The sequence below is a fragment of the Phytophthora infestans genome, genomic scaffold (genome assembly GCF_000142945.1).
Source record: "Phytophthora infestans T30-4 supercont1.8 genomic scaffold, whole genome shotgun sequence".
Lineage (NCBI taxonomy): Eukaryota > Oomycota > Peronosporomycetes > Peronosporales > Peronosporaceae > Phytophthora > Phytophthora infestans.
This window is the reverse complement of record NW_003303751.1, coordinates 304926-374356: the sequence shown is the minus strand read 5'-3', so window position 1 is coordinate 374356 and position 69431 is coordinate 304926. Positions and strand designations below refer to the sequence as shown.

Below are 69431 nucleotides of genomic sequence, written 5' to 3'. Positions count from 1 at the left end.
CAAGACGCAACAGCAAGTCGATCTGACCTTGCAGCTGAGCGACTTGACGCTCAAGGTCCACGACTCGGTTCTGAACCGACTGTGGTTGTTCAAACCAGTCCACGCGGTGGTTCGTCTCATCGAGACCATCTGCAAGGCGACTCAGAGAGTCAGTCGTATCATGGAGATACTGGTTCAGGGAACCCACACGTTGCTCCAGCGCGAACACGTCGCTGCGACTCGCGACGCGAGAGTCCAGCTGAGGCTCGGCCTCCTCCTGCTCTGCTCGACGAGCACGGCGAGCTCCACTTCCATGTGGAACGCCTGGTGGCGAGGCGCAGGCGCCAGGGTCGTACTCAGTACCTTGTGAAATGGAGGGGTTATCCTCACTCACAAAACTCTTGGGAGTTTGAGGTTGTCCTCCGGCAGGACTGCCCTGACGTCGTCGACGCTTTTGATCGGGCACACTCACTGCCCCGCCGCTACGGCGTACGACCGCGTCGTCAGGCGCCGAGCGCTTCCCGCCGCTAGAACGCGGGGATGACAGGTCGGTGGCTGAGCTCAAGCTCCGACCAGTGGCTGGAGCAGCCGGCTCATAGGAAAGAGCGGTGCTCGCAGCATGAGCAAGAGGTGGTGACGCCTCGAGGTGATGGGGACGGGGTCCCAGTGTTCGTCGACGTGCTTTCGACTTAGCGAAGTCTAAGCGCAAACGTCTCTCAAGACGAATATCAGTTTCAGAGAAACTTGCTCGAAGAGCATTGTAGGAGGGGAGCCGTCGAGCTCCCTCCACCCAGCTTCGGAATTGTGCTTCATAAGCACGCTGGGATTCCCCAGGGTTGAGAACAACCGGGATGGTTCGCATAGAGGGAACCGGTTGGCGGTTTAGCTGCATCTGCAGGCGCGCCTGATACTCCTGAGGAGTTGTGACTTGTGGAGTCAGATATCGCTCTCGGAGCCGGTGCCGTTGCACTTGCTCATCAGCAGTCGAGGCCGCAGGCCCACACGTGTACGTGTTCAGCGGCTGCTGCGCCGCGAGGCGGGCCGCTTCGGCAGGGTTCCGCGGCTGGAAGCCGTAGTCACGGCGTGACGTTAGAACAAGTGGTCGGACCACAGGTCGGAACGACTGCGAGCGCTGCTCATTGGACAACTGACGGCCTTGGGCCTCGTCCAGGTCATTCGTAATGACGTTGTGATCGTATCGATCTTCCTCGTCATACCGCGACGATAGCGGTGGCGCATCGCGCAGCGAGCGAAACGGATTCGAACGTTCAGAGAACGGATGCGGTGTCCGCAGGTCTCTTCTTGTTGGAGATCGCGCCGTTGAGCGGCTAGACCTCACAGAGGAAGCTGGGGAAGACGCGACACCAGCGTGCGACCTCGGAGAGGTTGGGTTGGAGTGATCCTCACTACCCATGGGCTCGTCGTAATCGACTTCGCCCTCTTCGAGTTCCGAGAACAGACCATCGTTCCCTCTGGGCGGCGCCCGCGGCTCTGACGAGCTTTGAGCTTTGCTCTCTTCTTGTTGACGGCTCATGGAGCGTTGACCGTGTCGACGGCGATACTCTTGGTGGTACTCCGCCACCGAAAGAGACGAAGATGCTCTTGGAGCAGTTGCGGAGCGCAGTTGGGGGTCTGGGACCGACGAGGCAGGGGCGGCGCGACGCGCTGGAGACGTTGAGCCGTGGGCCGGAGTGGGAGTGCCAGGCATCAAGGATGCGAACGCGTTTGTGAGCTCGAGGAGCTGCAGAACGCACAGGTGAGGTCTAGTGACCTCCGTCGTCTTGACAAGACGTGACCTCGCTGAGGAAAGTTCGAGAACGGAATGTTCTCATCTTAGTGAGGGAGAGTGTAACGGGGTTACATGGTGTGGAACACACAGGGGTACGAAGTACCCGGCGAGTTAACAAACTCTCAGTACATAAGTTGGAGAGTTAACAAGGTCTCTCAGTACGTTGGCTGAAAGCCACACGTTATGCATTTGATTAGGTTTAACTATGCTAGATAGTTAAAGAGATACATTTACCCCTAGGCGGCTTGGCCGCAATAATAGTAAATAAAGACTTCTGGTTTTGAAGCATAAAAGTTAAGGTGTTAACTTTGAGCCCTGGTCTTGGGCTGTAAGTGTCCTTTGGATAAGGAACTTAGTATTAGTGACTCTTTGAGTCGAACGTCTTCCTCTGACGCTAAAGCTACGGCAGCCCCGCTGCAATATGTGATAGTGACCTCGTCCACGAGACTTATCAGGTAGGAAAGGTTTTACTGTACCTCTAAGAAAACAAATGTTTTTGCTTTTTATAAAAAAACGTTTATTTTCGTTATTTTTTTAATAACGCTTAAAAGTCATGGTTAAACCTAATCATCAGATCGGTTAGGAATTTTTGTAACGTCCGTCTGGATCATCTTCTACCATAAAGGCATCGTTGGAAATTTGAAAAGGTGGCGTTTTCGCCAATCAGGCCACGCGAAGAGATACAGCTAAGAATTATCGCAATATCCGCAACAGTAAGCAAAAAACGATGGATGGATTGTGATTTTTAAATAGAATAACTAAAAAAAAAGCTATATTGTCCCCGTAACTAGGGAGCGGACAAGTCGTATTACGACCGACAGGACTTTGGAGGCTAATATTGTTGCTCTTTACTGCTCTATTTAATCAAACTAGCCAAGCGCTACCGCTTTGCGGTGGGGATCATGAAGGTTGCTCCTTGTGCGTTGCCTCCGCTCGTTGAATGCTCGGTCGTCCAGGTAAGCAGGTTGCACGACGCAGAATGTAGATTGGCGCAAAAGATAGAGTGGATTCGGTCCTTATTTTTCTACTTTTCAGCTCCATCGCGCTAGCAACGCGGAGCTCTCTCAGCCTCACACTTCAGTGCGATATCACTTCCACGCTGCGCATATCAAAATTGGTGGCAGCTGCTCGACGCTACCTCGCCTTCACGCACTCCCTGGCTGCAGCCCTGCACTTCTAATACTCGCTTTACTACCCACATCATGTGCGCCACATGCTATGTGGCAAGCTGTGGCTGACACGCCCTTCGGACCCACAAATTTGCCGAATGTGCCGCCTCGCTGCGTTCGGCAGCCAGTAGAATTTTATAACTTTTTAGTCCGACGATTTGTCTCGAAAACCGTGACAGGCACGACAATTTAAGCGTGACGGATAGACAGGCTGCTGTAACAGCAGTCTAAGACAAGTGCTAGGGCATGGTTGGTTGGTGTCTCGAGGGCTGGTCGTCCCCGCACGGGATTTGACCCCCTTACTCGAAGCAAAGCTTCCTACCATTGTTGTGCTCCAAAATCAGAGTACGCAATATTCTTGGTATTCATATTTCGGCCTCACCCACCACATCTCGACCTTCAGTAAATCTGATCGCGTTCTCTAATGTCACACTTGACAACGGGGGTAAGTCGGCAGCTCGCCCTTCTCAATGGACCCGCCAGGATTCCTTTTTTGTTTACAGGTAAAAAAAAATACCAATTATTTTTATCTTTGACGATTAAGTTACCTGTAAATTAGCGACCAATTATTAAAATATGTAAGATTTCTCATTTACGTACTGCCGGCTTGGATTGACATCGACGCGGTCAGTCTGGCGGAGTATTTATCGGTATACTTGACCTTGGCGGGACCTTTGCGACCTCTTTTCGCTAAGACGTACTTTGGTGGGTGTCGAAATAAATTGCGGTCTCGCTAACGTTGATGATAATGGAGAGCGAAAAGCGGCTTTCGTGTTTTTCCAAGAAGTAATTTTACCCACGAATGTTTTAAATCCACCGCTGGGATCTTCGTGTGCTGAGGTATCTGAACTGTAAGATCATGACTAAAACATATAACTGCAGTAAATATTAGCCAAATCATTATATAAAATTTTGGTAGCAAAATTTTACATTTTAAAATACCGTTTGGAAAAGCGCTGAAGCAAACACATGATTGCATCGTCAGCAGAGACAATGCCCGTCACGTAATTTAAATCAGCATCTGTGTTTTTTCTGTACTCTAGCATCATGGTGTGCACAACGGCTCAGCAAAAAATAATACGTTAGATGTAATGGGCCCTCTATTACATATGTAGATAGATTTCTTTTCATTAATAGATGCATCAGCACACGACTGGCGTGTGCTGACATCCCGTCATGTCATTGGCTGATATATGGGGAGCCAGGTTCATGTTAGGCCAATTGAACTATGACGTGTATTTGAGTGGTCAGGGCTGTGCCCTTGGTCCTAAAATAAAGTCAGAGTTGATTTTTCCTTAACCTAAATAGTCATATTGCGAGCTTCCTCAACACTATAGTGAAAGCAAGTAACGAAGTAAATACCTGGCTCGATACACCTGGTAGTACTTCGTTGTCCTTCCAATGACCAAGTTCGACATGAGCCAAGACCTCGACCACGCTGCTTTCCCCCCATCTCACTCGGATCAAGTGAGAAGCTCTCTACCGCCTCGCGGCGGTGTCCGGAGAAGCCGTCGTCACGTCGCTGCTGCGCTCAGCGACGCTCGACGAGCATCGCGCTGCGATACAGGAATTCATGGAACGCGAGCTCGCCGATGCGAATCGGCGAGTGTCAACTCCCTCGCGTATCTCTACGAATGACGGCGTGAAACTAGAGTCCACCTACTCCGGTGCCGGAGAAGGCCAATTTCCGCCGAAATGTTGGTTTCGAGATATCGACATCGCCATAGCCTTGACGTTGATCGAGGTGCCTTCCGCGAAGGTCCGCTTCCTCCTTTCACGGCTGCCTGGGAAAGCCAAGGAATGGGCACTCGGCAAGCTGGTCGTCGACCCCAACCCCTTCCCACTCTGGATACCCTCCAGAGTGACCTTCGGCTTGCGTTCGAGCCGCCGCGAGATGACTCCCGAATTCAGGCAGACTTCTTCGACCTTCGGCAAGGCACGATGAGTATACGCGACTACATCCAGAAGACACGACACCTCGCGTCGCGTATCGTGTCCAAGTCCATCGATATGGCCTCTCCGGCTCATGTGCTCGTGTTCGGTATGCACGAAGGCATGACGCGCTACTGCCTTACAAGATCGGATCCCTCTACACTCGAAGATGCATTTGACCTTGCTTTACGCGAGAACTACGTGGTTGCGGCGTCATACGCTTACGCGCTACCCACTACAGCTCGGGAATCTGCGCTCGAGCCCATGGACATCAACGCTATCGATGCGATGAGCAATCGCCAGCGTCAAGTAGCGCGTCGGAGCGGTGCTCGGAACGGTCGTTCTCTCACCTGCTTTCGTAGCCGGAAGGTCGGTCATCACGCGGCGGAGTGCCGCTCGCCAGCTCCAGTGCTTTCGCATACCGATGCGGAGCCCGTGAGTTTTGACCTTCCAAAATCCGGTCCGGGTCAGCAGGTGCGGGGCGCCATACTGGCTGGAATGTATGTCCAGGTCCCCCGGTGACAACCCAACCTCCTAGTCCTCCTGTGCTACATGTACACTTTTATGCCACCATCATACCTAGTGATTCAAGATTGATCATTGTCAGTCTTCATGTCGCCGGTGCCCGGCGACCACTGCGAGCGCTCCTTGATTCAAAAGCGACCAACAGCTTCTTCCGCGCGTCGTGCTTGTCGGTACTCCCGTCGGATATCGCTGTCCGTTAAGGTAGAGGGGGGGTCACTGTCATGTTGGTCTATGGAAAAGCACGCCGCGTCGCGCGGCGCGAGATTACACTTCCATACACCTTCGACGTTTTCCGAAGTAGCGACGACTTCCTCGTCATTGAGATGTATTGCGCGTTTGACTGCATTCTGGGTATGCCGCGGTAGTCGCGCTATCAACCAAAGATTGGCTGGTTGGCTCGGTCGGTCAAGCGTCGCAGTGATTATGATGTGAGTGAGGTATTTACGCACCTTCTCGTCGTCTAGAAGGATTGACCTCGCGTCACCGTCGTGGACCGCTCATCCATGATGCACGATGTGCACAGAGTGAGCGATGACCCTCTCTGCACGGCTTGCGCAGTGCTCTTAACCGATGAACTTCCCGCGGCGACGCGAGGATGTAGACCAACTGGCGGTCGAGCAGGGGCTCCCGTCAATTGAGGCGGTGGCCGAGCAGCTGACGCTCCCGCTGAACGCTACCGCGGTTGAGCAGGTGCTCCAGCTAGAGAGGGGTGAGATCTTGTCTAGCGAGAGCGACTCATCATCCTCGAGCTCGCACTCGAGGCGGCAAAAGAAGAAGTCAAAGTGGCGTCGGCTGATACCTCGCTGAGAGCCCGTAACAAGTGACATCTCACCGACGGAGTCGGTCGGCGTGCTTGAGTATGTGGAAGGTACCTCCGGTCGCTGATGAACGCTCGAGCTTGCAAACCCACCTCGAGAGGCGCAGTCGATTGCTCGACTTCCAGGTCCCTCCTGGAAGAACTTCCTTCTCGTCTTCAAGGCCGGTGAAACCGAGCAGGTTTGCCTGATCACCGACGCCGATTCGGAGTCGCTCGAAGTGAATGCGGTCAGCGACGAAGACGCTCCCTCGTGCCCAAAGAGCGCCGAACCGGAGTCGGCTCGCGAGAAGCGCCACGCAAATCCGGTAACCCAGCTTACTAGTCCGCCCGCGAATATGAAGATGTATTCCTGGATAAGATCCCAGCTGAGCTACCAGCTGACCGAGGAATTCGCCACGAGATCGATCTCGTGCCCGGCCCGAAGTATTGTGTGACGCAGCAGTGGCCGGCCCCGCGAGATCAGGCCCAAGCTATCGATGACTTCTTCGAGAGCCACCGCAAGGTAGGTCATGTGCGTGAGAGCACATCGCCGTACACCAGTCCGACTTTCTGTGTGAAGAAAGCCACGGGTGGGTGGCGCATCGTCCATTCCTTCAACAAGTTAAACGACGCTACCATTCCTGCCCAGACGCCGATTCCTCGGAAGGACATGGTGCTTGACGCTATGTCGCGTAGTGAGGTCTACAGCGCCATCAACTTGACCGATGGGTTCTATCAAATCCTCATGAGGCCGAGTGACATACCGCTCACAGCGGTAAGCACTCCCAGTGGTATGCTTTGTAAGTGGCTTGTTATGTCACAAGGCTTAAAGAATGTACCCGCTATATTCAGCCGCATGGTCTCCCATGTGCTGCGCCCGGTCCGTGATTTCGCACCGCGCTACTTCGACGACATCTGCGTACACACTCGCGCTGAAGAAAGCCTCAGCGCGCTTGAAGTCCACTTGAAGCATCTGAGGCCAGTCTTCCTAGTGATGCGCGAACACAAGCTGTACGCGAACTTGAAGAAGTGCACCTTTGTGCGCCGGAGACTCCGGTGCGTGGCTGCTTTGTGAGCAAGAACGGCGTCTTCGCCGACCCCGAGAAAGTGGCGTCGATATGTGCGTGGCCTTCGCCACAGAATCCCACTAAATTGCGTCAGTGGCTGGGTCTCGCAAATTATCTCCACAAGTACGCAAATAATTGCGCCGGATTGATCCAGCCACTTTCTTCGCTGTTGAAGAAAGATGTGTCGTGACTGTGGACTACCGCACATCAAGCTGCCTTCGACTCGGTGAAAAATTTCTCGCTGAGGCCCTTATCCTCGTGCTCTCAGACGACTCGAAACGTTTCCACGTCGTCTGCGACGCGACCGATTTTGCCAGCGGCTGTGCGCTGATGCAATTTGATCATGAAGACCGCGGGCGCGTCGTAAGCTACCAGTTTAGGCAGATGAAGCCGGCGGAGCGCAACTACCCTGTCCACGATAACGATCTCCTCGCGATGCGCTACGCTATGATCAAGTTTAGTGTGTACTTGTTGGGCGAGAATACCTCGCGGTGTACACCAACCATGCATCGCTGAGGACAGCGATGAAGAGTTCTCCCCTCTCCCAGCGTATGGCCCGCTAGCTTTCATTCTTCTCTAAGTACAACTTCGTAGTCCATTACATGTCCAGCAAGAGCAACATTCTCGCCGACGCTTTGTCTCGGCGTCCCGAATACGACCCACGCGCGCGTTGGGTCGACAAGCTTCGCTCGAAGAATACCATGTAGACGAGTGTGTCACGTGCGAGGCGTTAGGAGTCAACCTGACGAGCGTCTCCCCGGAAATGCTATTTCGCGACAAAATTCGAGCTGCTTACGAGCAGGACTCGATGTACTCCGGTATCCTGGAGCATCTTCGCTCTCCCAGCGCCGATACACTGGGAGCCCTTTTCGCTCCGAACGGAGCCGTATTCACCGCTATAGTCTTGAGGATGGACTGCTGACGTACGGCATCGACAACTTCGATGCTTCTTGTGTCGTTGCTCCTAACGACCCCGATCTGCGCTCACAAATTATCCATGAGCTTCACGAAACCCCGCTGGGCGCACATCTCGGTCGCGAGAAGACGTTCGTCGCTGTGTCACGCGACTTCTATTGGCCCCATCTGTACAAGTAAGTAAGTGCGCACCTGTGAAATCTGTCAGCGCGTGAAGGCTTCTTCATCGGCGCAGGCTCCCCTTCATCATCTCCCAGTGGCCACCGATGCCTGGCGCTCGGTGTCGATGGACTTCATCTTCGGGCTTCAACCCTATGCTAAAGAACGTACGGGTGTATTGGTGCTCGTCGACCGTTTCAACAAGATGGTCCATCGGATATCGGTGTTGGACGCTATCACCGCGGCTAATACCGCGGTGCACTTCATCGATGCTGGCTTTTGCCATCATGGTCTGCACGAATCCATCGTCTCCAACTGCTACCCGCACTTCACGTCGGCCTTCTAGTCAAAACCTTTCGAGATACTGGGCTCGAAGTTGTTGATGCATTTGGCATCCAATCCGGAAACGGACGGCCAGACCGAGCGCGTAAATCGCGTCCTTGAAGACGTTCTTTGAAGTTACGCGACGTCGTTCTCCAGTTAAAGCTCGTTTCTGCCTCTTGTCGAGTTTGCGCTGAACAACGCGGTGCACGCGTTGGCGAAATTGACGCCTTTCTTCGCTAACAAAGCGCACCACCCACGTGTTCCCGCTCTCCTCGCCGAGGGCCATCCCACGGCGCCGTGTATCTCCACTCTGAGTGAGGAAGAAGCTCCGGTAAAGCCGTCCACCCCTAATTTGACATCACCGGCGACAACGCCAATGCTGAGCCAAACGGTATCGATACCGGTTGTCCGTGATTCCTCAAGTGTAGCCTCAAAGGTCGCTTCGGCTAACGCGGTAGCACGGGCCCAAACTTAGAAGATTCTGACAGTGCCGCACAGCACGGTGTCTCCTCTCTTAGTGTGGACTAGCCGTAATTTGATCAGCGCCGGAGCTGCTTCGAGCGCACTTGCGCCAGCTAACTACGCGCCGGAGCTGCTTCGAGCGCACTTGCGCCAGCTAACTACGCGCCGAAGCAAGCGGCGCGACGAATCGACTCCGCAGCCGTCTCTGAGTTCGTACTACAACGCCATGCGGTTGCCTGCTATGTTCGAGACGCACTGCAGGACGCAGTGGACAAGCAGAAGGAGAGTGCTGACAAGACTGACCGCACGAATACGGCCACGTTTACGACAGGCAATCGAGTGTTCCCGGCAACGGATGGTATCAGAAACTCGGCGGTCACCAACCTCGGTGCGAACAAACTCGCACCGTGCTTTATTTGGCCTTTTACGAAAACCAAGGTTATTGGAGACGTCTATACACTCGACATTCCTCCGCCACTACGCCTACATCCGACGTTCTACGTCGGACATAAAAAGAAGTACCATCCGTCCGAGATCCCGGACGCTAATTCATCTTCGAGCGACGCGACAACTTTCCAGCGAGATGGTCCTTCTCCTTTGATCGATTCTTCGGGCGCTCAGTGTTAGATCGCTGAGCGAATCGTCGACCATGACCTTCGCCAGTGCCGTGGTACCCGCGACGGTCGAACAGAAGAGTTTCCACAGGGTCGCGTCCTGCCGGACAAGGAACAACACTATCGCGTGCGTTGGCTGGGACTCTCCCTAGGTGAAGATGCTTGGGAGCCGCACAGTCGCTTGCTGGAAGACATTCCCGATATATATTGAATGAATACGAGAATCCACTCACGCTCCGAAGCGTGAGTGAGCCGGGTTGGATACCCGCAGTAAAGAAGGCGACCAGTCTCCGCGGGTACACGGAAGCGCTCGCCGTGATGATTGAGAAGAAAACTGGAGTCGATGCCGGGATCGAGCCGGTGACCAGCTGCACAAGAGCTCGGCACTGTACCGTAGAGCCATTCGATGTGTAAGCCGAGTGAACAAGTGAGTGAGTGAGTGAGTGAGTGAGTGAGTGAGTGGGTGAGTGAGTGGGTGAGTGAGTGGGCGAGTGGGCGAGTGAGTGAGTGAGTGAGTGAGTGAGTGAGTGAGTGAGTGAGTGAGTGAGTGCGTTCGTGATTGACGCGAGGTTCCATGACGACAAGTGAGAATCAAGCTCGCAGGACGCCGGTATCCCGACGTCGCAGTCGCCTCGGACTACATGATACTTCTCCGTACTCTGTGCAGTCGCACATTGTCGCTCAGTCAACTGAGTAAAATAGTTGCTGTCCTCGTATTCGCGGTCTCAAGTACCTGGTGCGCTGTCTTCGTGATTCTCGTGTCTGCTTGAACATCGTGGACGTCCCACGATGGGTGTCTCCCCCAGCACAAAGAAGCCTCCAGTCGGCTCTCAGTCTTTGCGTCTGTGATGGTCATCGTGCCAGAGTTTCCTTGCAAAAACACTTGCACGTGAGCTTGTCGCGGAGTTTGATCTCCGCGGGAATCGATCTCACGCGTACTGCGCGTGAGCACACTTCGTTACCCGCTCGGAAACGACGTCGCAGAGCTCCCGATGTGTCTCAAGACATGTGCAAAGCACTCCCCTAAAACCTAGTCGCGCTTCGCCTGGCACCTCGAAGCTCACGTGTGTCGACACCAGCGCTAGCGCCGGTGGTCTCCAAGCTGTTATCTGAGATGGCTTCTCGCTCTTCACGCTCGCCGCCGAGCGTGGTGTCTCTTGTTAATACGCAAGTTGCTTAATATCGTGAGTGGCGCCGCGGCCGTCTCCGCCATCCCAGCAATCTTCTCCAATGTTCTTCATCCGCGCTTATGCTGCGTAATTGCAACTTTAAGAGGAGGTAATGTAAATGGGCCCCTCCATTGCATAAGTAGGTAGATTTCTTTACATAAATAGGTGCATCGGCACACGACTAGCGTGTGCTGAAATGCTGCCATGTCATTGGCTGATATTTAGGAGCCATACCCATTATTAGCCAATTGGACTATGACGTGTATTTGAGTGGCCAGGGCTGTGGCCTTAGTCCTAAAATCAAGCCAGAGTTGATTTTTCCTTAAACCTAAGACTCCGCCATCCAGACGCGAGATTTTTATTAACACTATAGTGTACTTCTCTGTCCCACCAATCTAAAGGGATATTGGTTTTTGAAAGTAGCACTACCAGTATGAGCTTGGTAAAAGTCTAAGTACCCTTATTCGGAAGCTTGAGTCAGCGTGCTATTCGCTATACTTTTTTGTGACTTTATAACAGCGACCAGCCAGTAAATAACGCCATGAATGTGGAATCATATTTGGAAGGAATTCTGTTATTTTTCGGGATTCGTAGGCTTATTTGCGAAAAATTACAAACCCTGCAGTAGCTACTAACGTACGTGGCCGATCTAACCTGGCGTCGTGTGTAAAGACATTTAAGGAACAGGTTTAAATCCCATAAATGATGCTCTAAAGATGATCAAAATCGTGATTCATCGAATGTGCCGGGTACGTGACTGAGCAATTTCCAGAGTGTTAGCTAAATTAGTGCGGAGACAAACTAAGAGATAGTTGGTCATCTCTGATACGCCACCAATATTCAACTACTATCCAACCCTTGTGCTTGATATTATGCAATTCCATTCTTTTAAATAAAAGATAGTACACGCTACCTATTCTGGGCTGATTATGATATCATCAGTGTCCGAGGTTCAGAAGAAGCTTTTTCTCTACTACCGTAAAATTTCAGTGGTGAAGAAGATGCTCGGCTTCTATTAGAATTGTACAAATACCGGAAATCTAAGCGATGCTGAGCGGTTAGAGGAGGTGTTCCCGAGGTTGGGGCGTGGACGGAGGGCTCAGCATTTGTAAGAGACGGTATTCGTTTCAAACGAGAGGCTAGGATGGACAAGAGGACAGTTTGGGCTTGTTAGCAAAGATTGAGGGCTCGGCAGTGTTTCACCAAGAGTCGTCAGGCATGGCACATCTCATCATTGCATAACGGCTTCTCATTTTTACCAAGCTTCTGTCGCCTGGATGTGGCGGTGGCACGTACGACGCCATTAGTCAGCATTTTGACGTTGGAGAGGGTATTGTTGCCAAGGTTCGTCCGAGTAGCCGCCGCAATTGTCAGTTTGCTTTTGAGTATGTAAGGCAATACCATGCGTGGTCCACATTGTTGACGCTGCGACACGCGTGGCATTTTGATACAGCACACAGAATAAGCGACGCTCTGAGCGGGCAGAGATACCAAGCCGCACTGAGGCGAGGTCTGGGCTCAGAGGAGTCTGCGGAAATAATGACCGTACTTCATTTAATTTGAGCTCAAGCCCTAGCGAGATCCTGAGGATTTCTTCAGCAGGAAAAGCATGTACTGTATATCAGTCAAAAAGTGTGTTACGATAGCCGACTTTAGAAAAGTCGGTTGAATATCCTGGAAGTGTCCACGACGAACGCCAGCTCAACTCAATGAGTGTGTACCAGCATCCTGAGAAGTCTTTTGATCGCAGGCAATTGTTTTCTTGGCGATGCTCCCTACGGCCTCCCCGTAATTATGTCTGGTCCGTTTAAGTCCACACCGTCCGAGGTTCCCTACAACAAGTGCTCAAATCACCTACTTTTGGCTCAGCGAATAACCATCGATCCCACTATTGGAATAATAAAATCCAGATTTGGTAGATTGCGAGATGGATTTCGCAAAATCGTGCGCGAAAACGAAGATAGTGATCGTGTCGTACTTCTAATAACTGCGGTGTGCGTGCTTCGCAGCTTTTGCATTGTACAGAACGATACATTTCACTGAGACTATCGCATCGGAACTGATCATAATCCTGTTGAAGCTCTTCGTGAAGCCGACATAACATCAGAATGTAAGGCTTGGCGCTTGCATGTACAAAGCGAGGTTTCAGAATTTAATGGTGTCAGAGCCAAATATCGGGTAGTCGTGTGTCATCATCCTTCAGTCAGCTATTCCCTGTATATGATATTATACTCTTTCTTCTTTGATTCGTCGATGTGGTCATCTGCTTCTACTCCAAAACCCACCGATTGTCCTTCTTCTTCTTCTGCGTTTCTACCCGCTTGTGCTCCTCCTGTCGACCAGTAGCTCCGTTCATGCGCCCGCTCACGATATCTTCACGTTTGGCTAATCGTAGCTGCATGAGCTCCTCGTGTTATTGTCGCGCAATACGGGTCTGCTCTTTTATGTCGCTCTAGTATTACCTCAGTCTTTCGATTCTCAAAGTCCAAATCTTTTCAAATTCTTGCCACCGGAAAACAAAACATTTTAGCGAGCATTTCGCGCTCAAGCGTTACATACTGCTCGCCTAGCTTAATCAAATTATCCGACAAAGCGTCGGCAGCACTCTGCTTGCGTGCTTGTGAAGCACTGGTTGTCGTGTCGTTTTTTCTACAAAAGCCGTACGTGCGATATTAAATGAGCTTGGGTGCTCCCCCGGCTAGTGAGAGGTCTCAGTGACAAGGGAGGCGCCATTCGAGTGCTAGGAAAGCACAATTGAGCGTTTCGCTAAGCTTGGTGAAAGGTCTGTCGATACATGTCCGTTTGCCGAAGACACGCCACTCTCCATTAGAATCGGAGGATCCACAGCGGAGCGTCCTCCAAGAAGCTCATGTATACAGTAATAAAGAGGAAACCTTTGCTCCACTCACGCATGCAAAGCTGTCTTTTCCATCATCCGCTATACCAAAACCCGTAGTTGAAAGTATTAGATGTATGTCCATATAGCGCTTTTCGATTTCAATGCAATTTGAGCGCGCTTGATCTTCGGAGTTTTGCTCCATACCAGTCGACGCTACCACACTTCTATAAAACGGATAGTTCGGCTTGTCATCAATGTGAATTAATCAATTTTCTAAAATAGTGGCACCTCTTCCGATGTCTGCCGGCGCGTAGCTGCCATAGTTTCCGCGCAAGTGTCTGCCGGTAAATGCGCGCGATCAGCGCCCATAACTGGTTGTGTCCCACACTTCTTTCCAGCGTCGAAGCGGTCTGAGGTGCGGACGAGTCGGTGGTGCTGCTGATTTTGGTGCCTAGCTGCTGCCACTGGGATCACAGGGCTGTGGGCATGTAGACCAGTTGAAGCCGCAGTATCTCCATAGCCACTGGATGTAATGTCCACTGGGGGTGGTACTAATCCAGCCAGCTGTAGTACAGTAGACCGCAGTAAACGCGCTGTTTGTATCCGCACAACCAATGACCTTGTAAAGCGAGCGCTCTAGCCTCAGCTAAGCATCAGCCAAAACCGTGCCTGACTCGAGAGTATCAGTGAACAGCGTGCAGGTCTTGACCACGGAGATAGCAAGTCCATTTTAAAAGGGGGTATTTTTTAGATCTAACTGCGTCCTGTAAATTTCTATGGCCTGATCGCAATCTACAACCATCTTCTCATAACGCATCTTGCAAAAGGACTGCTCAGCAAACATTTGGAACCAAAAAAAAGTGAAATTTTCGCAGGTTTCAGGGAAAACATGCTTAGCATCACCTCTTCTTCTCTGAAACCAGGTGAAATGGAACAACCCGTTCCAAGAAAGATCCGCATCAGTGCACATTTGCCAGGTGCCTCATGCGGTTCCTAATACCTGGAACTTCCAAAACTCAATATCATCCCGCTTGTTACCAACCCCCCCCTCCCCCGCAGTCATGAATAGCGATGCGCCAAGCGAGTCTACATCGGGCACGTCGCCTTCGAAGCGTCCTCACCCTCCACTAATGCATCGACTTATGTGGCAACAGCGGACTTCATTCCCTCGGAAAACAGTGTTGCTCTTTCTAAGCGCAGCTGGACAGACATAGACACGCTATAACTTGTCCGTGCTTGGTATGCAGAAAGGAAGAAAAAAAAACGAAAAAACAGGCATGTACAATAAACGAATCTTCGCAGCCATCGAAGCTGCTATCCCAGCTACCAAACGCTAGAAGAAGCCGTGGAGGACAAATTGCAAGCCTTCCACGAGGTGTATCGGTTTATCAGAGATGTAAATGCAAACATGATTGTTGGAAGCATCGGTAAACTAAACTGGTTTGATCTGTCGAAGAAGGAAAAGAAAGAGCTCCGGTAAGTTGAATGTATATTTGTTTGCAGAATACTGTGCTGATTGGGGCTAGCTAAATGTTGGTTGTACACAGTGACGTACACCGCATGAGAAGTCCGAACATCAACCACGGAGTGTTTGAGGAGCTAACCCGCTTTTTTTTAACGACAAGCCTGATACGGTTCCGTTATCGTCGGCATTTAGTGCGCAGCCTCGCTCCGACGATAATAATCCAAGCAGCTACAACCATTGGCGGGGATTGACAGCCTGTTTGGTGGGAACGCTAAGGCCGTCCAAGACCCATACTACACTGGCACAAGGAATTTTAAGTGCAACAAAGACAGCAAGCTCGACGACGTGAGAGAGATTCTCGAAGAATGTTCGAAAGAAATGTTTGAATAAGCAAAGAAATTAAAACAACAGGAGATGCGTGAGCACCGAGATCAGCACGCCAAAAGGATGACGCTTTTAAGAGAATTAATCTAATGACCCTTCATGGAGGACGAAAGTTCATCGGCAAGATTGACAATTTGAACCAATGAGGTGGTGCCATTTTTTGTAGAATGATTCTACAAAAGCTCCGTGAGAACCACTATACAAGTAGGTAAAACATAATAAACAGATTATAGTCTATGATTCGGATTGCAGACCAGATTCGAACCGCGCGCATCAAGCATGAAGGTGTGGAGCTTGTGACAAAACGTGGCTTCCCGTCGGTATCACTACAATGAGGATTGTCTGTAATATCAAACCGGTGCTACTTCTTGATGTGTGGCCCGTCCCAATTCGTCACCTCAATGCTTAAAGACAACCCAGAGCCTACGCGATGACATGGCTGCTGCCCGGATCAATTTCCAAATGACTGCGATTGATCGGCGCCGCCTGCCCACCTTTTTTCATGTGTGCTGCAACGGTGGAGCAATGACGAGCTTACGCAGGGAACGATTACCAGGTGACCAGGCCTTCCGATAATACAATTGCAATGAGATTCTTGTTTTTTGTTAAATCAGTACTTGTAGGGAAACATTTGACATGGCAAATACGTTATTGTTTTGATAAGAGCAATATCATTTAACTACTTCCAAGATACATTGCTGGTTGGTGAAGGGGTTGTCAAAGGCATGGTGAATTGGATAATGAAGAGGACTGAGCTGGATGCAATCCCAAACCCACCAAGCAGTGGTGCGTAGTTTTGTAAAGCATGGGCTACAAATAATTTATGACGATACTAGAAATACCTTACTGAATTTTTTTATCACAGCTGAAAAATAATTTACTCCATTCAAATATTGCCATCTGCAATGTATTATTCGGAAGGTCTGCAGGTGACAAGGTCGACGAGGTTGAAGTGAGCCGAAGGCACAATCTACTTGGTCCCACCAGGCAAACAGGGTCTCACTTGCCAATTGGAGTCTCACAAGCTTCCCACTCTTAGGGTTGAAGTCGGGAAGTTTCGAGGCTGGGGAACCGATGTGGGATCTCTTGACTGGAAGGCTCGGTAACGGACGCAATTTCCCGGGAGTGCGATTCATTCTGTGCGTGGCAGTCACAGACTGTTTGGCGACCGCGGAGTACAAACTGTACACGGTGGAGCGGACTCTCAAACGAGTGCTTCACTCAATGGGTCTGCTTCACTCCGAGTGAAGCAGACCCATTGCTCGAATTGGCTACCGTCCGTGTAGAAGCACCACATACGGTGGTAACCTTTGACTCCTACGAGTTGTTGAGTCTTGCACCTGGACCTGCTATTCCACAGGATCCGCATACAATGAACAGTTTTCAGCTCCGACTGATCTGTACTGAGGTTCTTTTGGAACGTCTTGCCAATATTACTTCAAAGTACTATGAAATACAAGAAAGTAAGTGAAATTAAGCATGAGCCTATAGAGTAGCTTGTGTGACTTAACCGCCTGGGTCTCATTCCTCTTCTTCTTCTGCTACTGGTGATGGATCTTCGAGTAGATCAGGCTGCTCGACTGGGATCTCACAACGCAGTGTAGACTTTCCCTCTTCCGCGTTCTCCTCACTCAAGCCCACACAACTGCCAGTCTGCAGTCGCTGCGGGGGAGCCAACTGGAATGGTTCCGAGAGATACTTGACTCCGTGACCCACGTAAGCGTTCAGGAACTTCTTGCCCACTGCGATGCTCACAGCTCCGGGCCACACGAGACTCCGTACAACCGCCACCTCGCCTACCGAAGGCTGCAACGTCCCTGGCAGTCGGTCAACTCGCCACGACATTGGCTTGTCCTCACTCAACGCTCGTAATGGCGGTACGAACTCCCCACCTTCACGTGGCTCCTCCTCCCCGTCAGCGTTCGTTAGCGGTGGCATGGGCGTCATACGACCGTAACGAGCGTTAATCTCTTTCGTGTAGTGCGTCCAACTACCTAAGTCCAGTAGATCAGCTGTCGCTTTGATCTCTGGTTCTTCAACCGGCGTAATGTCTCCTTCCTCGTTCACTTCAAAGTACCCAGCAGGACACAATACCGTTCCAGACGAGATACGAGCGATCTGAGCTCGTAAGTAATTCTTCTCCACACCTGGAAACGGTGGGTGGCCTAGAACTGGCGCCTCCAAGTCTCCTCGAACATACCGACGAAGTTGTCGCGCTGCTAAGATCTGATCACGTCCAACTGGAGGCAACTGGACCCACTGGTACATTCCGTTGTCTTTCATGGCCCAATACGTGAGTTTGTTGGCTCCGGTGGCACTTTCCTCGGCGTCTAAATCTTCGGGTTCATATGCAGTAGACAGCTCCCCTTCAGCGACGTAATAGTCTGCTCCACGACCTAGAATCTTGCCCCAGAAGCGCATATTTACAGTGTTGTTAGATTGCGCTAAGCGCTGAAGAGCCAGCGACAGTCGAAAGGTCTCTCCCTTGGAGAACCCCAGGCCAGCCCACTCGAACATATTCGCTTCATCCAATAAATCCGCTACACCGGTAGCAGCCTCGGATGGAGCGTCGTCTTGTGACTTAAGTTTCAGAAGCTCCAAAGCCACATTGCACCAGTTTTCTTGGTGTGTTTGCTAATAAAAAAAAAACTTTAAAAACAATAAGACAGAAGAAAACTGAAGTTCACGTACTGCTTGTTTCTTATAACTTGACAGTTGCGAGTCTCCGTCAGTCGGTGGTAGAGGTGGGGCTAAGTAGCGTTGTTGCTTGACTGACGTCGAGATGTTCTCGAACATCTCGTGAAGGTTTTCTGGACGTTCAACGATGATCTTCAGTAACACGTCTCCCAAATGATCATAAAGGTTCGTCCCGTCAGGTGACTCCTTCTTCAAAAAGGCCTTGGCTTCTTCCAGCGTTGTCATTGTCGTTCAACTATCTGCTTCACTCGTGGAAATGTGAGATAACCCAAAGCAAAGTCGATGAACCGTCGCCTCGTGACTGGAAGATTTTCAGGCGGTTAACAGCATTAATTCTGGGATTATTTTAAATAATACTTAGTATTTTAAAGGAGCAGTTTTAATGGTAACCAGCAGACCCGACGCCCTCCCATGCCATGGTATTGAGGTCTTCGCCAAAGTCAGCCCCAGAGTCGTCGTAGTGGTTAATACCTGGGGACGATGTCGTCGCAGAGCTAGCTCTTCGCGCTGAAGCTCCAGTTTTTTTAGCTCTCTTGCCTCTCGTGCCTCCTGCAGAGGCTGGACAGCAACTCGGTTAGTACAACGAAGAAAAAGTTTCAATTTTCGAACCTCGTACCTCGTCGCGGCGAAGCTGAGGTTTTCCGCTTCTTGCTGCCTTTGCCGGCCTTACCACGTTTACTAGACGCTGGTGCCTCTCCTGCTTCCTTTCGAGCAACATTTCGCTTGCGTTTCCGTGACTCCGCTTGTCTTGTAGCTAGACGATCGGCGTATGACTTTCTGGATCTGAAGTATGCATAGAGAGGTTAATACCATGCAATTATTGGCTACAACGCAGGTTAACTCGCACCTCTGGCCTGCGAACATCTTTTTGTAGTTGATTCGACATCCGTAGTCGTTGCGTAGGTCTTCCATGCACACGAAATGCTCGAATTCCTTTAGCTCTGATCGCACTGTCAGTGGACGTGGAGTGGTTAACGACATCGCAGGCTGCTTAAAAAAAAGAATAACATTAAAAATACTCGAGCCAACAAAAATCGTAGCAGAGAGTTGTCTAACCTCATTGTCGGATATATCTTCCAAGTAGTCAGGATCGGCATCAGCTACTTCATTTGGAGCGTCGTAGGCTTCAAACTGGGACAAGTCTGCGTACGGATTCTCGAGATCACTGCGATTCAAATAAAGGTTAACCTATTAAAAGCAACCGTCTCAGTGCAACAAAACGCACTCTTCGATAGTGTAGCTGGGTTTGCGCTCCAATGGGCTAGAAGACAGATCGACAAAGTGATCTTCTGGGATCTCCTCTTCTTTCCAAATCAATAAAAATTAGTCACCATTAAATGAATACAATAGCAACTCAAGCTTACCTGTAGGTAACGACGAGTCGCATAGTTCACATCGCTTGCGTCCAGGTGCGTTGATGTTTGTGCACACGGGACATTGTGGTCCTTTTGCAGCAACCTTCTTGGGTTCATCCCGAGAACGGTCACAAAGTTCACACCTCGTAGTTCCCGGGGCATTAAACGTTGCACATAATGAGCACTTCCATCTCTCGTTCGAGCCTTCGTCTTTCTTTCTTGTACTTAGACACATCAGGCAGTCCGTGGCATCGGGCGGGTTTAAATTGGTGCAAATATGACACGCCCACCTCAAGCTCGGTCCTTCTGTAGGCTCTACTGTCAGTGGGGGCTCTCGATAGCGTTTAAAACTGCAGCTTGAGCACTCCATCTCAGTCTGGTCATTCATGTTTGTGCATATCTGGCACACCCACTTATCTTCCCAAGAATTATCACCATTCTCGTCATTCTGTCGTCTTAGTAGCTTCGGTTCGTCTTCTTCGTCTTCCGAATCACTCAAAATCAGCCCTGCACTCGCCAATTTGTCATCGATTTCGGTCTCTTTAATGTGAACTCTGCTTGCTGGCATGAAATCTGGATAGCGAGGTGAAGACGATAATTCCAAATCTTCGTCCACTGCGACCCCTCCATCTCGGCTATTTGTCTCATCTGTTGTGCATGGATCGTTCACTGTAGTTTCCACTGCAAATACCGAAGCTCCTGACCCCAGTAGATTAAAGCAGGGCTCCTCCATCGCTATATCCTCTTCCTCAGCCTCACCTTCGCTCATTCTATCGTGTTGTTTAGTATTTTCTGGCTCTACGGTGTCATTAGCGTTCGGTGCTTGAATTACAACCTGTGTTGTCTGTTCCTCGGTCCTTTGTGCTACTGTTGAGCTTTCGTTGGGCGTTATTGTATCAGTGTCAACCTGTTCCCTTTCCACCTTCCTCTCTGCGTCTAAACCCGCATAAGGCCGCCAAATCCCGCGTCGTCTATTCACTACGAGTCTTGGTTCTTGTCTCCATGCACTAGTAGCCCCTAAATCGCTCTGATTTCCGGGTATTGAACTGTAAAATACGCCTGCACTTGGACGATAAACGAACCGCACTTCAGGGGATGTAGCGACGGCTGTAGACGGTTCTAGAGGCTGAGAGTTTCTCAGCTGTTGCCCTATTGGTCGGGCATTGTCACAAGCTGCGCAGCGTTCTTCCTCCGCTGCGTTGAGAAGCGTGCATAGAGGACAGCTCCACTCCACTCTGAGCATCTCTTGCTTCCGCGTCCGCGCCATTTTTCAAAACTCTTTGCAATTATTACCCGCGCTAAATAAAGCGAAATGATTGGATAATTAGTGTCAAATTCGGATTGGATAAAAGACATTGTGAGCCTACTCAATTCAATAAACCGCGTACTATTATTACAATAGTTAAAAAAATCAATGTGTAGCCATTCTACAAAAATGGCTACATCAAGCGTCTTGAAGCCACTCATGCTTCAAGAGCTCCGCTGCTGATGGACGCGACTCCGGAGAGATGTCCAACATGCTCTGCACGAACCTTTTAGCGGCTGGAGATACCGAGTCCCACTGTGGCTGATCGTACCACACAGCTCCGAGACTGATGAGCTTGAACAGCTCCACGTCGTTCTTGGCCTCATCGAACGGCACTAGGCCAGTCAGCATCATGTAGGCAAAAATGCCTGTACTCCAGATGTCAGCCGGGGTGCCATGTAGGCGACCTGATACCAGCTCCGGGCTCAAATATTGCGGAGTGCCGCACATAGTTTCGAGACGACGATTAGCCAGCTGCAGCTCCTCCGACAGACCAAAGTCCGCGAGTTTGGCAGTCACCGAGCCGTCGTCGTTCTCGGAGAGTAAGACGTTTTCAGCCTTGACATCTCGGTGCACTTGGCCCATAGCGTGGCAATACTCTAGTGCAGACAATGTCTGCTTTAAAATCTGTTTGGCTACTTGCTCTGGGACGACATGTTGCTCGTCGATCATCTTTCGGACACTGCCTTTGTTGCAGTATTCCAGTACTAGCAAATATTTGCCGTCTTCGTTATAAAATCCATAGTGGGAGATGATGTTGGGGTGTTTCAGACGGTTAAGTGCGCCCACTTCGGCGATCAACACCTCGCAGCCTTCCTGAGTCAGAGCGTCGTCCTTTATAGACTTGACAGCTACAGTCTCACCTGTCTCGCGGTGTGTAGCTTTGAAGACGGTAGAGAACTTACCCGAACCAAGTTTAAGACCTAGATCGTACGTGTCTTTAAAGTCCGGCACAACCTCAACCGTCTCCTGTCGAATACCGATGTTGTCGAGTTTGTGCACGGCCTGGGAGGCAGCAACGGCGTGGTCGCTCATAGTACTGACGAACCGATGGATCAGACTCTGGCCATCCGACTTGTGAGGGAACGACCAGGACGTCAAGTTCTCGTCTACTTCGACACATTTGTTGATTCCAGCGATCCGCATCACCTTCTCCAGGTCTTGGTCGCTCACATGTGAGCCACGGACTGTAGCCCACGAGCGAGGCGGTAACACGCCTTTGGGCACACCTGCCCTCTCCAGGTAACTCTTGGGCATCATACGGATCACTTTAGCACCCGGACACAGGAGTTCCTCGACTTGTTGAGCTGGTAAATCGCCCATGAGACTCACGTAGAGTGTGTGGGCGTTGGTGGCGTGGGTGGCCAACGCCTCACGCGCGCTGGTGCCCAGAAATACGAGGTCGCAGTCGGCGAGCACATCCTGATTGGTCTCACTGGTGGTGAAGCCCAGACGGTGGAAGACGCGACGCCGCTCCTCGGACGGGTCCGAGGCCAGCAGAGTGGACACGAGACGCTGCTTCTTGTAGCTGAATTTGCGCTGCGGCGCCACGTTCTTTACCAGGTCGCGAGCCACGCGCTCGGCCAGACGCCCGGAGCCGATGAAACCTACGCTAACGACTGGCATTCCGACGAATTTTTGTTGGAGAAAAAGCGAAAGGGCTTGAGAGCTTCGAGGCAGAATGGCAAGTGAAAAGCTGGGCTCTTGCAGTTGTGTCTCTTCTGTCTTGGCTTTGATTGATTCCTAAAATGCTGATTTGGTAGGTTTGGAATTTGTTTTGCTTGAAGTAGCTTGGGTTGAGTAAGGGATTTTTTTACAGAAGAAGGGTGGTTGATTTTGAGGGCGTTTTTTTGCTGCTGTGAAGTGCAATATTATTACTGTACGCCTTCGCGGCTTCAGTGCAGTTTAAGTGTGCGAGGAAACTATTATAAACGGCAACTTGCATGTCACCTTTCAGTTTGTGAGCCTTACCACGAGCTCTTATATGCGAAAACACGTGATCGGTCAATAAACTTCACAACATTTGGTAGCAAGTTACACAACTGGTAAACCTTATCCGTAGATACGCCGCCTTCGCATCTTAAAAAAAAGATGGCCGTTGGCAACGGCGTTGGCTTCCATTGCCTAATGACATTAAAAGTAACAGTGCCGGGAGCTGAGATTCGACCAGCCGATCGGGCAAATCGCGGTCAGTTTAATTTGCGATGAATGGACGCAATCCTCGCCAAAACCACTCTTTAGCATGTAAACTCCTTGGCTGAAGCTGCCCGCGACAGGCACGCCAAGACGCAGGCTGCAGCGAGCTCTCGCAGTGTATCCATGTCCGTCGGATTGGATGCCACCGTTAGATTTGCAGTGATTAGGCGCCAGGGCAAGATCGAGTCAAATGAGTTTTTGTGTGAGCCGATTCCGATTGGGCCCCTATGGCCATCACCAGGTACGCGTCACCAGAATCTGCATAAAGTTTCGCTAAATGTCGGTCATGATACACCTGGACTGACGACCACGCCTGCGTGGTCGAAAATCCTGCGCTGTCACATGCACAGGGCCTGTGAGCGTGGCAGCGCGCATCTCTGCGTCCGTCGTGCAAGCGTTTGCGCGCGCGCCAGGGTTGGCCGGGAGCATGTCAGCGTCTAAAGAGCATCTGCGTCTATTGCTTCCTTCGAAACGAATCCTTCCTAAAACTGTAGCAAGCGCCCTAAAATAGTCGACACCTTCCTACGTGGCCAACGTTGACGAATCTCCTTCTGCTTGGTGCGTAACGGATTGTTAAACCAGCAGCCGTTCGCACGTTGAAGGTAGCCAAGTTCAACGCGTTGCGGAGTTTCAAGCGCCACGGCTCACGGCTGCTCCTGCACGTCGTCCTTGGGCTTCATGGCAGGGAACATGATCACTTCCTGCAAGAAATAACGCCACCATTAGAATATGTGCGAAGAAATTGTCACAAACTGTAGGCATATTTCACGTACCCTTATATGTGGCTTGCCCGAGAGCAGCATGACCAGGCGATCCACGCCAATGCCAAAGCCGCCTGTGGGTGGCAGTCCATACTCGAGGGCCGTGCAGAACTCGTCGTCCTTGCTGTGTGCCTCGCTGTCGCCGCGCTGTTGATCTGCCTGCTGTGCAGCGAACCGCTGACGCTGGTCGAACGGGTCGTTCAGCTCCGTGTACGCATTACACAGCTCCTTACCCGCTACAAACAGCTCAAAGCGTTCGGTCACGCCTTCTTGCTCGCGATGTGCCTTGGCCAGCGGACTCATACACTTCGGGTGGTTATACAGGAATGTCGGGTTCACACACTTGGGCTCGACAAAGTGCCCGATGAGTTTGTCTACTAGACGTGTGCACGTGTGCGGCTTTGCACATTCCACGTTGTGGCGCTCGCACAAGTCCAGCAGCGCTGGGATCGAGTCTATAGCATAAAATACATGAACGTGAGCATACAAAATAGTCCTGATATTCACAGTTTTACTGTCGTACCTGGAGAATTGACGTCCGGGAGCTTCTCACCGAGGCATTCCTCTAAGGTCTCGAGGATCGGGAGGCGCTTGAACGGCGGTGTAAAGTCGATCTCCACCATAGCAGACTCGTCCTCAGCGCCTTCGGTGGTCTCGTCCATAGGGTATTGGATCTTGTATGCTCCAGTCACGTTCTTGGCGATACCTGAGATCATTTCTTCTGCGGTGTCCATGAGTGTGTTATAGTCTGCGTATGCCTGGTAGAACTCGCATATAGTAAACTCTGGGTTGTGTGTGGCGTCGATGCCTTCATTGCGAAAGACTTTGCCGATCTCGAATACGCGGTCGAAGCCACCAATCACAAGTTGCTTCAGGAACAGCTCCGGTGCAATGCGTAGGTACAAGTCTTTACCGAGTGCACGTGAGTTGGTCACGAACGGCTGAGCAGCCGCACCGCCCGCCGCCGAGAACAACATCGGCGTCTCAACCTCTATGAAGTTGCGGTCTTCCAGATATTTTCGAATTCCTCGCACCACTTTCGCGCGCGTCTCGAAAATCGGGCGCACACTTGGATTCGTCAATAGATCCAAATATTTCTTGCGGAAGCGGATTTCCTATTTAGGCAACACATCGATCAGTACTTTAATTGTACAATCAGAAACGTTTGCACTCACCGGCTCCTTAATTCCGTATTTGCTGTTCGGAAAGGGCTGGATGCAAGGTGCCAGCACTTCCAATTTCCGCGGGATGATACTCAGCTCTCCTTTCCCAGACTTACCCGGAAAGCCCTTCACGCCAATGATATCACCGCGACGCAAACTTTCATGCAACGCTTTAAACTCTTTCTTTGCCGCTTCCGTATCTTCAGCAGCTTCGTCACTGCACCCTTCAAAGTGTTTCACCTCTGACAGAACTTGCACCGTGTGGCCATCGCTCTGGAGATCTACGAAAACGAGATTCTTGCTGGCATGACGAATGGCAACCACGCGTCCTACAGCGATAGCGCTTAGTAAGAATATATGAGCTAGCTGACAAACGAAGTAAACATTGCCACGAACCTGCCAATGCCACAGCCTCCTCTGTGCATCGAGCTTTCGGTTCCAGAGCCTCAAACTTCTGTTGATATTCCAGCAGTGACATGCTCACAGGGAAAGAATGTGGGTATTGCGTGAACTTCGGGACGTCCTGGAAACGCTCCATCGCTTCAACCGCTGACACGGTCGGTGCTGTCGATAGCAGACGCCGAGCAAAGGCACCATGGCGTAGCCACACGTTGCGTAGCATTATTGAAATTGATTCGCACAATTCCAAAGGCAAAAACAAGGTGGACCACATGAGAGTTGCGAAAAATTCTACAGTACCGGTAGTTGAAGTCGATAAAAATGGCAAAAAGGCAACTTCCGTTACTGAAATAGAGATGCCAACACCTTTCACGCCCGAGATGTCTAGACGGAGCGTAAGGGAGCGCAGGTACCCGGCAACAGGCTTTCTGTCGCGATGTACTCCGTTCCATGGTATCCCGATCCACTATCCACTGCGGACACAAGTGCGTATGAAGCTCAAGTTTTCTAAGCTCGGCACAGCATGGGAGATCTTTCAAACTTTTTTCGCTTTGCTGGTATCTGCTGCGTACGTGGTACAAACGTACATGCCACTAGACGGTCGAGTACCGACATTTGACGCTGTTGCAATGGTCGTCTTTTCTGCGGACTATTTCCTCAATCTTTACTGCTGCGAAAACCGATGGCAATTCATCACAAGCGTCAACGGAATCATGGATGCGCTTACTATTTTCCCAGCTCTAGTGGATCAAATCGACGATGGACACAGCAAGTCTTTGCCCTTTATTCGCTTCGTTCGCGTCATGCGTATGCTCCGACTTATTCGTGTCGTCCGTGTAGCAGGGTCCCAGACAGTATCTGCCGTACAGAAGCAAGTTTACACTATTATCCTACTTACCACGTGCCTTATTTTCGTCGCCGCTGGAATTTTTCATGCCGTCGAGTCCAACGACGGTGCTCAGCCTCATTTAACCTTCGGTGAGGCTCTTTACTTTATCGTAGTTACTATCGCTACTGTGGGTTATGGTGATATTGTCCCCGTCACATCGGCAGGGCGAGCTGTGGCTTTGGGTGTTATCGTCGTGTCTTTTACTGTAATTCCCACCGAGATCTCGCGTCTCACACATCTCATGGCATTGCAGTCTCATTTCCGTACAACGTATCATCCTTTGGTCGGTAAGCCACACGTTCTGGTCGTCGGACATGTCATGGAGCCTCGTTGTTTGTTGAATTTCTTTCGAGAATTTTACCACCCGGACCGTGCACTAGGCTCCATGACCTCATTTGCCGGTCCAGCGGGTACACAACACGAGGTCGATCCCTCGGTAGTGGAGCTCCCTTGCGTGATTGTCGGTCCAAAGGAACCCACTGAAGAGATCATTAACCTATTAGACCATCCAGTACTCCAGAACCGCGTGACCTACATCAAAGGATCAGTCATGAGTGAAGAAGACATGTGTCGAGTCGGCGCTGATGCTGCGCGTGCGTGTTTCGTACTGGCCTCAAAAGCCGCAGCTAATACAAAACAAACGGATGCTGAGACCGTGATGCGTTTACTGGCGATCCGCAACTACAATCCGGATTTGCCAGTGTACACGCAGATCGTGAGTCCAGTGTACTTGGACTACATCAGCGGCGTCGACGCTGATCAATTATTGTGCTTAGATAAGATCAAAATCAGTCTACTGGCCAAGAGTTGTCTGTGTCCGGGACTTGTCACGTTGATCAGCAACTTGTTTCGGTCTACTACACTCGTAAACCACCAGATCCTCACCAATTGGGAACAAGACTATGCGGAGGGGATGGCACTTGAAGTGTACGCTACCACCTTGCCGTCAGTATTCCACGGTCTCACCTTCAGTCAAGCATGCGAACTCCTGTACAACATCTCGTACGGCGAAGTCATCTTGCTAGCTGTTTACGAACAAACGAGCGTTTCGTCACCGAAAGCCACGACCCAAAAGACTGAGAAAACTGTGCCACAACTTCGACGACAGTGTTCGTGGATGCATCACGTGGATCGACCTGCCCAAATGTTGAGTAACCCAGGAAGCTCAGTGATCATGCACTCTGGTCAGTTAGTGTACGTGATGAGCGAGAGCAAGAAGTTGACACTAACGACGTCCATATCGAACGAATTGAAAGCTTGGCTGGCGAAAGGCAACGTCCTTCCCGCACGAAAAAGTAAACCCAATTTAGTGCCCAAACGTACGTCTCCAAGACACGTTACTCTTCCACCAGCTGCCCCATTCATCACTCCAGAGTCAGTAGAAACGAGAGAAATGGACGCAATGCTCATCGAAGAGGCAGTGTATCCGTCCACAGACGACACCATCCGCAACCACATCATCGTCGTGTCAGATCTCGACGTCACGTCCACAGTCTCATTCGCCCAGATGTTGCGTTTGGAGCGTCATGTGCCCGGTAGTAGCGACTACTATCCCATCATCTTCCTGTCGTGGTCTTCAGCTAAACGTGCAGTGGCCACTTGTCGTGAGCTACGCGAGTTCGACGACATATTCGTCATGTTGGCGACTGGAGACTCGAAACGCGAGCTGCTTCGTGCTAATATCCTCGACGCCAGTCGCTGTGTCGTGCTTGCGGATAAAGCAAACATCCAGGATATCGACGGTGAGGCTGTAGACAGTCAAACCATCTTCCACTACTTGGCGGTACTGTCGATCCAGGCTGAATACGGCATGGACACTACGTCTGGTCTGATGCCAATGGTCGAGTTGAATATGCCCCGTACGATGCAGATTCTCGACTCCACATTGAAGAAACGTACTGCCACCTCCTACCAGTATCGTCAACAACTTGACTCTCTCATGATTCCTACCACTCCCGTCTCTTTAACAGAATATCCAAAGGCTCATGACCACTGCGTGTCCGACGATATCAGCGACATCAAGCGCAAACTCGGTAAGGCGAACGTCGTCAAGAACATGTACATGCGCGGCGCAGACAACATCATCAGTCTGGACCAACAAGTCAAGCTCAGCAAACGCATCAACTCGAAGCGAACGCTCATCAAACGCGAGCTCGAGTCCACTCGACGACATTACTTTGACGTGCGTCGATCAGCCTTGCTGCCGTTCTTTGCAGCCGGCTATGGCTTCGCTGACGACATCTTCGACAATATGCTTTGTCAGAGTTTCTTTACCCCTGGATTGATCCGGTTGATCTACGAACTCCTCTTCTCGGAGAATGGCCGTCCTGCTGCTTTATCTGGCAATGACAAGGCGTTGTCGTCGTGTACTGCGAGTTCGATAGCGCAGATCCCAGTGCCGCTGAAGTTTGTGCAAAGAACCTTTGGAGACCTGTTCCTCCACTTGCTCTCCACCAAGGAAATCGTCGCTATCGGGTTGTATCGAGGCACAGACACGCCGTTCCAGTTGCCATACGTAGCCACGGGGCCAGACAGCGACACAATTCTGGTCGACGATGACCTCGTGTTCGTCCTTGCACATCCAGCTGCTCTTGATTGTAACAACTCTGATCGATGGAGGCAACAAGAGAAGACGAGCCATAATCAGGTAAATTTCTACGAGAGACAAGCTATCAACACACCGTCAACAGCGGGCGATCCACGCTTGCCACCGCTGGCAATTAGCTCCAAGACAACTGCTCTGTTTCGGGGGAACGTCAACAAGTAAGGAGCTCAAATACTCGCGATACGTCACGTCGGATATGAGCATTTGATTGGCCGTTTAAACCGTAAACAGCTTGTTCAAAATCACTTGGTTGTTAGTGATCGTCGTTCCTCCGAGGATGAGTTGATACTTGGTGTTGTCGCTCAACACATCGTGCACTTCTTGGATCTACAGCAACATTCGCTGGAGTCAATGTACCCACTAGTCATAATAATGCCAGGCTACAAAAACTTACCTCTTCAAACGTGACACCGCCCACTACAAATACAACAAGGACGTTCGCATCTCCCAGCAGCCGACTGCTTGTGGTTCCGCGTTGGCCACCGCCGCTACCGCCGAATCCAAACTTACTGAAGCCACTCTTCAGGAGGTCAATACCTGCTCGTGTCAGCTGTTCGGACGCATCAACAACCTACACAGCAGAAAGAATCAGTGTCAGGGCCATGCTACGGGGTGTCGATATGTCAACGTACGTGTTGCATCTCTGGAATCGCTGCTGACGATGGGTCCACAATCGAGCTACAGAGCTGTGCAAGCAACGAACGCGGGGATTCCTTCGCTGCTGCTGTATCGCTAACCTTCACAAACTGCTGCTGGCAATCCTGCCGCGAAAGAAAAGTATCGAAAATATCGTGTCAGCAAACTCAAGTGTAGCTCCAACGTACTCAGCCAGAATTACCTTCAAAGGATCCATCAAGCTGTCCACGTAGGTTTCGATAACCGCCTTCGCTTCAGTCAGTTGAATGCCACTGCCACTATCAGAGGCTTCTCTCGATGGAGTTGGGGAACTGCCATCATTCCAATCCCAATTATCACCTTCAGTGTCATGCTCAGTAAAGTGTCCAGCTGGTGCCCCACTTGTCCTGATGAGTGGAGATAGCTGCGTAAATAGCTCCGGAAGTGCCGCTTGCACCGACAATGGAGTCGTTTGTACCGCCTACAAGAGCAACAAAGGACAGTTTAGTGACAATACCCGTAGCACAACCAGACTTTACAAGCTATTACCTGCACAACGCTGTCCACAAGAGCTTTCCGAACCATCTGGATGGTGAAATCTTCCACCGGTGTGCCAGCCGAGAGCGCGAACGCATTCGCCAATAGCGTCAGTAAATCCTGTAGAGGAGAGAATTCCTCGCTATCTCCCGCTGTCTTGGACTGCATCGCGGACACTTGGCGCTGCATAATGTCAGCCATCTCAGGTAGAATCCACTCGGCTCCTCCTTGTTTGCACAGCTCCAGTTGACGCACTGCGCGCTCATGACATTTGTCCCATAGGCTCTGCGATTGGTCCATTCTCTCCAACGCTTCCAATACGATCACACCGAGCTCAACTAGTGAGCTGTGCTCCAGATTAGTAGGCTCTCCAGCCTCGAGAATCTTGCTGATACGACGCAGAACAACGTCACGGCCACGCACTTTCTCTCCTGGTCTACGCGTTACTGCGGCAGTCTCAAGCTTCCCCTGTTGCAGTAACGTTTGTTCCACCGCTTGGAGCCGCTTATCGAGATCTCGGAGCGCCAACTTGGCTGGTCGAAAGGCTAAAGATCGAAACACATTCGAGCCGCTAGGAATCGTCGGATGGCACAAACTCGCGCCTCCTTTCCACTGGATTTGGGCAACAAACTCCGACGGTTTGTAGCCAGACGCATCAAACGCCGCAGCAATTGTCAATGGCGTCGGCTCGCATCCATGAAGCGGGAAAATCTCCGTCACATTCGGTCGTTTCTTAAGTGACACACTCAAATCGTCAATAAAAGGACCGTGATATACGTTGATTCTCGACGTACTGTAGCGCTGTCTTGAGCCGTATCCTCTCCACTTGTAGTATGTGTTGGTGTCTGGGGTAAAAGGGCCAGAATTCGATCAAGGAGAGAGCTCCCGAACGAGCACGGCGAGGCCAAGTCAGCCGTCCTAGTAGCACAAAACACACATGTCAGTTTCCTCTCCATAGAAACACTAGCAGCGTTGAGTCTCACCGATCGATGATGACCATAGAGGCCGTCTGTTGTCCTTGCAACATTTGAGGGGTTGTATCTTCTTGTAACTCGTTCAAAATCCGAAGTAAAGTGTGTCCAATCTTCAGTGACGTCGCTCCCACTGCAAATATACGCTCCTTCACATCCAGTTGCGCTCCAAGCAGCATCTCCGCTAGTGTGTACGCCAACAGTCTCATAGAGCGTCTAAACGCACTCGGAATATGCTCAGGCAGCACGTCTTTCACGTGTTTGTACCTCTTCCCTCCATCCACTGAGCTAAATCCTGGTCCACCACGTCCCGTAGGCGACGCAGGCGACGCCGTGCTGTTAGCTTCCACCTGGTGCAGCAGCAACGGGAACGCCGACGCACAGGTCGGGCGAGAGAGCACAAACAGCGACGGCTCTGGACTAAAGGTCTTGGTCGACAGGAGTGGCACCACGCTGAGCGGCAGATGAACGACTTGCACGCCGTTCTGGACATCTGCGGTCTCGTGATTGGCCGTCTTGGTGCCAGCATCATTCCAGTCCCAGTCCTCGTCTTCTCCTGATTGTTGCGCGGTCGATTTTGCCCTGTTTCCCACTGGGAACGTCACGTTCTTGCTAATTTCCGTTGTAAACTCCTCGAATTTCATGACTTTAGTAGCTCTGGCGCCTGTGGCGGCTAGTGCGGCGTCTCCACCTAATTTACTGAAGTCGTAGCACTCGTGCGCCCTCTCCGACAAGCTGCTGCAGACTGTGAGTCGGTGTACGACGCCTAGCGCTAGTAGCCGCTTTAGTGCAGCCTCATAGTCCCATAGGAAGCCCGAAAGTAGCAACGCTACGTGACAAACATTCTCGTTCTCCTCTAGCAGCAGCAGGTGTCGTAATTCTTGGGGAGACGCACAATTGAGTAGATCCGAGGCACAAAGCACGTTCTGCACGCCTAAATCGCGCAGTAGCAGCGGCATAGCTCCAGCCCAACGCAAGCTCTCGATGCAGCCGGTCTCAGCGGCTATGACAGCGCCTTGTAGCTGCTCTGCGGCCTGCAGCACGCCACCCACGACCTCTTCGGCCACGTTCACCACGCTCATCAGATCGAACACAAAAATGATCTGCAGACACAGAAAATAATGTTTATGATCAGTTGATTTTTTTAAATTGAGATTCTGTGGACCACATATTATGGAAGCAAGCGCATTTTTGTGACAGAAGCAGCCAAGTTTTTCCGGTGTGCTGGACGCTAGGACGATGAAGAAGGGCCAGGCAGTCATCTTGGGCTTCGGCGCGACGCTAGTGGGCGTGGCGGGTGCATTGGGTATATACCTGCCTCGATTCAGCACCATGGCGCAGAAGGGCCGCGAGCGGACGTCGCGACACGAGGCGGAACCTGCGCAGGAGAAGTCATCGTCCTCTATGTGGAAGAACATCGATAAGACGCGACGCGGAGAGTAACTAGACACCTACGAGCGAAAACGCTGGAATGAGTCCAACTGGATACAGAACAATAGATTCAAGACATCCTCTTCATTCTATAGTAGCAACCGAAACGCGTCATCGCCACTGATATCGCCGTCTGGAAGAGCAGACCAAAAGAAACCCAGCGCTTCAAGCTGCATGCGGTCGATCTCGATAAAGTCAGCGAAGTTTTTCCGTCGCATAGGGCTCGCTGCCAGCTCTCCTAGCTTCAGTCCATGCGACTCCTCTGGCCACGGATCCTCCGGTGGCACCACAAAGTCGACTGGGACGTTGGCATCGCCATACACACGCACGTAGGTATGCAACGCCGGGAGCACCGCGTATTGCCACTTGGCTGCAAATACGTTCCATACAAAGCCGATGCTTTTGAGTTTCTCATAGTCTCGCGCAACTTGTAGGAAAAAGTCTCCTCTGTTCCGAATGTTCCGTGCAATAAACCCAAGTCGCATGCCCCACATCGACTGCGGCCATGGCTCCTCTTCTGGTACAATAAAGTGCGTGTTGATGTTGCAGTTTCTATGGACACGATGATACATTTCAAAAGCAGGGAGGATGTTTTCTTGCCATTTTTGGTCGTTGCTATTGAGATAAAAACTCAATTGCTCCAGTTCTTCTCTGTCACGCTCCACAAATTCCACATAACCCGAAGCGGTTCGAGTACGGTTCACCATCGACCCCAGCCGGTATCCTTGCAGCTCTTTCGGCCACTCGTTGTTTTTCTCCTCTCTAATCACGAAATTCTGAGGTATATCAGAGTGACCATAGAGCTGTCGATATCGCCGAAGGGCGGGCATGAACAGCACGTCCCAATTGTAGTCTGCCACCACCCACACGAACCCAATATCGTCGAGGTCCTGAACCTGGTATGTCGTTAATTTCTCTCTCGTTTGACGCAGAAAATTTACATGAGAGCCCAATTTCAGTCCCCACGTGGGTTTCGGCCATTGACGATCTTCCTCAGGTACCACAAACTTGCGAGGCACCAGCAGATCGCCCTGAATTTGCTTGAATGTCTTTAATGCCGAAAGCGACTTCTGTTCCCACTGGAAGCGCTTCCAGTCGCGGATCTGGGGGAAACCAACGGTATCCAATTGGCGACGTATATTATGAAGCTCTGGCGAGCTCTTAAGGTTAGAAACATCGACGAATTTACGGATCTCGCGGCCCAAATTGAGCCCGTGCGTCTCCTGTGGCCACGGATTGCTGTCGGAACTTTGGGCTTCTTTTCGAGGCACCTGGAACGTGTAAGGAATGAGAAAATGGCCATTCTGTTCGTGAAACACTCGCAGAGCAGTGGCAAGCAACGAGAAGCGCTCCGGCTTGTGTCTGGAGCTCAGGAAGCGTCGAGCTCCGATTAGCATGTGGCGCCGTATCATGCCAATCGTAAAATAACGATTTATAAAAAATATTGTGTCTGAAATTGTTTTCTTAAACACAACATGATTGGATAAAACGGTTCCTACCAATCATCTGTTGAGCTCTGAGATGAAATATTAGGCAGTACCAATAACGTAAAAGATGAGCGGCGCTGCCGAAGCGGACGTGGCGGAGCAGCGCGCCATTAACGTCGTGTCCACAGCCGTTTCTGCGGTAGCTGCGGTGTTTCTAGGCGGAGGTACATTAGTTTACCAAGCAGATATTCTATCAGCGTCTTCATCACCGCCGATGCCCCAAAACATTGACCATCCTTATTGTGACATCAATGGTGCAGGCTTCTACTATGGCATGACCAAGCAAAAGAAGGCGCTGGAAGAGGAGGAAAAGAGTCTGGGCAAACCATCAGCTAGCAAAAAGAAGTTTGAGCCCAAGAACGCCACGTTTTTCGAGCGGAAGCTGGCATTAGACAAGCCTTTGGCACCCAGTACAGCTGCTCGGAAGGCTCTGCTAGGTGTGACGCTCACCTCCGTCACGGGCTGCTGCCTGTTGGTGGGCGGGGCCGCTGCCACTCTGGGAGTGACCAATGTGAGAGCCAATTAATTGCGGTCGGCGTGATAAATTACTGAGTTCTTGGTGCTAAATTGCTAGATGACGGGGCTTCGACAGCGACTACAGAAGACACACAAGAGTGTCGAGACCAAGCAGCTTAACTACAAGGGACTAGGAGAGGTGAAGAGGGAGATGTTAGACGTCATTGCCGACGAAGTGAAGCAGGATGAAGTGGAAGCAGCAAGAAAATAGACAGGGTGACCTCTGTACCATACTCGTTAGGTTACTGGCCTCTGAAGGCTTTCCAATCATACTCACAGCACCTTTGCACGGTCTCTCCTTACACGGATGCACTCTTTGTTCGCGTACTTTTCCAATGACAATCATATCTTGTAGAGGGATAGACAGCAATAGATCGTAGCTTGTGCATCACTATTAAATAGGAAGCATCTTCCTCCTGGAGACTTACGAAATTTGAACAAAGAGATAACTTTAATAGGCACGTAAACAGAAGAATTTTAACTGCTACTGAACATTTATAAAATAACGGTTATCTTTGTAAGTACCGGTACTTTCGGTATGCTAATATATGTAACACTTGCTCAGGTTATGATTAACGAATTTTTACATTAGCAATAAAACTGTAGTGTTTTGTACTAGTCAGATATTTGAGACCACGCAAAACAAAACGATTCTTATTATCAAGACAAATTTTGTCCTAATGATACTTTTGTGACAGTTTTAAGTCTCTCACTAGTGCGAGCCCAAAAATGGCAGCCGTGCGATGTGCCTTGATTGGCCAAAATATGCATACATGAATAATCATTGAATTACTGCATAGCTTATTTGTCAGCACCATGCGTGTGCATTTGAGGCAGATGACTAAAAGGGACGACAGTTTGGGTACAAATAAGGGATGACGGATACCCGAGACCCTCCTCCGAAGGTAAAATATTTTCGTTTTACCTTTTGCTGCTAAAACGAACACGAGACGAAGGCGCTAATGGACCTGCCAGCCACATGTCGACTCTACCAAGCCGCTGTCGCTGCAGCCCGGTTTGCGGATCAAAGACTCGAGAGCCGGACGCGTAGCGACTACAGCAGTAGTGTTTGACGATCCTCAGCGCTCTGCAAAAGCGAAGGCTACCCAGACCCACTGAAGAAACGATTTGTGGAGCTGCCCGGCTTGGTTGTCGTGTACATCAGCTTACTCGCCACCTCCAACTCAACTCAATGACCCGCTGAAAAGATTTGCGCTGCGCTTAACTGGCACTACACGAAACCTGAAATGCTAGCTGGTGGCCACTCACACGAATTTTTTGCTGAGACCTCTTCAAACGGCACCTTAGCACCTCAAGACTACCCGGCACGGTCAGCAGCCATCACGCAGATTCTCGCCGGTCTCAGCAAGTCCAAGAAGCACGAGCGGACTCCAAAGCGTGCGTCTCCGAAGTCCCCGTTGATGCTGACGAAGATCATTACATTCTTTAAGTCAAAATCGATGTTCAACGAAACTTTGCGGTTGTGGTTTTCTGCGGTTTGTTTCTCTCAGCAACTATGGTATGTGCCGTATCAACGAAATGAAGAAGGGCGACATTCAGCTTGGTCTCAAACGAAAATCGCGCGTGAATGACAGCTACATCGAGTTTGGCTGTTTCTCTATTCGTGACCGGATCACAGATCATGATCCCCTCGCAAGTCGAACCTACTCACTCCATCATCTTACGATGAAACAACGGGCAACTGAAGCGTTTACCTTCTTGGATAGATGGTTTACGTACGCGTGGAAGAAGTTTCGCCACACCTGGCGTGACAGTGACTACGCGTTTCCATCATTGATGAAGGTACCACGCGGCACATCCAAGAAGCGAAGGAGGGAGGCAGGTGTTTTGGCGAGCGGCGACTCTTTTGCTAACGTGGGAATAAAATGCGGCTCGCCAATGCCAGATAGCAGCTTTACTCAGGTATTTAACATTATCGCTGAGGCCGCTGGAATCAGCCGAAACGTAGTTGGTGACGAGATTTGGCTTACACCCACTGTTTCCGTCGAGGTGGTGCACAGTACCGGATCATGTCTGCCCCTGAAGATCGACGGTGGATACTGAAGCTCGTGAAGTGGTGGGCAGAGTGGGCACCAAGCGAAAATTCCAAAACAGTAACTAGATATCTGCTGAACGACGTACTGAGTCGAGAATCGAACCAGCTGGGCGACTCGCTGGCTCCGGACGCGACGTCATGCACTCTCGAAGATATACGGGATATCGACTTTGGAGGCTCCCATCTATCAGACGACACTACGCAGGATACTCAGCATACGACCGAATCAACAGACGCACAAGAGCACACAGATACCTCTAACACCGAGTTGGACGAGCTAAAGTCACTGCTTCAAGGGCTGCATTATATGGATGAATATCATCACTTATCGGACCTCACTTAAGTTTATTATCAGTTTTAATTGCCAATCATATATATATTTGTTTTGGATAACCAATCATTTCCAAATAATATGTCAGTCCTGGCCAATCAATCCCTCAAGGGTTAGGTTGGTCATCTAAACTCCACATCGGACGTATTAGGTCCGAGGGGCACGAAAAATATGTGTATCCCTTTACAAATATTAAGATGTCGCGTATCACACGCATATTTTCATTTTATCCGACCGGCGTAATAACTTCAGTACAAATGACTCCATAAGCGCTTTTAAAATTCGTTGTATTCATACCGTAGCAATTTCTAGAAAGCGCTTTAATGGCGACATGATTAAGAGCCTCTGTGATGACGAGATGCAGTAGCTACAATTGTAACTTCTACATTGCGCATTCTTATTATTGTACCCGTTTTTAAAGAGACATTGATAATTTGCGTCAATTACTCGGATATACTTTACATTATTTAACGCTCGCTAGCCACACACAACTACTATTAGCATCTAGCTCTACATCGACACGACGACCAGCGGTTGGGACAAGCATCTGGACTTGGTGCGCTCCCGCGGGCTACCAGCCGGCAGCATGCTTCCCTCCCTGCCGGGGGGGGGGGCAATAGCTCTCGTGGGGTCTGCACGGGGGTCTGACGGCGGCATCCTTGCTGCTGGTAGCTAGATGGCCTGACGAAACCACCGGAGTCCGCCCTTCGAAGTGCCACATGAAGGCACGCACTCAACGGGCAGCCTGCCGCCCGCCCTGCCGGGTAAGACATCACAGCCCTTGACGCTCCGCCCGCTGCTGATACCCCCTTCGCTTCTTCCGTCTTTGAACTCTTTCCTGTCCTTGCTGCCGTCCCTCTTGTCGCCGCCGCCACCCTCCTGCTGCATGCCGTCGTCGCCTGTCACACGTGCCGCCGCCGTCATCGCGCCTCGCCTCCTGTAATATAATAGTGTTTAGTGTGTGGGCCACAATATCTAATCCATAAACTAATAAATTGGTTTTTGAGGGTTTTGATATAGCGCACCCTAGTTTTGGTACAGGTCCGATAAGGTCATCCGGTCCGATAAATTTTGGTATGGTCAAGACTATTAGCGAGACACCGCGTTCAACCCAGGAACAGCTGTGTGGCGAAGATATTGAAGTGCCAGCGCCTGCTAATCTTGAGCCAGGATCGAATACGACAGCACTAGTGTCTAAACTTTCGGAAGTCAAGTCGTGGAAAGACTATGTTCATCAGCACTGGAATGGGAACCCGGACTGCCACTAGTATCGCGCGGGAGTTGACATGCTTTCACATGAACGGAACGTTCATCTTTCGTGTTTCTTCAGGATGAAGATCATCGTCGAATTCATTCGCGAGCAGTACGACGATGATCAAGACCAGTTCGAGAAGGACTTCCTAACATTCATTGGCGAGGAACTCACCGTCCCCTCAACAAGATTCTTAAGGCAATTTGTAAGCATAGGAGAACCAGTAATGTAGTACTGTCGTCCCTTATTGTACCATCGTCCTCTGTTGTACTTACCCCCTCAATTATACTGCTGTCGTCTCTTTTTGTACTGTCGTCTCTTATGGCACCCCTTATTGTACCAGCATCCTTTATTGTGCTATCGTCCCTTACTGTACTTTTGATACTTACAAATTCCAATACAAATTAAAACGACAGATTTGCACCTTCAATTTTTAAGCACCACCTCTCATACCTACCCCCCATCTTTAGGGAGCGTAATCGTCATCGCTGTCAGAAGAGCTGCTGAAGTCACTCGCGTGATATTCGTCGGCACTGTTGTCTCGGGAGAAACTAACGAGGGCCCTCATCAGGAGGGCCCTCGCACAAAACGTACACGGTTGGGATAGGCAGATGAGATAGTCAGTAAGTACCAGTATCGTACCGGTATAAAAACCGTTCCCGTTTCAAAAACCGTTCCCATTATAAAGCGTGTTCCCGTTACAAATCGCGTTCCTGTTACATCTACCACTCTCAGATCTCCCTCCAAAGCCTCAAATAGAGAAACTACCAACAGGGCCATTACATGGCTATCTGCCTGTGGGCCTTGTGCTTCCTGACACGGTAGTTCCGCCGGTCCTAGCGGAAGCCAAAGCGCGTCCGTACTACGGCGTCTTCAATCGCGTGGGTGGTAAAGACGACATCTTCCGACAGCAATCGCGCGTGAGCTCTCGCACCATGCCATCGCCTCTACAAGAGTGAGGCAAGGCTCTAAAGGTGGTTGTCGCCATGCTGCACCCTGGGTGAGAGCCTGGTATATTATCTTCCATACGGTCGGTGCCTGGGGGCTCAGAACAGGAGCTTCACCAAGACTACCAAGAGACTGACTTAGTGAGAGCCTGTAACCACCGCCCGGATGGTGTTCCAGCCAGCATGATTTTTGTTTTGGAGCCCGGCACGAAGCGCCGCATCTATGCTGGTTGCTTTACTGCGAGAGACAACTCCAAGGCGCGCGTCGTGGACATTCTGGTTGGACTCTGTGTTATGCTCAGAGGTGACCTTATACACAACGGAATGCCGTACACCACGAGTAACTACCGCATTCACTGCTACCTTACCTACTCAAGGATAAAATAAACACCAGATATCGCTCAAGACGCACTTCCTGAACACAGTGAGTGTATGTTTTGTGGCGAAAAGGTGAAAAAGGGTCAAGCAATTCGGAAACAACGCTTTTACTGCGAGAAGAACCCCAAAGGGGCTGCGAACAAACAGAAGCGCAAACGTGAGTACGAGGAAGGTGAGTACAAATGTGAGGTGTGCGATAAGGTGTTGAAGCACCAAGAGCTCGCTACGAGCCCACAAGATGAGGGAACACTCCGCTTAGAATTGAGACGTACGGTAATCTTAAATGAATGGAAGATGAAGAGCCCACCTCACTGGACAAAGTTATGTCTACTCGTTTTTAATTGGTCGAGATTTTCAACTTTGGTACAGCGTTCATGTTACAATTCGCGTTCCCGCTACAATTTTTTTTAATATAAAAATTACCTGTCTTTTCTGCGGTTTGTTGTTTAGCGGTGTCATCCACAATGTATTGATGGAATTACGAATGTGTTTATTCAACGCCTTTTCCTCTCTCTCACTCTGTTCTAAGTAAGATGCTCTTACTGCATACCCCCACGACCTCGCTGGTAAAAAAGGCTGATTCAAATGGCTTTACTTGATCACCCGCTTGATGGATGATGATCCACTCAAGGTCGGCGCTTAGGAACTGGATAAAATCACACGTGGTGCCGACTAATATATAAACCAGCCACCGTGAACAACATTCCTACCGAGATTGAACTATCAATCTACGACTTCGTAGATACTTTGAGCCGTTCCACCTGATTGTCAAAGCCACGAAAGCCAAACACAACGAGACATTCAACATCAACGGGCTACCATCTCCCACGTTCTCCAATACATAGAGAATCAGCTTCTCATGATCATATTCCAATATCTTGAAGAGAGAATCGGAGGGAAGGTCTACGGATCAATTCTATGCTACGATGGAATCATGACCCCCAAAGCCTCGTATGATCCAAACTGGCAATCAGAGTTGGAAAGCATCTTCACAAATGAGTATGGCATCGATATCAAGCTCAAGATCAAAGAGATGGAGCCATTGGATCTAACTAAGTATGGATTTGACGAGCGCGAAGCCTATGAGTTGAATTATCGGGGCTCCTTGAGTAACCCGGGACTTACAACTTCGTATTCGATAATGAGGACTCCGTCAAGGATATAAGGCTTATTAATAGCCATGTGCTCGAACTAGACGTCCTCAACTATGTTGATTCACTCGGCGAGTAGTTCATATACACAGATGATAGACTGCATCGATTCAATGGAACATACTGGGAGGTTATCAACACCGAGTATGTCCATGGAATGGTCGAGGCCATATATATCAAGCTCAGCCCTGAAAAAGCAATATGAAAACGAATGAATTCGAAATAACCAAGGAGGTCGTCGGGGACTTACAGCTGCATGAAATCGAAACAGAAGACAATACTGGAGAAGGCGGTCATTGTTTTTGGTACAAGCTCATCGCTGGGCCAAGAAGATGTCCGTCGTATGAAGTTTGATTTGTGCATTTGCGATGAAGGCGGACAAGCTCCAGACACAGGACTCGTCATGGCGCTGCGGGACAACACAAGAACGCTTGCAATAATCGGCGACCCTCGCCAATTACCGCCTTACCAGCTAAATCCTGACTTGAAATCCGGTTTTGGTGGACGCACGCATCGTCTGGATAAGTCTGCGTTGGAAGATTATTTTGAGCTCGACCGGGCTACATGTCTGAACTCCCAGTATCGATGTCACCCCGACATCATGGAACCTTTGAACAAAGTGTTCTATGGAGGAACCGTCTCGACGGGCAAGCCTTTCAACCGGGGTGCGCTCAAGGGTATGACGGTTTCTCCAACGAAAACTCTCGACGGTCACGGGTGGTGCTGGTGTCTCTTTAGCAGAAGAAGAGCTGTTCGAGAAAAACTCGCTGTATAACAAAATCAAAGCGAAATGGGTCTCGGAGAAGTTGTTCCGCATTTCTTGTCACCTAAAGGGTTTGGATCGACCGGATAGACTATGGAGTCTTATGGTCATTTCGCCATATCAAGGTCAAGTGAATGACCTGCGCAAATTCCTCTGTGCAAACAAGGACAGATGGAGTGATCAGCTGAATGTTACAGTTTGCAATGCTGACTCTTGCCAAGGAGGCGAGTGTGATGTTGCAATTATCAGTCTTGTTCGCCACAACAGCCAAGGTAACGTTGGTTTTCTAAAGTCTCCGAAACGCGTTTTAACCATGCTAAGTCGAGCCAAAGAGTATATCATGATCGCGACGCACGTGAAGACTTTCAGCTCGGAGCTGATGTGGAATCATCTATTTGGGACCATGCGCCAAAACAACGCATTGGAGGTGGAAGATGATCGAAAATTTGCATAACATCACAGTGAGGACTGTGCTACGTATCCCCACAACGCTCACGCTGCGAGTCTTCCAGACACTTCTTTTGATTCTACGTCTTGTGCTATTGTCCTCGCTTGAAAACTCTCAGCCGTGTCGTTCCTCCGTTTTTACAATAAATGCGTTCTATTTCACATTTGTACTTTCGGGGAAATATTTTCCGGGCCTTGATCTCAGATCTAAAAAGATATTTTTGGAAACATGCCCGATCTCCGTTTTTGCAAATAATGCGTTCTATTTCACATTTATACTTTCGGGGAAATATTTTCCGGACCTTGATCTCAGATTTAAAAAGATATTTTGGACTACTCGAAACTACTACAAATCGGAGCAACGATGGAGACCAACATACAGAGTTTCACGAAAAAGTGGTACTAGGATTATTTGATGCAACCCATGTAATACGATCTGAGGATCTTGATATTCCTGTGGAAGCCACTGCAACAAATAATGACAATTCAGGAGCCCAGCAAACAGAATTCCAAACAACGTTTTGTACTTTCGCTTGAAAGTACAAATGCAAAATAGAACGCGAAATTTGAAAAAACGGATATCGGGCATGTTTGAAATTATTTTTCAGATTCCGAAATGGACACTTCCTTAGAAACACGTTAAGATATGAAATCATTGATTACGGCCATAGCTACTAGAGGAACGAAACGCAGATTTGGAGCGTTTGGTATTTTTAGGATGGATCTCTTCAATTTTATCAAATCCTAGAATGTATCGACCAATTCATATATCCCAAGTACGGACACAGACATAGAACATCTACTGGCTACTCCATTTTAATCATTCAAGACGGTATCTTGGGGATCCTGAGGGGCATCCTGAGTAGACCTTGGAGGAGTAGCCGGGTGATTTTTGCCGATTCGTTCACTATATGTCGGGTCGCGGCCGGTCCCTGTGCTACCTGGGTTTGCTAGCCGCGTTCTGCGCGTGCTTTTCTTGGACCTACATTGTTGCGGTGTAGCAGGGTCTTGAATTCTTGCAGGGGCCGTCCTGTTTCGCGATCACGAGAGAGTCTGGATCGGCACGTATAAGCGTGGATTGAATGGTCGAACGACAGCCCCTGACCATTCTCGAATTCCCAACGAGCATCGAGCATGGTCTATGGAAGAACTGAACGGCGCATCATGCAGCAGCTTCAGACAAACAACGACTTGCTCAGACTCCTTTGGATGCTGCTGGATTTCGCCTAATAACCACTGACGATCGAGTACGCCAAGCAAGAATAGCCGACTCTCGAGTACTCCTATGGATCGCGTCACCGAGCCACTCTAGGTACGAAATGGCCTTCTTTGTTTCGGCTGGTGGCTATCTTCTCTCAACTCGTCACGTCATCTAAGGCACCGACTATACGGAGGAAGGCGCAATTTGATTATGTTTTAGACGCAACTATCAAATCCCTTCTTTGATAATTTTTGGATTGCCCGTTCAACGGAGACGTGAAAATTGATAGGAAGTCGTTTGCGCATCCTTAATCCGACCAACATGCTCTGTTAAACAATAGGTATGGATAATTTGCATATGTCTACTGCAATATTTGTTATCTGCCGAAACACAGATAGTAAACTGAGGGCATCAGCTGCTCCAGCTTGCAATTCGCATTTAGTAACAATTAGCACTGATAAAGAGAGGGTGATTTGGCTTTCACAAACAATATTGTGGGCGGGGCTACAGACGAAGGCGTCGAAGCAGTGTGGGAAGACCAAAACCACTCGTTAGTACCTGTACTTTCGGTATGTTAGTGATTCCCATAACACTTGCTCAGGTTATGATTATTTTTTTTACATTAGCAATAAAACTGTTTATTTTGTGCTTGTCAACATTTGTCTTGATAATGAGGTATATTTGTATGAGCTTTTTGCCCAAAACCAATTTTGTTTAGGCAAAATGACTTCAAATTGATCATTTAGTGTTTAATTTTAGTTTGGTCTCTATTAAATAAATAGACTTAATAAATCGGTGGATGGCAGGGTGCGCAATCCAATAATTTTGGGCTGATAACCCTACCCGTTAAAATCGGGTTTATCGTAATATCAAAATACGTTTGAAGCAAGTGGTTTTCCCCGACCCAGGTTTAGAGAACGTCTTGGTGGCCCGCTAAGGCCCTATTGCAACACACCCACGCATAAGCCTTTGATTTCTATTTTAACTTTAATAACAGCAACTACCCATCGACCACGGACCAAATAAAGCGCGTGAAGCTTTTACAGCACCACAAACGAAGTGTGGTATAGCGGAATGCTTGATGCCCGAGCATTTATGTACACACCCGTGCTCAGCTTGTGAAAAGTCGGTTCATCATAATTGCAGCAGCACTCTATGCACAGATGCTGAGCTGTCAGCATGGCTTACATACTACTCTTTTGTTTGCTATATGATATCGGTCAAACAAATACTTCCTTGATTCGCAAATATAAGCGGGATGGGCGGTCAAAACTAATTTAAAAACAAACAGGAAACTAACAAACGAGCGACTGTTTGGTCTGAATTGCCGTTTAGATTACGGTGGATTTTTTTGTCAAAGTTTAAAGAAAATTGGCCACCTGGGCGCGACATAATCGAAAGGCAACGCTCGTGGTAAAAATGTAAATTTAAAAAATTATTGGCGGGGATGTCAAATTTACGCGAAATGCTTTAGAAACCGGTAGGAATGTATCGCTTGTGATTCGCTAATGCACGGTGCCACGTAGAACGCTTAAAACACACCTAGGGTCTGCGGCCGACAACAACAGCAACGTTTGTATGTGTGTACTTAGTCGAAATACGACGGTACTATCAAATGACTTGCATTTCTATACATACCGCTTATTTTTTAGGCCACTGTTCAAACAGCTGGACCGCTGATATTTCCGGACGGAGAAAGTAGATTAAATATTTTAATAGGTTCTGCAGTATGACGTTGGTCCTCCGCTATCGAGAAAAACCAAGACTGTCCTTATCGGCTAGCGCCAACGACACGGTTGGGGAGCTGCACACGGAGATAGGAGATAATCCCGTCCCCATTTCGAAAGCTGTCGATGCGTTTGGAATACCGGTTTCGGTGGCACATTGGAGATCGTTAAAAGCACGTGCTGAAGTATGGAATCACCGTCACATGTTGAGCAGACCGTATAAAGTTCAGCGGGTCTTAAAGGGAAAGACAATCACCCACGTTTATCTACTTTGCGCGACTATCCAGCTCGAAAATTGGAGAGCGGGGCGATCATGGGAACGAGCGTTTCGTCGATGCATCCACGCCTCTGATGCAAACACACATTCATTCAAGCACGAAAATCACCCTATTGTAAAACAGACGGAGTCTGCGGCTGTTGAGCGGCCTAAAATTGCCATCGAAAATGTCATGAAAGCAAACGTAAGCGAAACAGCAAGCGCAAGCAACAACCCAACGTTGTGTGAGAGCAACTCGCCCAGGATGACAGCCGCAAATGCCCACAGCAGCGTCAGAACTACACGTCTATGCTGCTGGATTTCGCCTAATAACCACCGACGATCGAGTACGCCAAGCAAGAATAGCCGACTCTCGAGTACTCCTATGGATCGCGTCACCGAGCCACTCTAGGCACGAAATGGCCTTCTTTGTTTCGGCTGGTGGCTATCTTCTCTCAACTCGTCACGTCATCTAAGGCACCGACTATACGGGGGAAGGCGCAATTTGATTATGTTTTAGACGCAACTATCAAATCCCTTCTTTGATAATTTTTGGATTGCCCGTTCAACGGAGACGTGAAAATTGATAGGAAGTCGTTTGCGCATCCTTAATCCGACCAACATGCTCTGTTAAACAATAGGTATGGATAATTTGCGTATGGCTACTGCAATATTTGTTATCTGCCGAGACACAGATAGTAAACTGAGGGCATCAGCTGCTCCAGCTTGCAATCCGCATTTAGTAACAATTAGCACTGATAAAGAGAGGGTGATTTGGCTTTCACAAACAATATTGTGGGCGGGGCTACAGACGAAGGCGTCGAAGCAGTGTGGGAAGACCAAAACCACTCGTTAGTACCTGTACTTTCGGTATGTTAGTGATTCCCATAACACTTGCTCAGGTTATGATTATTTTTTTTACATTAGCAATAAAACTGTTTATTTTGTGCTTGTCAACATTTGTCTTGATAATGAGGTATATTTGTATGAGCTTTTTGCCCAAAACCAATTTTGTTTAGGCAAAATGACTTCAAATTGATCATTTAGTGTTTAATTTTAGTTTGGTCTCTATTAAATAAATAGACTTAATAAATCGGTGGATGGCAGGGTGCGCAATCCAATAATTTTGGGCTGATAACCCTACCCGTTAAAATCGGGTTTATCGTAATATCAAAATACGTTTGAAGCAAGTGGTTTTCCCCGACCCAGGTTTAGAGAACGTCTTGGTGGCCCGCTAAGGCCCTATTGCAACACACCCACGCATAAGCCTTTGATTTCTATTTTAACTTTAATAACAGCAACTACCCATCGACCACGGACCAAATAAAGCGCGTGAAGCTTTTACAGCACCACAAACGAAGTGTGGTATAGCGGAATGCTTGATGCCCGAGCATTTATGTACACACCCGTGCTCAGCTTGTGAAAAGTCGGTTCATCATAATTGCAGCAGCACTCTATGCACAGATGCTGAGCTGTCAGCATGGCTTACATACTACTCTTTTGTTTGCTATATGATATCGGTCAAACAAATACTTCCTTGATTCGCAAATATAAGCGGGATGGGCGGTCAAAACTAATTTAAAAACAAACAGGAAACTAACAAACGAGCGACTGTTTGGTCTGAATTGCCGTTTAGATTACGGTGGATTTTTTTGTCAAAGTTTAAAGAAAATTGGCCACCTGGGCGCGACATAATCGAAAGGCAACGCTCGTGGTAAAAATGTAAATTTAAAAAATTATTGGCGGGGATGTCAAATTTACGCGAAATGCTTTAGAAACCGGTAGGAATGTATCGCTTGTGATTCGCTAATGCACGGTGCCACGTAGAACGCTTAAAACACACCTAGGGTCTGCGGCCGACAACAACAGCAACGTTTGTATGTGTGTACTTAGTCGAAATACGACGGTACTATCAAATGACTTGCATTTCTATACATACCGCTTATTTTTTAGGCCACTGTTCAAACAGCTGGACCGCTGATATTTCCGGACGGAGAAAGTAGATTAAATATTTTAATAGGTTCTGCAGTATGACGTTGGTCCTCCGCTATCGAGAAAAACCAAGACTGTCCTTATCGGCTAGCGCCAACGACACGGTTGGGGAGCTGCACACGGAGATAGGAGATAATCCCGTCCCCATTTCGAAAGCTGTCGATGCGTTTGGAATACCGGTTTCGGTGGCACATTGGAGATCGTTAAAAGCACGTGCTGAAGTATGGAATCACCGTCACATGTTGAGCAGACCGTATAAAGTTCAGCGGGTCTTAAAGGAAAAGACAATCACCCACGTTTATCTACTTTGCGCGACTATCCAGCTCGAAAATTGGAGAGCGGGGCGATCATGGGAACGAGCGTTTCGTCGATGCATCCACGCCTCTGATGCAAACACGCATTCATTCAAGCACGAAAATCGCCCTATTGTAAAACAGACGGAGTCTGCGGCTGTTGAGCGGCCTAAAATTGCCATCGAAAATGTCATGAAAGCAAACGTAAGCGAAACAGCAAGCGCAAGCAACAACCCAACGTTGTGTGAGAGCAACTCGCCCAGGATGACAGCCGCAAATGCCCACAGCAGCGTCAGAACTACACGTCTAACTAAACAAATATTGATATTTGTTGACCTTCCGTCGATAGCCGAAGCTAAAATCAACTTTCAGTTAGACCCCACTCACACCCCGCCCCTGGATTGTGCCTTTTTCTGCATGGTTGAAAGGGTGCGAGGTTGATCTATTCTGACCTATCATTCTTGAATTCTCAACGAACATCGAGCATGGTCTTCGGGAGAACCGAACGGCGCATCCTGCAGCGGCTTTAGACAAACAACGACTTGCTCAGACCCCTTTTGGATGCTGCTGGATTTCGCCTAATAGCCACCGACGATCGAGTACGCCAAGCAAGAATAGTTTTCTCTCAGCTCGTCATGTCATTCAAGGCACCGACTATACGGAGGTAGGCGCAATTTGATTCTGTTTTAGACTATCTTGTTTTGAAGGGCAGTGCCCACTGGGACCTCTCCTTGAGCGTGCTAATGTTATAGTTCATACACGTAAGTAACTTCATGCGAATGATAACATTACTGTTATTTATGATGTATAGAAGCTCACACTTTATTGTTGAGACCCAAGAATGTAGCCCCAGAAATAAAGCAGCAAACCGCAACACACAGGTGGGCGGAAGGTGAAAATTACACCAGCAATGCTTAATTGGAAGTCATCCTATATCATCTCATTCCTTAGCTAATAATTTCCTAGGAGCACCGCATTGCGACGCCAGACTAGCCTGCGTCGTGTTGTAGTCCGCGTGAGTAAAAATAAATTTTGCCAGCACTAATCCTTTTAGTATTAGCCAATAGCAGTTGGTCCCTATCGATTGACGTGTCTAAACAATCGCTTCCTTGTTTTTAGCCGGATTGAACGACTCGAGAGTAGTAAATCCAAAATCGGTGAAGTTAATATTGTGAAAACATCACCTGTAAACTAGCTAATATAAAAATATCACCTAATATTTTAGACAAAGTAATACTATTAAATATTAAACTTAATATTAGCTAATACGATTTTATAATTTTCAAAGATATGCATAATCTTGTTAAATCCACCAACCAAGCGTTCGACTAGCTGAAGTATAGCTAATCAACCTGGAGTCCGGGACAATTGTGAGAGTGACGGCAACGTTGGCGTCGTGTGTTGGCACTGCTGAGCGCATGAATCTAGCATTACAGGCTGCAGGTTTATTAGACGCACGATGTAAACGAGGTTATCGCTAGAGAACAGAACAAATACCTTGATTTCGCTCTGTCGACATTAATAACTACGAGCGTTTGCAATTTTCTATCTTGATCGTCTTTGTCTGTGTCACAGTGGACGCCGCCAAAATTGTCATAACGTAAAAGGCGAAGCGTCGTAAGACCGTCTTACGACCTTGCATAAAGATTGACATAAAACTCGTGAAAATTTGATGAGACGTAAATGTGGTCTCATTAAACTTCCTCTTTACGACAGTCATATGCCGATGAACTATGCTGCTTGATTTCCGCCTTTCGTGTTTGAGTATCATTTCCAAATCAGCCAAAGAAGTAGGCAAGAGTGTAATTGTGGGTAAGTATCAAGGAATGCTGTTGCCGTGGACTGGTACATAGTAGCCTACAACTAACCAATAATTGCGTGTGCTGCATTAGAAGAAGAAGATGGAGCTACATGGGGGTCACCTGAGATCATTGTTATTGCTTCAAGCAGCGAGAGCGACGAGGAAGTAAAAAGTGACTGGCCAACTGCATCTCAGTCCGAGCCGCGTGATCGGTTGCCCTGACGGCACCTACCCTTGTACCCACCTCTCGCTTGGACATCTCTGTGAGTCTAAGAGGGGCCACCGTTCTTCCGCCAGCTCGAGGAATCTCCAGCGGGACTCTACCACGAAAAGAAGCCTCACTGACACCCTCCAGGGTGCTGTCGGCGATCATAGCAGTGCAACGCAACGGAAACAACCCCCATCTCGATTGTACACCCGCCCCAAGAAGAATCTTCCTCCCCCACGCCGTCCTAACTACGTAATCCACGAAGTCCGAGTAAAACGAGCGCCGCCGAAGGTTTCCTCGAGGACCGAGTCCTCGCCCAGCGCTATCGCGACGATCAGTACAAGTTGTATGAGTAGGTTCGCGGGAACGTCAGCACCTTGTCCAGACATCGACTACGCTTCTCCATCTGAAGTAGCTTTTGTGGCGTCTCCCTGGCCTCCTCGGGTAGTTTACCTGCACGACTACTACAACCCGGCGTCGATTCGACTACCGTTCGTGTTCCATTACGGAGACTGCGGCTGCTAGGATCCATGCCGGATTGACACGTGCCGTAACGCGAACATAAATGTGTTTTGCACCGACAAGTGCTGCGTTTGGGAGGAGCTTTGCGCGAACCGCCCCCGTGAGTCCAACAATGTCGATGTAAAGCAGGAGCCTACTACGGGAAAGTACGCACTGGTTGCCAATGTCGCCCATGAACGTGGTGAGGTGCTCGGAGAGTACCTTGGTCGGCTTCACTATGTGGAGACTGACCGGGCTAAGCGTCAGAGGAGCGACGGCTACATGCTGACCCTTCGTACACGAACGGATGGTACGCGCTCGAGGAATGTTGGCATCGATGCGTATCTTCTGGGTGGTCGCATGCGCTTCGCTAACCATGCGTGCGATGCAAGCGCTGAAGGTTTTGAATTCGCAAACGGAGCTCGCCACACTGTTGTTGTCGTCACCACCGGGCCCATAGCGTCTGGATGCGAGGTTACTGTGAACTACGGCTCGGACCTCTGCTTTGAGTGCCGTTGTAAGTACACCAAGTGCATCCACACATCCATCCAGCACGAAGAGGACCCGTAGCTGTACTTGCTAGCTCTCCTCCTTGTACGGTAGCCACACTGTAGCTTTGCTTCCCATCTGGACCTTGGACCTCCAAGTCTTCAATTCTGTTTTCCTGGGTCTGTAGCTGAGTACCTCTGTGGCGGTATCGTGATCCACCATTGTCTACTTTTTTTTCAATGAGAGTGGTTTTGCTGTGACGTCCTGCATCATCTGGATGAAGGACTTTTGGCGGTCAAGGAGACACCGTCTGATCAGTTGCTGCGCCACAGCTCATTTCCGATTTTCATCTGTGGCGCCCACATATTCTCACTGCCAACAACACTCCTCGGTACGTGTAAGCTCATTACTGGATGCAATTTGAGCGTGGCTGTGAGTTAAAGACTGTTTTGATGCCTTGTGTGTACAATCAGTTCGATATGGGGAAGCCTACCGGGTCCGCCAACTACTCACTGCACGAAATGCACCACATGCTGGATATCGTCAAACGCATTCTTCCGCAACGGAAATACCACTGGGATGCTGTACCCGCGCGGTATAACGCGACACGAGATGGCAATTGGCCTGAGCGGGATATCGACAGCCTGCGCCGTAAGTTCAAGGCCTTGTAGGGAATAAGAAAGCCCACGGGCAATCCCAGCATTCCAAGGCATATCCGGCTTGCTAAGAAAGTGAAAAAAACTCATCGACGATGCTTGCTCCGTCTTCCTAACTAGCGACGCCGACGACAATACCGTGACGGATGTCATCGACTTTCGCGACTCTAGTGGCGGTCGACCTGCTCAAGAGGTCGATTCCGACGTTGACGAGGAGGAATTCTGCGCTGGAAACTTCTGCGTATACTGATACGGACATAATTGGGTCCAGCCTTCGTGAGAGTGTCGATGGCGTAGCAATTGGGGGCGGCACAGACTTGTCCGGGTTGGAGTTGGAGCTGGCCGAGGCCGCCAAAGTAGTGGCGGCCACCAGCCCAATCGATGCAAATGCGAACGTTATTGGTAAAGGAGAGTTGGTGCTGAGGCGCAGCCCCCGCAAAACGTCCAAACCGGCGCCGGCGAAACGCACATCCAAGCAAGAGAAGCCTGCAACCACCACATGTTCGTCAAAGATGCCTGCAGCAACTATTTCTGTCGAAGCACGCGAGAAGCTTAGGTATCCGGGTCTAGCGGAGAGCTCGGACCGCTTGGAAGGTGTGAGCTTGGTCGCTATGCGGGATGCATCCAAGAACCGGACGTACGACAAGTTCGAAGAAGCAAGCTACACAAAGCAAAAACGGATCAAGGCTGAAAAGGCAGCTGCCGATCTTAAAAAGAAACTGACCCGTGCAACGCAGAGCTCCGCCGACTCTTTCTCAGAGTTAGTCAAGACTATCATGATCTTACGTGCTGACGCTGACAGGGAGGGCAGGGCACGCGTGGAAGCAGCAGAAAATAAGCGCGCCGCCGAACGTGAAGCCCTCGAGGTGCGACGACGCGAGGAACGCCGAGAACAGAGAGAAGCAGCGGAAGAAAGGCGCTGTGAAGAGAGGTGCGAAGAAAGAGAAGCAGCCGAAGAGAGACGCCGCATCGACCGCGAGGAATCTCGTGCACACATGCGCGAGATGATGATGATGTTATCTGCTATTCAGAATGCAAAACACCCCTCAGTGGATATCTAGTTCGCCACACGCCGCACCACGGGGAAGGTGTCAGCCGCTCCTACTCACACTACCGCTTCGTTGCACATTCGACCTCCTTCCTTAAATTGACGTCTCCATTCATGCTCGTAGCTTTTGAAATGAAACTGGAATTCTGCTACGCGATTACCGCATTTTTGATTGTACGCTGCTGGATAAATCCACGACTGCCGTGAGATATCATCCAAGACAAATTTCAGAAGGACACGTTTGGTGTAAATAACAATCTAACGCGTTCGATTGCTTGGGTTAGACCTACTACAAGTACAAGTACAGCTTAAACTTTCAGACCCTCCATATACCCATCCAGCCACGGGCGAATCCACGAGTACAGGTCGTACGAATTTGGCTTATACCTGTTGTACGAACCCTGTAGTTTGCGAGCTGAAAGATGTTAGAGAGCTGAATCCTACGTCGGCCTTGGTCGTAGGGAAGTGGAAGCAACAGTCGATGTTACCCTTTCTCCACACTCCCCAGGCCTTATTCAGCAGCCTGACGAGCCGACGTTATCTCATTATGCAGACGTCGCGCTGGACTTCGTACTGAAAAAAGGAGGCGGTCAATGTCACCATCTTTCAGCGGTGTGAGAATCCTACCACGCATGTTAGTCGAGCATGGAAAAGCGAAGTCGCTGACGATTCTGAGACTTTGATCCGAGAACAATGTCGTGTCCAGCAGCTTCTCCCGCAGCTCGAGGCTCGTATCCGCATCGTTCCACGATCCGGGGCAATTATGTTTTGCCCAAAGTAGACAACCGTCTGCTCCAAAGCAAATTGTACCAGTCACGAATACGGCATGAAGGCATCCGTTATAATAGGCATTCTGAATATCGGAATCACTCGGCTGCATTACCTTCAGTAAAATCCACGTTAGCTATTACGTACATGCCAGTAATGGACTGCATACCACTCATTTTATAATTCTTGCCATCCACGTATCCGAAGATATTGCCCAGCAACGGTTCGTGAGCCGCAACCCACACTGCCATCCTGCGTTGATGCTCGAGCGAAGTCCAGCCAATACGTGCGGGGTAGAAGCCATGCTTCAAGAGCACGCGCCAATGTTCGCTGGAGAGTCGTAGGGGTGGACTGCAAATATTTCGCAAAGCGATTTAATACCCATCGAACCCTCGAAGTAGTGCAGCAACAGCCCCAGTACTTGATGATGTTTCGTCAATTTGGTGGCCTCCCGCCTACTCGACCAGGTTTGTGGATGGTATAGCACCCAGCGAAGCGAGCGAGGAGCTCGTTGAAGGCTTCCCTGCATCACCACATCAACACCCGCTTTGTTAGACTTGTTATGATTCCAGGTTGGTTTCCGTTATCGCACAACTGACCGAGTCAACGTGGTGACGCTGAGCAGGTTCTCATCCGTGCCGTACGTGTACAGCAGGGTCCACGCAGAGAGGTGTGGCACGCCGAGACAGGAAGCTGTGAGACGATGCCGGACCTTGAGCTCGCGCTTCAGCTCCGCACTAATCAGTAGATCGTTCACTTGGTGGCGCAGCTCCTGGAGCTCCCGAGATTGTTCACAGAGAACTGCAACGACGGCAACAATTTCGGAGGATCTCATCCGGCACGGATCCGAAGAAAGCAAAAATGCGATGTTATTTCCCTTTTTCCTGACTATGCTGCACTCAGCTCATAATGCCCCAAATCATTGATACCGAGTGTTTACACGTGGTATGAGGCAATTTCTTCCGGACGCAACAACGATGCTTATGCCAGTTTTGGGGGGCAGTTTTCATCTCCATCTTGGACAACGGCTTACAACAGGAGTTATTTTCCGTCTTACGACGGTCATACGACACCTGTCGAATGCCATCTATATGACAGTTTTGGGCGGTGTCCAGTGCAATACTAGAACTCTTCAGTCTTAAAGCCTCCTGCTTTTCTATTAATAGAACCTGACTGAACAAGCTTTTGCAAGTCCTCGGTTCACAGAGGGTTAGGTGTCAAGAAACGTACTTAAGCGGGGTAAATACTTTAAAATATTATCTTGTTTCTACATGTTTTAAAATCTTAGAGTAAATATTGAAATATTATAGTAGCTTTTGCTACTTTTACTATTTAATATCAAAATAGTACTATTACTATCAAAAATACCAAAAGATATTTGGTTACCATTACACAATTTGAGACAAAACGGGACCTGCTGCGATTGTGACCACGGAATGATTACTATCGAAGGAATCTTCGTTTTTTTAGGAGCGAAAAGTATTTTGAGTGAAAAGCCTCCAAACAGTTATGCCGCCAAAGAAGAAGACTAAGGGCAAGAAGAACAAGGCCAGCGCTGGTGGAGCAGATGCGGCCGACAATGCCGTCGAAGCTACCTCTGTACGCCTAGAACTACTTACCAGATATGCCAACTTAAGCCTTTGTATTATCGAATAGATAATCGACAGCGCTCCACCCATTTTCATCCAAGCCGACCCAGTACACTACGTGACACTCGATATGCGGGTAATCTCAATGCACAGTCCAAGTGTGGTTATTGTTCGAGGACACTGACTTTTTCTTAATGCTAGCTACTCAACTGGAGCTATCTCAACTTCAAGTTCCGCACAAAGATCTCCACTCGGTTGTTTGCCGTCAAAGTAAGTGAAAGATAAAACACTGCGACTGCTTACATCATGATGCCTTTTCAGTAACATCTCGTTACTTGTGCGGCTCCAGCAACAAATTCAAAAGCAACACGGCCCGATCACGGAGCTCAAGATCTGCAAAGGACACTTCGCCGAGGCCAATGAGTTACGACACGACATGATGACTTTGGCAGAGTATGGGGTTGAAGGTGCACCCGAAGGAGACCCCGAAGTGGTAGGTTTGCCATGGTCTAACTAAAGAATAGTTGCCTTATTGATACTCAACGTTTGTGTGCATTACTCGCAGGTGTGCTTAATACACTACGACTTTAAGCCAGAGCAGCACGACAACCCGTTGCTTCTCGCCATGGAGAAGAACTAAACTATCACGGTAGCTATTTTTTTCTATCTACTTCATCTCCTTAAGCGCAGCGCCAATGATTTTGATCGCTTTAGCCACGACTTTCTTGTTCGCCTGGGAGCCCATGTGGCCCAAACGCAGCACCTTGCCCTTTAACGGCCCGTAGGATCCACCCACAAGCAGCTTCTGCGCACGTAGTTTGTTCTGTAGAATATCCCAGTCGCAGCCTTCAGGAAGTACAATCGCGGTCACAGTCGGTGACACTGCGCTCTCTTCCCCATACAGCTTGAGACGTAGCGTCTCCTTCACCTCACGACGTGCATACGCGCTCACTTCAGCGTGGCGACGAATTGCGGCTAGAATACCACCCTCCTGTTTGATGTTGTTGCATGCAACCAGAGCTGCACGAATTGCCTGCCAGTTGTGCGTGTATGGCAGCAGTCTGGGTTCCTGAAGAGCTGCTCGGTAGAACGGCTGGAGAGCGTCATATCCGACGTATTTGACCTCATTGATGCGCTGCCAAGCCTTCTCACTCACGGTAGTAAACGCTAATGCAGGAGGGCCGGAGAGCGCCTTGTGAGGTCCTAATAAACCCAAGTCAATCTTCCAGGCGTCGACATTTAATGGTGCACCACCTGCGCTCGACACAAAGTCCACTAAGAACAGACCGTCGGTCGTCTCATTGGCCACCGTCTCCCCTACGCCTTCCAAGTTATTGAGCACACCACTGGGCGTCTCGCAATGTACCGCAGTGACCAATTTGGGGTTTGATCGACGGATTTCTTCGTTCAGAGCCTGCACGTCGATGGTCTTGCGCCAGTCGCACTTGACCACACGAACATCTGCTCCAAGAGCCTTGGCCATGTCTGCGAAGCCCTCTCCAAACAGTCCATTGGCAGCACATACTACCACATCTCCAGGCTTTAATGTGCTCTTCAGGGCGCCCCACAACGCCAGCATGGCCTCACCCGATTGGATGGCCACACTATAGCTCTCAGCGTGTAGAAGTTCCTGTAGATTGCGCTCCAAAGCGAGATAGTCATCCCAGAAAACAGGATCCAGGTCGGAGGAGCCGCAGGCTGCTCCCAAAGCTTCTAGAACATTGGGTAGCATCTGGGACGGCCCCGGAACGAGCTCTAACATGTCGGTCGGGTGTGTCATCGCGTCAAGTACGTGGACTGAGGGATGCTAACTTTGATTGGGCTAAATCAGAAAGGAATCAGATTGTCAGAATGGTCCAAAAAATGCTTCCCCATTTGATTGTACCAAATTCATCCAATTTTCTCTAATTTCAGCAAATCCCAAACTCCGGCGAAGGTGCAGGCAGTTTTTTGCCCTCATTCTATTCTTCAGATAGATCCATCTCAATCGTCGCGTTATGCGCTCGCTCTTGCTGCTCTCGGTGGCGGCCCTTGCGGTCTCCGACGCATCCACGGACCAGATATTGATCTTGGGCAAGTCCTCGTCTCCATTATGGCACGAAACGCGCTCTTCTGGGGCCTTCTCCGCCGCGGGTATGGCTGATTTGGCGCTCAACTCACTCGGACTCAGTACGGGGCGAGTTTCCTCTCGTTCTGCGGTCCAGAACCCGCTACAGGCCGACATCTTCACTCACAGCGATGCGTACGCGATGATTCTATTGGAGGACGCGTCTGCGACTACTGTAGATTCCGTGAACGCAGCCTTAAGCGGCGCTCAAGCCTTCCACAAGCTTTACCCGGCGCAACCTGCTAACGCTAAGGTTCCGGTGGCTGTAGCTCAGGAATTTAGTGCCAAATACCCATCAGCCACTCGCTGTGCCGGTAGTACCGCGCTATGTGCCAGTGTGAGCGCTGACAAGCCCCATGTGGATGCGGAAGTGGTGCTACAGGTGCTCAAGGCCAACAGCTTCTTAAGTGCCACTCACGAGCAGGACGTGGCTTTCGCCCAGCAGTTGGCTCAGGTGATGCAGCTCACATCGGATTTAAAGTATACACAGGGCAAGAAGCTGTTCCTAGTAGGTCTCTCGACTCTGAAGGGAGACAAACAGAGAGCGGCGCAACAGGCTGTGACGACCACAGTGACCGAGTTCTTGGCTCAACTCATGAAGACTGAGCAGACCGTCGCCGCTCAGATAATGACAGGCACACTGCCTGCTATCATCGACGAGACTGCAGCTCTGTCCCGTCGTAACCGAAAGCTGGTGACGAAGCTATCGAATGAAGAAGACGATGAAGAAGAAGAGAGTGAAGGTGAAGACGAAGAAGACGAGGAAGAAAAAGATCTGGCTGCAGCCAGTGGCAGTATGTGGGAGGACGAAGACAATTCGACGGCCGCCTCTAGCGCTACTGCGCCTGGCGCTGTGTCGATGCCTGACATCGCTGAGTTCCAGATCATCTTGTGGACGTCGGTGCTGCTTGGAGTTGTGCTGCTCATGGCCATCATGGCCATGGCCAACATGAACACTGGTCGTGACAGTCTCCTGTACGCCAAGTTCATTGCCGACGTGAATGGCCGCAAGACTAATTAAAGTCTGCGTGAGAGATTCCTTAACTATGGAGAAGCACATTTTAGTTTCGGAAGCGCGTAACCCTTTTAATTTGCATCATTTTGCCCTTTTAATTTGGTTACAGCTGAAGGGTTATTCGATCTTTGAGCCGACGCTATGACATACGACGAAGGACGCCACCTTAGGGATGAGGAGCAAGCGCTAGAGTCGACTGCTGAGCAAGGTGCGTGTTGTACTTAAGCCTCGACTTGTGTGGTCTTGAGTTATCTCATGCTTCTGGAGAAGACCGACGTTTGACGGCTTCTCGAGCGAGGTGTGCGAGGGTGCGAGAGGTAGGGAGGCGATGGCTTGTAAAGTGCTCAAAAAGTGAGTAAACACTGTTTTTTTTTGCGCAGAATACGGAGCACGAGCTTGCGAGACTCGCTCAGCAACGTGCAGAAACTCGAGCGCAGATTGGAATCACATCAGCGATCATGGAACAGGTACATTTGGGTACCAAAAATCTGAATTAATCACCTAAGTAGACGTGTTCATGGAAGTACAGTGTCTAATGGAGTGCCGTGTAGTGGAAGCTGGAGCACCACCAGCAAATGCTGCGAGACTCACAGCCGTGAAAAATAATTACATGTATAACTCAGTATAAAAATGCTAGATAAATATACTCCATATTTTTAGGTTGATTCAGGTTCCATTTTTCGTTAGTAAAAAAGTTGGAGATGTCTTCGAAACCGAGTGAGTTGGATGCTGCAACTCAAGAGAAGGTCGTCGATTTGTTCGATAACGAAGCGATCTGGGACGCTGACGACACGGACAGATACATCGTCCAGATTTTCCACGAACTTGAGGCTGCGGGTGCGAGTATTGCAACTCTCAAGGATCTAGGATGGAATACATTGCTACACACAGCGTCGCTCTGGAATCGCCCCAAGATCATGGAGGAGCTCATTCGACGAGGAGCTCCATTAAACGAGAAGAACAAGAATGGTCATACGCCACTGGATCTGGCCATGCATTGGGGACACTTTGACATGGGACAACAACTCCGACACTATGGAGGCAAACATACCTGCGAGAAAGAACGCGACATCGCCATTTCGCAACGAGATTTAACTCAGCAGCAACTTAAGAACTTCGAGTTAGAGTACGAACACATGGTCGTGTCCCTCAAACACGCCAAACAGGAGCGTGAGCAGCTTCGAATCGAACGAGATCGCCTTGTAGTTCTACGTGCTCAAGTTGTAGAAGACTGTGTGTCACTGACCAAGCAGGTCGAGGCCTGTCGAAGTGTTATATCCTGTCTCACTAAAGAGAGTGACGAGTTGCATATTCAAGCTGCACACCTTCAAAGTGAACTCATTTGCGAGCAGACAGCTCGAAACAACGCGGTGCAGAGCTGGAAAATGGTCGAGACAGTCATTGTCGACTTGCAGCAGATGCAGGAAGAGTGTCGAGAGCGTGAAGAAGAGGCCTTGAGACTGCGTAATGAAGCCATTCATGATCGAGATGTAGCACGAGAGCGAGCAAAAGAAGCTCAACTGGACCAAGGAATCGCTAAACAAAACCAGATGGAGATGCAGCGAGAACGCGATCAAGCGATTGAGCGCGTACTTCAGAACGAATCGGAAGTTACACATGATAAAGAAAAATGGAGGAAGCTGACGGCAAAAATTGAGTTAGAACGACGGAATATTCAGATCGAGATCGACCGACAGACGGAGATTTTACGATGTGAGAATGAAAAACTGGAGAAGACAACGGCAACGCTCAATGTTGCTATCACGCGACAAAAAGTAGACATTGAACGGAGTCAGCTGACGATTTTAACGCTGGAAAAGCAAGTAGGTCGACTCTTCGTGCTGCAAATGAACAAAACACAAAACTTAAGGAACAAGTGGATACACTAATAAAGGAAAGACGGCAGGAATACAAAGCTTGGCGAGCCCAGATGGAGATTAAGATGCAGCTAGAATTAGCTAGCGATCTCAAGAGGGTACTGGGAGCGATTATTACGACGTGGAAATCTCTTCAAAGCTGTCAACAACACATGACAACGTTGAGTGTTTCTGCAGCGAAACCCCGTGCGTCTTCACCCTCTCGCACTCCTGCGATCATGTCGACTATCTTTCAGAGCCAACGACCCCATACAAGTGCAACAGGCAACTCGCAAGGATTGCTACCGTTTATTCAGGAAGCTCCTCTAACGGGGTTAAAAGGATCGAGCTCTACTTCTGTGCTATACAAATCCACACTACTTAATGACGTGATATCGGATGCGCCTCTGGCAATTTGTACTGATCGAGAACAGGCAATTATTGGCCATTGTGCAGAAGCTGAAGCATCTCTTCAAGAACTGACGAATGGAATGGCGTCGGAGCAGGTCGTACAGCTCTGTACATTCGTTCAAATCTTCGTAGAAGATGTGACGGCATACATTTCAGCTAATTTGAAGCGTCTCAGGTAGGCACTTGTGTTTATATAACTGAGTTTAGGTCTCGTTCTGACACTTGCTACAGGAGGCGAGCACTAGCTCAAGACAAGATGATAGAGCGAAAGGGTGAACTTATCCAACGATTCACACATCATCGTGAAGAGAAAGCAAAACACCGAAGCCCCGCTCGATACCGGGAGTGCTCCGTAAGACCACTGCTTTAAGAAACACATGTATCCATTACCTCAAACAAAGTGTACCTTAGCAAACTCTAGGAAATAATAACTCAGTGGAGACGTTGAGCTAATCCTTCCAAATTTGCAGAATTTATTGAATGACATTTTTTTGCATTTCAAGTGATAACTCTCACAAAAAGTACTTCGAAGTATCCAACAACAGCAAGTTGCATTTTTGGGCTCAGGTGATGTTTGTATGCTTTTGGGTGCACATAAAAAGTCGCACATTAAAACTTTCGTGTTTTGGCATGTAAACTATTAAAATCGTTTGGTGAGATCGCTTTTTGGTCTCATCAAACAATTCTGATCCGTCTATTAAGTCGCAGCGTGACTAAAATATTGGGATGGTAGCGCTTGGAATCAATTCGATAGAGTAATACATCATTTGAGGGAAGGTCAATCCTCGTGACTACAAGAAGCGCGACGAGGGAAACGAGCAACCACGCCAGTAGAAGATGGATCTGACGTGGCGAAGGTTAGCGAAGAAGATCTAATCGTTAACGAGGATACGCTGAATCTGCTTTGCGAAGACCTTCTCGTCTATACTCGTGCACCGTTGTTTTTAATTGAAGGACTAATGGTACACGATGGGAACAGCTTCGCTACGAAGTTCCTGTTGGACTGCGGTGCTACGACCGTCTACGTATCACCTGGATTTGTCAAGAAGAATGGACTTAAAACACACATTTATCCAGATCGGACCATCAAAGTAAAGCTTGGTGACAGCAAGATTGAAGAGTCTACCCTGGCGTTGGTGAAGATTGAGATCCGATTTTAAGGTGTCCCGGATTATCTGTGTGTTGCGGTTGCCTTTGACATTCCTGCGGAGTTTGATTGTGTACTCGGGATGCCATTCTTTGTGGATGTACATCTGGATATCGACTGGAAGAATCGATGCTTCACGAGATGCGTCTCAGATGGAGCCTAAACGGCGGACTTTTCGGCGCACTGTGGAAAGTGCAGCCCGGTTAATGGCTCTGGGCTTCACGATGCTGTGGATAGCGAAAACGCTTCCGCGATAGGCCGTGATTCCTGTCGGGCAGCTGTGCCAGAAACACAGTTGGAGCGGCGGGGTTGAAGGCGTTGAAAGACCAGCTGAGGACGTAGGGAAGCTCTCAAAGCGTGAAAAGACGAACGCCAGAGCCGAATCAATGTGTAAATTTGGAGCTGTTGACTCGGAAGGAGCTGAGACCAATTACATCACAAGGACGAAGCTACGGAAGTTCTTGCGGCTACCTGCGAAGGACCAGCCAGAATATGATTTCATGGATGGGCTGACGAACGATACTTTCAGATAGATCGAACGGGACCTCAGGAGGAACGATGAACCTGACAACGTTGGATCGGAGAAAGCTAAGCGATTCCTGAGCACGGACTGAAGGAGCTTTAAGGATAACTCAGCCTATCATGTTCTTGTCGAGTACAAGGATAATGCATTCAAGCCGGGGTTGCCCTATGGACTACCAATGGATCGCGACATCGAACATCGTATCGACGTGAAGGACCCTAACATTGCAATGTATCGACAGCAGTGGCGTTGTTCGCCGGAGCAGAAGGCAGATAGGTACGCGAGATGATTGTGAAGGGGCTAATCCGGCCGATCATCAGCCCTCATGCAGCACCAACGTTTTGTGTGCGGAAACCTGTGCGATGGCGCATTTTTATGATTACCGGTACCTGAACAGCAACACAATCCGACAGAGCGTACCCATGACGCGAAAGGAAGACGTTTCGACAGTATGGTCGGTGCCTACTACTTTTCGTGTATGGATTTAATGTCAGCGAGCTACCAATTTGGATGAAGATGGATCATGTCAAGTACACAGCGTTCCAAGCTCCAAGCGGTCTCTACGAATAATGGTTTTACCTATGGGAGTCAGCAATGCTCCTGCGACCATCCATCGGTTGACGTCGACACTGTTCAAGGGGTTGTCACACACTAGATCATTTTGCGATGGCATCTACGTGTTTTGCGAAGTTAACGGACATTGACAAACACTTGCAAGATCTGCGTGACGTGTTGGTAATTCTGAAGGAGAACAAGCTGTATGTGAAGCTGTCCAAGTGATGTTCTGTGCTGAAGAGATCCCGTGTCTTGGTGGTTTATTGCATGAACGGAGTTCGCATCGACCCAGCCAAGGTGCAGACAATCAAATATTGGCCAGTACCAAGGACCCAGGAGCAGCTTCACAGCTTCCTCGGTTCGACCGGATTCGTTTAGCGATTCTGCGAGCAGTACGCTGAGCTGACAGCACCGCTGTTTACTCTATTAAAAAAGAAGAACCTACTCAATTTGAAGATTACGCTCAACGCAGTGCAGCTGAAGAACTTCAAGGATCTGAAGCGACGACTCTCAGATACGCCGGTACTGCAATTACCTGATTTCACGTCACTGATACACTAATGTGCGGATGCAAGCCAGCTTGCGGTGGGCGGTGTGCCGTTCCAAGTCGTCGATGGGGTCGAGCGATTAATCGCATACACCAGCCGGAAAATGAAATCAGCGGAACTCAAGTATTCGACGCAACAGCAGGAACTACTTGCAAAGTCAATGCTTTAGCAGCGTGTCGAATCTTTTGTTTAGATCACCCAGTAGTTATCGAGACGGACCACATGTGACTCGAGGGCATTTTTCAGCAGAAGGTGGCGATCAACGGCTGGCTCGGTGGTACGACATCCTCGACGAATACTAACCAGCTTTCACGTACTTACCTGGAGCGAAGAATGGTATTGCGGACGCCCTGATGCGAAGACCGGATAACAAACCTGAAACAAAGGAGTTCAAAGATTTACCTGTCCCAAGTTTCAACGAGACGAGTTACCAACTTCGCGTTGCGGAAATTCGACCTACGAACGACCTTATCAAGTCCGTCATCAGCGGGTATACAAAAGACAAATTCATTCGGGAGATTCGACACGCGATCGAGAGGCGTGGTACGACATCAGGCGTTTGTGGTGTATCTGAAAAACAGTAAAAGCCTTTCTTCGAGGAGAAGTGCTTACTCTGGTATCAAGGAGCGACTGACGAAAAACCTCGGATCGTTGTCCCGAACGTGGTAGCGCTAAAACATCGCGTTATCGCTGAAGTACAGGATTCCAATTACGGTGGCCATCCCGGCACAGATCGCACATACATGAAGCTAAATGCTGACTGGTATTGGTCGCGGAAGGTCCGTACGATCAGGAAGTACATCACCGATTGCGAAGAGGCAACAGGAACAAGCCTCGATTGACGAAGACCCCTCGGAAGTTGGAGTCTCTACAGATTCCAGAAGAACAATGGCGCTCGATTTCAATGGATTCATCATGGACTTACCGGACACGAAGAGCGAGAAGAGCTCGATTTGGGTTGCTGTGGATCGGCTGACCAAGCACTCGCATTTGATCGCGACGACGAACGGTTTCTGCTCAAGCGGTCGCGACACTGTTCATCGATAATATCTGGAAGCTTCACGGTCTACCGCAAGACATTGTGTCGGATAGGGATACCAAGTTCGTCTCTGGATTCTGGAGCCAAGGTTTCGACAATGTGGGCACCAAACGCAAGATGACGGTACCATACCGAACTCAAGGTGATGGGCGAACAGAGAGGATCAACCGGACACTAGAAGAGTACATCCGCTGTTTCGTATCACCGCAATATGATGCCTAGGATGTGCACCTTGCGAATGCAGAGTTTACCATCAACTTAGCCGTCAGCTCGAGCATCAAGATGTCGCCATTTGAAGCCGACATTGGCTGCATCCCGCACAACCCACTCTCTGTTGTTGCCGAATCAAGTCGAAGAGGATTGCGCAGAGAACGACGTCAAGGCGCTCTGTTTATAGAACATCAAGCAGCCGTGCATCGCCAGCGTCAAGATGATTTAGAAGAAGCTCAGGCTAGGATGGCCTACGTGTACGATCGTTGGCGCAAGGAGCAGGAGTTCAACGTTGGTGATCAAGTGTACCTTAGTGCCAACAATCTGGACACGGCACACACGGGGTTCCCTAACTCACGCGAGCTCGGTCTCAACTGGATTGAACCACACTTCATCAAGCGCAAGGTACATCGACACGCGTACGAGATCAACTTAACGCCCGGACTCAACCTCTATTCTGTTGTCAACACCGGCTTGCTCAAGCCATACGAGTCCCCTACCTTGACTCTCGCGACCTCAAGACGTAATTCTACACGACGGCAATGTTGGCCAGCTCATGGAAGCGGTTATCAACAAGCGCCAGCGCAAGGGAGCCGAGCAGTACCTCATTCGGTGGGTGGGTGAAGCGAAAGCGAATTGGGAGCCACTCGAGAACCTACACCGAGTGACAGGCTTAATTTAAACGTATGAAGCAAAGACACCCAAGCGATCAAGAAAACGACGGCGACAAATACCCAAGGACATTAACGGACACGGCGGCAACTCAAAACGCGAGATTGACGCGTTTTTTTTTACCGAAATTATACTCAAATTCTAGTGGAATATTCAAGGTTAACAAACTTCAAGATTTTGTTCAGGTTCCAGGCACAAGTTCAAGGAATACACTGATCAAGATAGAAAAAAACCGTGGATTTTTTTTTAAGTTAGCCTATGTTTTGTCGGGCCCAGCGTTTTAGCGAACCAGAACGCGTCGAACGAATCGCACCCTCGCCAGCCACGAAAAGGCACATTTCAGCAGCGGCATCGGAACGACTCTATCGTCAGAGACGAAACGACCATGCGTCGTCACCGGCAGCATGAACTTGTGCGACGTACGCTCATGGCCTGGAAGGATACCTGCGCATACGTACACACCAGGCACCAGCAACAGGTAATCCAGACCAATGCAAGCCTGGACGCCGTCCAGGTGATACCGGACTTAGTTCACTCTAATCGTGTCTTCGCAGATCTCGCCGCAACCAATAGCACGGGTAGCGCGGTTGGGCTTCCGAATAAAGGTCCATAGTGTGGACCACACAACCCCGGCAGACGTAATGGGATTCTCAGTTTCAGCACGCGCACGGTACAACTTATCGATAGCAGCCTCCGAGTATCAATCTGGGATCCCAAGGGCATCGACAGCGCGATCCAGGTCACGGAAGGCGCAACGGTCATCGCGCGAGGCACCGATGGCTTGAGAGAAGTTGTCTGGGCCGATGAGTAGCTAGTTCATCAGCTATTTGCTGGTCAGAGGAGCGTTGTGGTACGATGACAAGGGGCTATCACGCGAGTACTCGCCACCTTCCTCGTTCGTACGTTTAATATCACGCACACGACCTTCAGTTGCATCAACAGCAACGCTGAGACCCACAGGCAGAAGCACCGCACCATTAAGCCAGGAGCACACGGCAGCAGCCATCAACGTCCGGAAAAAGCAATTCCCCGCCGGCTCGAACACAGGAGTAGCCACCAGTGCAAGTGCAGCGATGGCAACGAACTTGGAGAGAGCGACACCAAGAGTCCACGAGGCCAGCAGTTTCGTCAATACTTTCTTCACACAGGCGTCTCCTGTTGGAGCACAACCCGACTCATCCGTGATGGTACGAGCCTTGGCAAATAGGCGAGCGAAGTGGCTCGAGAAGCCCACAGAGAACGTCACAGCAATCGATAGACTCACAACCGACAGCGAGTTGAGAGGCACACCCATCGGCATCATCAGACCAGCGACTTGGACAACTGTGAGTGCAGCAATGAAAGTCACTGCAATTCCATACCCATAACTTCCTAGAGCCAAAATCTGCAGTACCAACACCACGGCAAGTCCGAGACCCACGACAACATACGCAGAGCGACGAATAGAGTGGAACTGGTCCAAGTAGACGTACTCGAGGGAGTACACCCAGACCTCGACGCCAGTTACATCGCTGATCCACTTGGCGATATATTGGGCCTGCGAGTAGGCCGTCACCGCTCCTTCCTGGCTGCCAGAGATCGTTGACGAACCCATTGTAGTGCTTAAAACCTTATAGGCAAACGCAGTTACATCCCTACCATAGCCAGTGCCGTTCATGGTCACAGTGGCGCTGCTGCTGATCACAGGAAGAGGTCGGTTATCAATACTGAGCTGTCCATGGTAACGCGTGCCAGCAGCATACGTGCACAACGGCCCAGGGGCTGCAGTCAAGAACATACTGAACAGGGAGATGAACGATTCTCGAGGCACCGACAACACGTCACTTGCCTCAGACAGACACGAGGGCGCTGCTGAGGCGCGTTCCCAAATATTCTCAGCACTGCTTTCTTGAGGACGAAGAGGTGAATACGCATAGGCGTTCTTCGAGTCAACGCGACAGCACTCACTGTCCGGGTTGACAAATCCCCAGAAATCGTCCAGCCAGGAGCCAACAACGACGTCGTCCTTGAAGTACGTAACCTTGCTGTCTCCAAACGCAGCCAACGCGCTGAGGATGTTCGGGATCGACAAGTCATCGCAGATTTCCTTCGAAGAGCAAAACTTGCTCTGGGCTGCTGCATCATTCGCGAGATCATTGAAGCTGTCACCGTTACCAGCTTCCACCACGAAATAAACGAAGAACTCCTTCCTCGATAAATCGTTCTCATCCACAGCACGGTAGTACGAGTGCAGATACGAATCAGTCGGGATGAATGAAGCTATAGAAAGACCGCGATCCATCGTCTCAATCGCCACAATCGCCACCAGAGAGCTAGCACCAAATACGAGAAGCACCAAAACCTTCGACGTCTTTTTCAGCAACACGTTCACGTAGCCAAAAACACAGCGATTCATCAGATTCAGATCAGGCATGGAACACGTGCTCCCTGGGAACGACGAGTTCTCTGTCGCAGTCGTGTTCTCAGCCTCCGAAAGACGTGGACGACGGGGAAATGAAGCGCGTTTGCAACAGATCACATCGTACGTTCCGCTCAGCTCACGACGCTTGTCCAACACTACAATTGCTAGGAACAAGGTCATCTGTAGGGCAAAACTAGCAGCAAGTCCTAGTACCAGTGATCCAGCCAACCACTGCGCCGCTGGCATCGCCGAATACGCAGCAAATGCAACGATGCAGCACTCGCACATGGTTGTCAGGATCATGCTGGGGCCAATGTGACCTGTGGCTTCACACAGCAACACGCAGGTTATCTCATGGATACCAAAGTCGTTGTCTTCCAGGCCAACAAACAGCGACCGTTGCTCCATCTTCAACTCTTCCTGCTTCAGGTCAATAGCGTGCAGGATCAAGAAGATGTTGCCCGTACCGATAGCCAGCGTCACCAACGGCAACACCACTAGTGTCACAATCTGAAGTTTCGCGCCAGTCCACGCCAAAACGCCCAAAGTTCCGCCCACGGCCATCAAAATGCACGCAACACCCATGAATCCCACACCGATCTTCGATGAATGGAAGAAGCGACGGTCCAATTTCCAGTTGTTCAGACCGATGACCACGTACACAACCATAGAGAGAAACGCTGCAATCCCAGCCTTGAATACGACGTCCAAGTTGGAAGCACCTGCAAATTCATCGTCTGCTGACGTCTCGGCAGCATAATAAATGTCGTACAGAGCGCTGTTCTTCGCCTCTTCCTCCATTCGAGTAATAAACGAACGCTCCCAAGCAAAAGTATCTGCATTTTTGGCTGCGTCTTGATGATTCGTCACCACCGCAGTCAAAAACAGCGTCGTTGCTTGTTCCAGATAAGTACTCGTGTCCACCGAGTTGCCATCCCCTGTAAATCCGCCCAAGTACCTCTGTAACTCATTCATCGGCAAACCAAAGGAAGACACACACGGGCAATCGCTCATACTGGGTGGAAGCTTCGATCCTGATGCGTTAAGTTGCACTTGTAATTCGCTGCATACAGCAACATCCGCTCGCTCAGGAGCGTCTACACAGTTGCTCAAGTGCTTGTATACCAGACCGTAAGTCTCGTACACTCGAAAGTGGTCCATGTCGTTCTGAAAGTACTGTGTCGCGGCGTTCACTCGACAAGAAGAGTTCTCAGTAACTTTGACGCAGATGTCACTGAGCGTAATACCGTCCGAAGTCACTTCTTTTTCCACAATCTGTTGTAGACGGATCGCCTCCTTTATATAAGCCGATCGGGTCACTGCACCACCATCTTTTGCCACGAGCACCAAACGCTCCAGTCGATCCACGGGTCCGAGCATCTCATTAAAGCGCGCCCGGTCCTGGAATACAGTGCTACTCTCTGTGACCCACAACTTCAATAAGTCCGTCTCCACTTCCAAACGCGCTAGACCACTAGAGCAGCACACCACAAGCATCAACGATAGTAGAATAATGTAGAGTGGGTGGTTCCCCATGGCCACAAAGTCCCCCCAGCGCTTCAGCTGCTGTGTTAGCCGATCATCCCAGCGCCCAATGCCCTTCAGTTGATCCAAGTTTATTGTTGACAACATACCAGAGCTCATAAACTCGTGCACAGGGTCGTTTATCACGTTTTGTCGCTTCTTCTTGCCGTACCGAGTAGAGTACGCGAAGCCAAGCGCCAATGCAGTAGCTGCAAGGAACGCAAGAACAGCTAGCGCGTAATTAAGGCGAACATAGCAAAGGGCATGGAACCTCCGGTGGCTTTGTACTGACCAATGAGCTCGAGATACTTGGTGTAGCCGTTTTCCTCGAGGAGCCAGCGGGACTCCCAAAAAACCTCCGTTTTTCCTGCAGCAACTATGTTTTCAACATGATATCGCGATTCACGAGCTACCTGTGAGCCAAGACAGTCGGAGATGGTCCAGCCATGCCAGCGAGACGTTGGTGCGGCACTCCGAGTCGAAGTTGTCTTCCACTGTGCGCGACGACTGAGTGGCGTACGTGGGGTGCGCCCGCCAGTCGACCCGGATGCCGTCTGCTTCGTTCGTGCCGTGGCAGGCTCTCGATAGGGCAAGTGTTTACGCGGCCAGGGTCACAAGGGCAGCAGGACAGCAGACTCAGCGAAGCAGGCGTGTGTTGCCGGAACCCAGTTGAGGCAAGACCAAGGAAAAAATAGCGGAGAGAAGGTGTGTAGTTTTAAAAGAGAAGCGAGGACGAGCAATGAAATCAACCTGACTTGGAGCACCAAGTATGAAGATCACTTCAATTGTTGGAGGAATGAGTGTGTCCAGTAGACAACATCTGATGTTTGAGACGTATCATACTAGAGAAAGATATTAAGTAATAGAGGGGCTCTCTCAACAAACTGTTTAGTTGAGAGCCGTTCGTCGGTGAGCCAAGCACACTTTGCTTTCTCCCCGCCAGCCCCCCGACGACCTTCCTCTCCCTTCTCTCCATTGCCAGTTTATAACAGTATCCGTACAGCTTGTGCTTGCCACTGAAGTGGGTTGTCTGCTCAGTGAAATGGCCGCTTG

General features: G+C 49.7%; 13 protein-coding genes across 13 annotated transcripts in view; 5 read left to right on the top strand and 8 right to left on the bottom strand.

The window, feature by feature from the left end:
• Positions 1 to 17109: 17109 nt before the first annotated feature.
• Positions 17110 to 18546, bottom strand: PITG_06225 (flagellar radial spoke protein, putative; the record flags this gene model as incomplete). Its single annotated transcript, XM_002998341.1, has 2 exons — positions 17110 to 18222; positions 18280 to 18546. 2 exons carry the CDS (start codon positions 18508 to 18510, stop codon positions 17110 to 17112), a joined length of 1344 nt encoding a protein of 447 aa, XP_002998387.1.
• A 263-nt stretch (positions 18547 to 18809) lies between these two features.
• PITG_06224 (uncharacterized protein) lies at positions 18810 to 19802 on the bottom strand (the record flags this gene model as incomplete). The annotated part of the gene is made up of 6 exons (XM_002998340.1): positions 18810 to 18834; positions 18895 to 19068; positions 19133 to 19275; positions 19342 to 19450; positions 19511 to 19581; positions 19650 to 19802. The coding sequence occupies 6 exons, from the start codon at positions 19800 to 19802 to the stop codon at positions 18810 to 18812; spliced, it is 675 nt and encodes a 224-aa protein (XP_002998386.1).
• A 1282-nt stretch (positions 19803 to 21084) lies between these two features.
• On the bottom strand, positions 21085 to 22620 carry PITG_06223 (protein kinase, putative; the record flags this gene model as incomplete). Its single annotated transcript, XM_002998339.1, has 1 exon — positions 21085 to 22620. One exon carries the CDS (start codon positions 22570 to 22572, stop codon positions 21085 to 21087), a length of 1488 nt encoding a protein of 495 aa, XP_002998385.1.
• Positions 22621 to 23786: 1166 nt separating this feature from the next.
• Positions 23787 to 25688, bottom strand: PITG_06222 (lysyl-tRNA synthetase; the record flags this gene model as incomplete). Its single annotated transcript, XM_002998338.1, has 5 exons — positions 23787 to 23843; positions 23916 to 24358; positions 24427 to 25018; positions 25079 to 25395; positions 25463 to 25688. 5 exons carry the CDS (start codon positions 25686 to 25688, stop codon positions 23787 to 23789), a joined length of 1635 nt encoding a protein of 544 aa, XP_002998384.1.
• Positions 25689 to 25821: 133 nt separating this feature from the next.
• On the top strand, positions 25822 to 29121 carry PITG_06221 (Voltage-gated Ion Channel (VIC) Superfamily; the record flags this gene model as incomplete). Its single annotated transcript, XM_002998337.1, has 4 exons — positions 25822 to 27381; positions 27436 to 27677; positions 27744 to 28268; positions 28368 to 29121. 4 exons carry the CDS (start codon positions 25822 to 25824, stop codon positions 29119 to 29121), a joined length of 3081 nt encoding a protein of 1026 aa, XP_002998383.1.
• A 54-nt stretch (positions 29122 to 29175) lies between these two features.
• Positions 29176 to 32188, bottom strand: PITG_06220 (uncharacterized protein; the record flags this gene model as incomplete). The annotated part of the gene is made up of 7 exons (XM_002998336.1): positions 29176 to 29286; positions 29354 to 29530; positions 29592 to 29720; positions 29798 to 30055; positions 30124 to 30843; positions 30906 to 31029; positions 31095 to 32188. 7 exons carry the CDS (start codon positions 32162 to 32164, stop codon positions 29176 to 29178), a joined length of 2589 nt encoding a protein of 862 aa, XP_002998382.1.
• A 414-nt stretch (positions 32189 to 32602) lies between these two features.
• Positions 32603 to 33925, bottom strand: PITG_06219 (uncharacterized protein; the record flags this gene model as incomplete). Its single annotated transcript, XM_002998335.1, has 1 exon — positions 32603 to 33925. The coding sequence occupies one exon, from the start codon at positions 33923 to 33925 to the stop codon at positions 32603 to 32605; it is 1323 nt and encodes a 440-aa protein (XP_002998381.1).
• Positions 33926 to 34067: 142 nt separating this feature from the next.
• On the top strand, positions 34068 to 34744 carry PITG_06218 (uncharacterized protein; the record flags this gene model as incomplete). Its single annotated transcript, XM_002998334.1, has 3 exons — positions 34068 to 34164; positions 34261 to 34511; positions 34623 to 34744. The coding sequence occupies 3 exons, from the start codon at positions 34068 to 34070 to the stop codon at positions 34725 to 34727; spliced, it is 453 nt and encodes a 150-aa protein (XP_002998380.1).
• Positions 34745 to 54290: 19546 nt separating this feature from the next.
• PITG_06217 (uncharacterized protein) lies at positions 54291 to 54655 on the top strand (the record flags this gene model as incomplete). Its single annotated transcript, XM_002998333.1, has 2 exons — positions 54291 to 54380; positions 54572 to 54655. The coding sequence occupies 2 exons, from the start codon at positions 54291 to 54293 to the stop codon at positions 54653 to 54655; spliced, it is 174 nt and encodes a 57-aa protein (XP_002998379.1).
• Positions 54656 to 55037: 382 nt separating this feature from the next.
• Positions 55038 to 56161, bottom strand: PITG_06216 (serine-pyruvate aminotransferase, putative; the record flags this gene model as incomplete). The annotated part of the gene is made up of 1 exon (XM_002998332.1): positions 55038 to 56161. The coding sequence occupies one exon, from the start codon at positions 56148 to 56150 to the stop codon at positions 55038 to 55040; it is 1113 nt and encodes a 370-aa protein (XP_002998378.1).
• Positions 56162 to 56341: 180 nt separating this feature from the next.
• PITG_06215 (uncharacterized protein) lies at positions 56342 to 57590 on the top strand (the record flags this gene model as incomplete). Its single annotated transcript, XM_002998331.1, has 1 exon — positions 56342 to 57590. The coding sequence occupies one exon, from the start codon at positions 56368 to 56370 to the stop codon at positions 57496 to 57498; it is 1131 nt and encodes a 376-aa protein (XP_002998377.1).
• A 603-nt stretch (positions 57591 to 58193) lies between these two features.
• On the top strand, positions 58194 to 60129 carry PITG_06214 (uncharacterized protein; the record flags this gene model as incomplete). Its single annotated transcript, XM_002998330.1, has 4 exons — positions 58194 to 59315; positions 59363 to 59707; positions 59783 to 59934; positions 59991 to 60129. 4 exons carry the CDS (start codon positions 58194 to 58196, stop codon positions 60127 to 60129), a joined length of 1758 nt encoding a protein of 585 aa, XP_002998376.1.
• A 5147-nt stretch (positions 60130 to 65276) lies between these two features.
• Positions 65277 to 69431, bottom strand: part of PITG_06213 (Resistance-Nodulation-Cell Division (RND) Superfamily) — a gene marked incomplete at both ends in the record, with an annotated part of 4357 nt that continues 202 nt past the window's right edge. Inside the window, 4 exons of the mRNA XM_002998329.1 lie at positions 65277 to 68275; positions 68489 to 68587; positions 68792 to 68958; positions 69380 to 69431. The exon at positions 69380 to 69431 is cut by the window's right edge and continues 202 nt beyond it. Coding sequence (XP_002998375.1) covers positions 65277 to 68275; positions 68489 to 68587; positions 68792 to 68958; positions 69380 to 69431 — 3317 coding nt within the window. The remainder of the gene's footprint in view (positions 68276 to 68488; positions 68588 to 68791; positions 68959 to 69379) is intronic.